The sequence below is a fragment of the Phasianus colchicus genome, chromosome 4 (assembly GCF_987193195.1).
Source record: "Phasianus colchicus chromosome 4, bPhaCol1.hap1.1, whole genome shotgun sequence".
NCBI lineage: Eukaryota > Metazoa > Chordata > Aves > Galliformes > Phasianidae > Phasianus > Phasianus colchicus.
Window position 1 is genome coordinate 62,534,289 of NC_143439.1, and position 72,089 is coordinate 62,606,377.

The window sequence follows — 72,089 nt, forward strand, 5'->3', positions numbered from 1 at the left end:
ATGATTATATTTTGGGTTGGATATGGACACAGAAAGACAAAAAATAGGTTGACATCTACTCCTGTCATCAGTGTTGCTGATATGCCAAGACCACTAAGTAGTTCTAAATAATGTCAGCGAGAAATCTGAGGTGACCCATGGGAATGAGGGGTACCATGTTTCAGTTGTTTGCAGAGTGGTAGCTTTGGTCCTGGAAGCTCTGCACAGAGGCCGAATCATGACCCCTCAGCAAGGTTAATTAGGCTGAACATTGCTATGATGATACAATGTCTTCCTTGTTTCAGAGTGCATCCAGGTTAATAACTAGGTTGTACTGCCTTATGCAAGGCAGAGGAAATACTGTCTCCATTTGTATTTGATGAATGAAGGGCCAAAATATGGTTGAACTAGATGAGTGAGCTGAGATCCATGCACATACATACAAAAAATACTAGATGGACACAATACCTTTGAGAATGAAAAATGTTAAACACAGCATTTCTCCCATTCTAATTCATAGAATCATAGAATGAATCGTAGAATGGCCTGGGTTGAAAAGGACCACAGTGATTATCTAGTTTCAACCCCCTGCTATGTGCAGGGTTGCCAACCACCAGACCAGGCTGCCCAGAGCCACATCCAGCCTGGCCTTGAATGCCTCCAGGGATGGGGCATCCACAACCTCCTTGAGCAACCTGTTCCAGTGCATTACCAGCCTCTGTAAAAAAAAAAAAAAAAAAAAAATCGGTCATTTAATTCAATTATATAATGAATAGTTGTTCCGAAATGACTCAAAATTCCAAGTATGATGGGACTTTGCCTCATATTTGAAATAAAGTATGGAGCTCAATATGGATGTTGAGTATCATGGTAGGACTGATAACGCTGCTGAAGACAAGTGTCACTGATTTGCAAAATGCTATGGGAAACCCTGAGAAAGTGGACTTAAATCTGCTTGTATTATTAAATATATGTAGATATATAAATCCCAAGCATGTATATGGGCTGGTGAGCTGAAGGGTGGTGGGGAGAAGGGGGGGACTCATGAGGATATAGAATCTAAGCTGAAGTATAGAAGATCGGAGGAGAAATTGTAGGCAGAAACAAAAGGCACCAGAAAAAGAGACAGAAAAATGGGAAAGCCTACTGGGTTACAGCTATTGAAGGATTAGTTCTGCTGTGGAGCTCAGATCAAAAAACAAATGGATGTATAGGGATAATGCCATTCCATACTTATGAGGACTGCAGAAAATTTCAGGAAAGAGACCAACATTTCCCAGAATTGGTGGTCACCCTGGTTTGTATGTATAATTGCAGCAACTTTTTTTCACTATAAGGGATTCAGGCTAAAATGCACAGCCTGGATAGCAAGGAGTCATGTGCACCCTTGGTTGTATCTGAAAACACCAAGTATGTATGCATCAGGTGGGTCTTCAGAGCAGCTTGACTGCAGATTGGTGGGGAGTTGGGCAGAGGTAGAGTACATCCTACCCTTGGATATCTTTCAGTGTTGTGCTGGTGAGAGACCAGACATGATACTGTATGGTTGGAAGAAAAAGGCAGCCAAGTTATATTCTTCTCCTTAGAAGTTCGTTCTTTGAACACTAATGGGCTTTGGTATTGTTTGCTCCCAGGACAGCCTCTGTAATCTCTGGATCCAGTTGGAAATACTGGAGGCAAGAAAAACTGAGCTCCTTAATCCTTCCAGCAGCATAACCCTTCCAAATATGATGAGACATCATCTAATTTTCAAGAGGCATAGAGCTTTCTCCTGGCCTGTCAGCCTGTTTTGCATCTTTCCCTGCAGGGAGATTCAATTGATTACATTATCATACAGCACCATAACTCCCTGCCGATCCTTCTAATAGTGCTCAGCAGAAATCTGTGTGCTCTGACTGTAAGGTGAGGTTCTCTGCTCCTATGTGTAAGCAAGTATTAGTCCTTAGGGAAATGTGCACTGTGAGGAAAGATTATCCTGTGTTATATTTGGGGGGGGAATACATTCATGCTTTTTTCCATGTATAGGTTTAAAAAAAAAAGATTCATCTTACCTAAAGCAAACTGTTCCACCATACTTGCTTTGTATGTATACAATGCATATTTCTGTTTAATAATAATAATAAAAAAATAATTTAAGGTAAATTCAACACAGAAAAACTGCCCGGTTAAATCATCTATTTTTTTTTTTTTTTTTTAATATATATTCCTTAGCTTTTGTGAAGCTATTACAGAACCACAGCTATTACAGAACCACACATTCTTTTAAGAAGAGGTTCAATTCTAAATCTATTTACATAAATCGGCTGTCATCTCAAGCAACTGGCAAGACCAGGTGGAGCCTGGAGGAGAATCCCAAAGGCTGCTTTGTGGGGTCTCACGTTTGTGTGCTGAAGGATATGCACCTTCAATTCCTTATGCTGTCATATCGTGTGTTAAACTTGCAGTTTAAGCTGCTTATGAAACAACATTCCTTGAGAAGAAAGTTGCTTTTGATTGCTTTTCTGTGCGTGTGTGTGTGTCTTTTCCCTGTTTTCTCCAGGCAGTCGCCCTCAGCTCAGTGAGACAGGCTTTACTGCCGCTCCCCTCTCCCTTGGGAAAACTGCCGCACGAAGACTGAAGTGAGGGACCGCATCCCCACGATGCAGGGATCCCCTTCACCCACACTGCGACCGAAATAACAAACCGGGCTGCGCCAGGGAGACCGTGGGGAGGAAGAGGGGAGGGAGAGCTCATCCCTCCTCCCTCTCTGCCTCAAAGCCTTTTGCTTTCCAAGCTCAAATGCTAGCTGAAATCTGATGCCTGGACTGCATATGCAGTGAGACGTGGGCATGCCCTCGCAGTGCACCGATTTCCTCCGTGCCTTGGAGAGCCAGAGCCGTGCTGAGGCTCCAAGCAGAGGAGCCGCTCCATCAGGCAGCGGGTGCCACATCACTACGCTGCCTGCACAAGGGCTCCAGCATGGTTCCGAGCCTGCTGCTCCTCCTCGCCGGGCTGTTTAGGGCCACAGAGCCAGCACCCCGCTGTGAAACCGGCCAGGAGACCCTAGGTAAGGCTAACCACCCTAAAAGCCCCTTTTAGGCTTTTTCCTTGTTCTGGAGATGAGCAGAGAAAAGGACTCTGATTTCAGAGCATGGGAGGTCGATGTCACACTCTCCTAGAGATGGGGAGATGGGCTTTTTGGGAATCTGCAGATATCTCTGTGATGAAACTGGAGCTGTGTTGAGAAAGCATGAATACAAATTAAAGAAACAAGCTTGTGAAGTCAGGCAATGTAATGTTTCCCCACCACTATCTTTTAGGGCCATGTGCAGATGTGTTTTTCTGTCAATTTTGAGTTCCCAGTCAGTAGGATCCCCTTTGGCATCTGGGGAATGCCATGGGTTCTCCCCATCTCTGGCCTTGCCTTCTAGGAATCTGGCAGTCAGATTGCATGAAGGTGAACTTTTGACCTTGTGTGTTTTTGTGCTTAATAAAATCTCCTTACATTCAGCTTTAGGTCACTTTTTTTTTCTTTTTTAAGTCCAAAGTATGAGAAGAATTATTAGGATGTGAGAGCTGGAGAGTGTGTTGTAGCTTGCTATAAGCAATGTGGAATTTGTGTGAATTGATTGGCTGGAAGGACAGATTTGCCCATGAGAATAAAGGTAAGATAGAAACACGCTGCTGAATGGGTTGAAAGCTCTTGGTTCAGTAACTGGTTGACTAATAAATAAAATATTGAGTATCTTTTAAAAATATGTGGTGACATTTCTTTACCAAATGGACTTAATTTAGATTTCTTCTATGTGGGGACGCTGGGGAGATGAACGCAGAGCAATTCCAGTGTAGTGACAAGCTCTATTCTAGAAAAACAGTAAAGGAGAGAAAAACTGCTCTCAGAGAGCTCAAATTCAAAATGATTCAGAGTTATTTTACAGGAATGCAGGAAAGGATAAAAAACCTGAAAGTGACCTTATCGTTACCCAAGGAAGTGCAGCTATATTTTGGATCTTAAATATAAGCCATAGTCTGTCAGTGACATTGAACTGCTACGCAGCACAACCCGTGTGCCATGCAGTGTATATAATTTGAGAGTGCTGTTCCCACGAACATCAAAGTGAGGTCTACCACAGCCTGAAGGGATTTTATTTTTGGATAAAGCTGCACAAAGAGAAGTGTTGTAGGCTATTTGCAGCCAATTGCAGGAAGAGGCTGTGTGGTTTGCAGCATAGCCTTTCTCAGAGAGCTCTGATTCTTCTCCAGCTGATCAAAGATGTGCTGTGGGGTGTTATTAATCCTGGCAACCATAAAAGCGGGGATAATTGAGGGGTAATTGTGGCAGGATGTGTATGCAGTTGTGCTGTCTTTAGGGGAGGGCAGGTGGTGGAAATACACCTTGCACATGGAAGGACTGGAAAATGGCCCTAAAGGCTGGCTGATGGCAGGGAAAGTAGGCTGTGGGCATTAAAATATGCTGTGCAGTGTGAGAATGGGGTACGCTTACCAGTAACCATTCTTGGACCAGGAATTAAGAGGCAACCTGGGCATCCAGAGACCTGCCAGACTTCTTCCTTTTCCAAGGAAGTAACATCATGTCAGGCAACATGAAAACAGAGGGAACTGCAGTGCTGAACATGTTCATGTTCAATATCCAGCAGGGTTATGCCTTCAGCTGTTGTGCTGGGATTTTCTCTTCTTTTAGGATCCTTCACATTAAGTGTAGATTTTGGCAGAATTCAGTGGCCAGAACCAAAGTGCCCTGAGCTGCCAGTGCAGGGGAAGAAGCCAGGGGAACCAATACTGCTGCCTGGCTCTCAGCAAGGCTGGGGCTGGGTTTGAAGGATTCTCAGTAATGTTTATTCTTTTGCAACTCTTTTTTTTTTTTTTTTTTTTCTAATAAGAAATCAAAACAAAGCTAAAAGTAAAAAGATACAGATGAAATGCTGTGTGCCCTTGTGTTTAGTAAAATAAGGAGATGATTACTGTCACCAATGTATGGCACGAGCATCAGGCAGTGTTTGGGGAGCTTCCTGAGTAGCAGCTGAGAACCATGACATGGAGAGAGGGCAGATCCATTCTCAGCTGTGTGCCATCACAACATGGAGCCAGGAAGCCACTGCCTGTCTGAGCAATAGGATGCTCCAGTGCCTTGTTGAGAGGCATCTCTTCCAGACTTTGATGTGTTTCACTGGCCATTGAGCTTTTAGCTTGGTTAAGCAAAGTACAGCTTGGCAAGTTGTCCTAAAAGGTGACCAGCCTTTAGCAGAGGGAGCTAATGGCATAGGTTTCTGTTTTATCTGAGCATCACACACTGAATACTGGTGTATTCTGGTGGTAATGAGTTAAATGCAGAACTGTGAGCAAAAAAAAAAAAAAAAAAAAAAGACACAAAAAAACAAACAAACAGCAGGCTGGAGTCACATGCCTCAAAGCACTGAAAGCAGCTGGCTTCCCTCACAGGGACAGGGACAGCTGGGAGCAGGTCCCACGCTGAGGCTGGGTGTTGTGAGCTGCTGGGTGTTGTGGGCTGCCGTCTTTGGGGCCTCTATATGGGCTCCAGGTGTAGTTTTGGGCAGGAAATGGGGCTGGGGGCCATGGAGGAGAAAAGGGGTGCTTGGGCAGCTGGGTTTCAGCTCCCTAGCTGAAAGGTATCATAGAATCACAGGGTTGGAAGTCCAACCATCCTCCCATCACCATTGCTACCACAGCTGCTAAACCATATCTCGTAGCTTCTCATCCAGACGCCTCTTAAACACTGCCAGGGTTGCTTATAGATGAAGTTAGCCCACTGGATGCTGCTTGTGAGGTCTGAATCTGTTGTGTATGGTTGTTTCTCATCTGCTTCCTGCCTCTTCAGGAAGGTCCCTGATCCTAACCACTGGGAGTGGGAAGTAGATCCTATCGATGACCTTAAGTAAGAGTGATCGTTTTGTAGACATTCAGACTGAAAAAAAAAAGCTTTGCATGAAGCACTATGCTTTTTTTCTTCCCCTCTCTAGCAAACATTCTCAAAGTTTGCCTTGCTTTATTGCTACGTGACCAAGGGAGAAGTTACTGCCTTCCACAAGCTTCAGGCTGGCCCTAGCTTCATGAGTTGAATGTTTTAGTTCAGCTGTTGTGCACATTTTCACTGCTTGTTTCCATGCCTGTGTGTGCATATAGAGGCAGAGCTTCTCCAGCTGTTCTCCATGGAACAGTACAGTTCCTCCTGCATTTCTTTTCCCACAGTGGGCAGAATCAGACCAGAAATGTGGCCATGGAACCCATGTGGTAGATCCCAAAGTCTTGGAGTCTCACTGCTATGCCCAAAGTGGATGTGTCCAAGTCTTGTCAAAACAAAGGAATGCAGAACTACATCATGCATACTCACAGGACAAGAAATTCCAGCTCTCGTAAACTTGGTTTTCATCACCAAGTCATGTGAGCTGTTTGGATTCCCATCAGTGGCTCGAGTATTTTTACACAATTATTATTTCTGCAACACTGGTTTTGGCAACATTTAACATGGGAAGTGGGTCAGAAACTGCCGCTTATAAAGGCTAAGTGAGTATACATTGAAAGTATACTTGGTGGTTACTGCTGAAATAACTTATGTATTATTTTAATCTGAATGCAAAGTTTTCTTCAGAACACTTGTTTATGTATTTTTAAAGTGTGAATGTCTAAATACAAGTCAAAACCCTCACAAAAATGTCCACTGCCATAAGATGTATCTAGGCTGTTAGAAACACTGATGATTGATCTCCTTTAGAATTTCTTGACATGGCCTTTCCCAGCACACAGTTAATTTGGGGTTGAATGGAGTGCCAGCTGGCTAACAGCAGCCATGATTCCCAGTGGATGATCCAGGCCAAGTGAGAGCCATCCCATTCTCAAATCTGAAGTAAATATTACATGAGTTCTGTGAGCTCCTCCGAATCAGGAGAGGCTGAGTGTGCAGATGTGAGAGGAAGTCACCTGCCTTCTTGTGAACACGGTGCTTGATGCTGACAGGCTGCATTCTGGTCTATTTGCAGGGCTCCTCCTCATTATTTCTGTGACTGCTAAATCTCATTTGGACAAACAACATTATAGTTGGATGTAGCTGTCACATGTCAATGAAATTTTGTAATTTAAGGTTGTTCTTCCCATGAAATTTCAATTCATTTGTCTATCCTATTGTAGTTCTATTGATTTAATTGGTGCTATTTCAGTTTTACAGGGTTATAAGAGGACAACCAATTTAGGAGACAATATGAGGCTAAACCATGGATTTAAAAATCCCAACACTATTATGATTTTGGTCAAGAATGTTGAATTAACTATCCATCTTTTGTAGCATTAGAAAGTACCACATTTGGCTGAAGCTCAACTCTTGCAGAGGAGCCAGGTGTGATGTTAATTATAACGTCTCATGCATCTAAACTAATGAAGAGGCAAGGCTATTCTAGGGGGCTCTATAGACTGTGCTTAAAGAGAGTGGAATGACATTTTGGCAAATGTTTTGGAAAGATAAATTGAGGTTTTTATCTTGAGTTTTATCAGATGTGAGGCTCTGTCCTGCGGTATTCAACAGAGCTGAACTTACTGAAAGGTAAGCCTCTGACTCTGGTAGATCAAAGCACTGAGAGAGTACTGCATCATTAGAAAGTGGGAACTGAGAACTGAGTTTTAGAGAATATACATGCACAAAGTAAAGCTATGGAGATGTCACGGATCCGCATTACCAGCCTAGTAGGTGATTTCACCTTTCTCCAGTCACTCTAACGATAATTTGATCCCTTAGAAAGTAGTAAATTTCCTGACCTCTTCAACCTTCTCACCTTATTAGTTGTTTTAACACCAGCATTTTCCAGATCTGAACAGTTTTCTCTTTCACTAGCCGTACACAGAGAAATGGTCCCTATATATGGAGAAATCATCTTCAAACAGCAAATGCAAGTCCAGCATCTGCTGCTGCTGTTTTTGTTTTCTTGTGTTTTCTTTTCCCAGCTGTAGATTTTGCCTTGCAACAAGGAAAGCATTTCTGCTGAGGCCAAAAGAAGGCATTTAGCAGGTTTTCTTCTGGGGTTATTTTTCTGCTTGGGATTTTCAGCTGGGAGGACTCTCTGGAGCAGCACTTCCCAGCCAGAGATGCAGCTGGGATGGCATAGGAAATTTGATTGCCAGAAGCACAGAGACAGTCAGTGGGGATGGACAACCAGCCAGCAGTAATCTTCCTCAGCTTGTTTAAGGCTCCTAAAATGAAAGCCTTGAATTTCATCTGGCCAACTCTTGAGGTTGATTTTGAGTTGTTGCTGAGTGGCAAATCTCTGTGTGCATCTTTACAGATTTTGGGTGGTGGTTTGCAGACTCTATGAGCTCCCATCTTCCATGGCAGATCCCATCATGTCACATGTCCCAGCCCTGTGAGAGAAGCAGGCCTGGAGGAGCTAGTTGCAGCATCATTGCTGTAGGGACACCCCCAATAGCTCAATAAAATGGTTGCTTAAGTGGACCCTGAGAAGCAGGTGATTAGAAAGAAGGTGGGTTAATAACAAACATTTGCTTGCCTCTTCCTGCTGTGATCTTACCCTCAAAGTGAATGCGGATTAGTCATGAATCTCTTTTAAATGTTTTCAGGCTTCTTCATGTGGGGGTTGAAAATAGGCTTGTATCACCCCACAATTACTGAGATCCTAGGAAGCATGCCTGCCCATTTCTCCCTGGGACTCTCTCTGAGCCAGAGGAGTTGGCTTTGAATTTCAGTTAATTGCCATTTGCAGGTAGTGGTAGTGCACTTTATTGTGTTTGAATGCAAACTAGACAATTTGAGGAGGCAAGTAAGGAAAAGGACTAGTATTTTCACAAATAGCTTTTGTCAGACAGCATCCAGATATTAGCTTAGATGTGCCGTTTTGTAGAAATGCAGGTGCATAGATTGATTAGAAAGAGAGCACATACAGAATGGGCAAAGAAGGTGGAGTATAGAAAGAGAGATCTTATCTGTCTGCCTGCTTATTTAAAGGGAACTAATGAATTTCAGTCTCCTGAACTGTCTACCTAGGCATCTGTGACACACTATCTATGATATTTGACTATGATTCGGGGAGTTCACGTGATGCAGTGCAAGTGTTACAGGCCTGGTTTTCTCCTTGCTCAACACATCTCACCCTTCTCCGTCTTAGATCCTAATGCTGCTGGGTTCAGTTTAGCACTCCCTAAGAGCTAAATGGAAATGATCATAGAATCATCATCATAGAATCATTTGAATCGGAAGGGACTTTTGAAGGTCATCTAGCCCAACACCCCTGCAGTGAACAGAAACATCTACAGTTCGGTCAACTTGCTCAGAGCCCCATCCAACCTGACCTCCAATGTCTCCAAGGACGGGGATATTTTACCACGTGTCAGGACAGCCTGTTCCAATGCCTCACCACCCTTATTGTAAAAAAATGTCTTGTCCTTATATCCAATCTAAATTCCCCTTCTTTTTGTTTGAAACGGTTTTTCCTTATCTTGTCAAAACAAATCATGGTAAGGAGTCTGTCCTGTTCTTTCTCATAGCCCCCCTTTAGATACTGAAAGGAGCAAATACATCTCTCCCCTGGGGAAATTACAGTAATTGCTGGAGTGGAAAATAAATGTTAGGAACATAGTCCTCACCACACAAAGACTCTGATGTATCCAGAAAAAGGAATTAACCATGTGGGCTGCTTTTTTTTTTTTTTTTCTTCCAACTCCTTCAGTTTTCCTGGAAATCCTTTTTTGTGGCTTGGGATCTTCTCCACTTTTGCCCCCGTGCCTTAGATACTCAGTTACATTCCTTCTGTGTTTTCTGTCTGACCATTTACACCCTAGCTAAACTATTCAGCTGCCTCATTTCATTGCCATTAGTTTAGTTCTCCAAATTATCCTCCACCCATTGATACCTTACTGTGTTTCCCAGTTTTAACTTGTGCTGTAGCCAGGAGTGAGCTCTGGAGGTCGTCAGTGCTTTGCTGTTTGCAGGTGGTATTGCAAAGTGATACAGCCCAGCAGTGTTTGCACATTACCACTGATACACAGTTTTGCATCTTTAGTGTTAAAAGGTAGATGATCATTGCAAGGACTGACTCAATCAGCCATGTAGAAGCACAGAGAAAGCAATTCTAACATCATCTGAAATTGAAATGCTCTATTTGGAAAAGGAGAGTTTTGACTACAAACAGGCTAAAAGGAATACATATGTCTTCCTATTCAAAATAGTAGGAAACCCAGAAAAGTGTTAGGGGGTGTGCTGCTCTTTACAAAATAAATCGTCTGATCTTGTTCAGTCTGTCAGTCATTACAATGCAATTGTGGAAGCCTTACTGAATGATTTAGATGTTTTGAATTTATGATCACCTTTGGGCTTATTCCTCTATTGCCTAAGTCTCCTATTGGCTTTGCTTTTGAAAAGGCAACCGGCCAAGCCATGGTACTGGAGGTAGCTATTGAGATCTATTGTCTGTGTTATGGGTTAATCACAGCAGCTTGCTGCTTTCAGTGCTGAATCATCAAGGGGAAAAAATGTAATCTTGGCAGTAAAATATGTATGTGCTGCATTGTAGATTTTCAAGCTTGCTTTTGCAAATTAAAACCAGAAGTGTATGTTATAGAGAGGGCTCAGAAAGCTTCAAATGGCTTTTCTGCTCTTCAGTAAGTGACTTTATCCATAATCTTAAATAGCAACTGTGCTGCTGAGAGGGTTTTTGAACCTCTGGTGGAAAAACTAAAGTAGAAAAATGGTCATAAAAAATTGAAAATACTGTTCTGAATCAGGAAGAAAAAGGTCTCTTTGTAGCAACCTGTCCACAAATGGGACTGTGAGGAGGAAGCACTGTCTTCCTCTGAGCCCAGGAAAGGTTCTGCTCAAAGAACGGAAAAGCATTAGGCTTTCTCAAGTACACAAGAATCAGCAACTGAAGTCTGCCAAGTTAATCCGGAGGCCTGAGAAACTGTCTGTATATTATTGTCCTTTGTTACTCACAAGAAAAAGAGAAAACATTGCTGAAGCAGGCTGTGACAGAGATTTATTTGCTGGTCATTTCTGTGCATGGAGACCCAGAGTTCATGGGTGCAGGAGGGAGTATGCAGTTCTAGGGTTGGGCTCTGAGAGACAGGCAGGAGGCTCTGACCCAGCTACGTGCATCCACACTTCTTTGTATAAGTACAGGCACTGGAGAATTATCTTTGGCCCTCGCAGAGCCACACCCTCCCAAACAAATGCAAGAATTGGCATTAGGAAATGTAGAAAATGTCCAAACACCACATTTAAATACATATACATACACATTTAAAACTTGCTTTATAGCAGACCTTTTCTCTCTTGTTTGTATGCATAGTAACTCCTGATAACCTGGAAGATCAGGCTGGTCACTTGTCTGTGTTTACATGACAGAGCCTTGGCTGATGAATGGTTCACATAGCAGCTTGTATGGGGCTGTGGTGGACAGAAGTGCCATAGGCTGGGCAGAGCTGGCCTCTGAGATGACAGAAGCTGCATAGATGTCTCTGGCAGAGGGAGACAAGGAGAAAACAATGTGTTATAGTGCACATGCGTGGTGCTTAGAATCATAGAATTGTTAAGGTTGGAAAAGACTACTAAGGTCATCTAGTGCAGTCATCAACCCACCCCTACCATGCCCACTAACCATGTCCCTCAGTGCCACATCTTCATGTTTTCTAAACACCTCCAGGGACGTGACTCCATCACCTCCCTGGGCAGCCTGTTATAATACCTCACCACTCCAGTCTGAATATCCCCTGGTGCAATTTAAAATTATTACTTCTCATCCTATTACTAGTTACCTGGGAAAAGAGGTAATACCTGACCTTCACCTTGATACAGATATCTTTCAGGTAGCTGTAAAGAGTGACAAGGTCTCCCCTGAGCATCCTCATCTTCTAGATCTCAGTTTAAGCTTAGCTCTAGGTTTAGGACTTAGGAGGAAAGAGTCAGTTTTGCTGATCGTCAGTGAGTGAGACTTGATAGTTTCAAGCTCATGAGGAACATTGCAGGCCAAAAATAGTGGGAAACAGAATTTAAGCATGAGTCATAAGAAGCTTTATCTTTTACTGAAGAATTGCCCCTGCTTATCACATTCTGATATTAACAGCTTCAATTGCCATAGGTAAGGTACACGTTTACATGGATTTGGTTTCTTCATCTGAAAACTAAATCTATCTTCTTCAATCAGTGTTTTTAATAATGGATAATAGCCTTATTTATAGATTTCCCCTCTATATAAATATGATAAAAACAACCAAGTGTAGAAACTAAAGTAGTAGACAACCTGAAACCAGAGCTATCTTTGTGTTTCCTGTATTAATGTCTATTCTGCTCACAAAAGGATTCAGACCTCTCATGAACCCAGCTGCAGGATATGACTTAGCAGAGTTTTACACATCTGTTCCATCAGATATCCACTCCTTCGCAGCACCTTTCTCTCTGGCCAGCTGGGCAGAAAGCAGCATCTGCTAAAAGCAGTAAGGCTGTTCGTAGAGCCAGAGCAGGGGTAAGCAGCAGCACCATGCCCAGACCCTGCCTGGCTGCATTTTCCCTTTGGTTTCCTCTACTTATTCCATCTTGTTGCCAGAATACCTTTCTGCTCCAGCTGAATAAGCGCAATATTGGGATACCATTGAAAATATGTTTGTGCCACGTATGAAACTGACTGATGGGTATAGCACTCCTGCACAGTAATAACAGTAATAGTGGTATGGAAAACTGTGTATGACTCACTATTATTGTTTGATCATCATATATCAAAGAGACAAACAAAAAATGACATTTATAACAGGTCACAGAGCCTTCCAAGAGGGAAAGGGCATTAATTTTGAGGAAATGTAAAGTGCTGGAGAAAGACCATTCCTACTCCCCAGATGAATCCATGAAGAACTGCACTCAGTGCACACAATCTCCAGTTTATAATAAGATCAGCTACAGTGCAGTCGTTTCTTAGCCACCATTCAGTGCAGTGAAAGGTATTAATTTCACTGAGGGACATGAGTTAGTGGGCTCAGTGATGATGGGTTGATGGTTGGACTTGATAATCTTAGAGGTGTTTTCCAACCTTAATGACTCTTTGATTCTGAGTGATCATTCCTTTTTCCTTCCCATCTAGGACTGTACAAAAAACCTCTTCTCTGATTATCCCCACATGTAAGACAGAATGTGGGTCCTGGATGAGCTGAGGCTTATTTAGGCGTGCTTTCACCTTAGTAAGGGATCATGCCAAAGTAGGGGAAACATATTGAAATCCTATGACAGAAAGCACTATTGATGAACTAGGTACTGTGTATTGCACTAGCATAATGAACCAAGCCAGGAAAAGTGTTTTTATGGATAAAATTTTTTCCAGCTTGCTGGTTACTAGAATTTGTTGCTGTTGGAGATGGGCTGTTTCTGCTTGGTCTGAGCCCTTATTCATTTTATGAGGAAATGTGGATCAATGGCAGTTCATAATATAGAACTAGACTCATTTCCAATTAAAAGTCTGCTTCCAACATAAAATTCCAGGCTTAATTTTGTTCTTGTTATAATGATTTTATTTTGGCTAAGGAGTGATCAACTGATAAGCAGTGCATATGTACATGATTATATTTAAACAAATTTGCTGGGAGAAGTTTAAAATTCCCTTAGTAAGAAAATAGAAAACAAAGCTCAATTCACTGAGCAAAAAGTTAGGTGTCTGTATTCAAAGTGACAGAACAAATAACAACACAGAATCCCCAAGATATTACAAGACCCTTCAGTGCTGGAAAAGCTCAAACATAATGGCTTAGCTTCTATGAGGCACTGATGAAAACAACTTTAGTAGCAGTATTTTTCTTTAGTTGCCAGAAACAGAGGACAGTATAGAATCGTTGGCTACAGGAACAAAAGAAGTCTCCCCTGTGTCATCAAATAGAGTTACTCAGAATTAAAAGAGCTTGTTTATTTGACCTAGTAAATAGGAAGCTAAGAGGATCTGACTGCTCTCCATAAACACAAAGAGAAGGCATGCACCAGGGAGTGCAGAGAGCTATTTAAGCGGAAGGACAATGCTGGCACAAAAATACATGGATATAAGCTGGCCATGACTACTTTTAGACAGAAAATTAAAAGGCAATTTCTAGCTATTAGAGGAGTGAGCTTTTGGGAAAGCTTTCCAGTGAGAGTAGCTGGAAGGCAAATAATTAGTTTCAAGATGTTATTAAATGGATTATAAAATGCAGTATCTAGAGATAGGATCAAGTCAGATGGGAAAGAAATATATCCTCTTATAACCAGCAAAGCTTATTTTCTCCATGAGAAATTTATAAACACAGGATTGTGTAGGACCAGCAGATTTGTTAGATGAAGGTCCATAAAGCCTGTTCATACTTACATGAAGACTCCTTTGGTATTTTAGACTAAACCAGGTTCTCAAATTTCCAAAGTTTCCTAGGCACATAACTTTTAGAGTTTTAAGCATGTCCAGAAATGTTGTCAGGTTGTCAAGACTGCACAGCTCAATGTCTTTTTTAAACTTAGGCCCTATTTCTTACACAACTACACTTGTATGTATTGTCAAGTCCTCCTTCTTTTAATTGGGCCAGAGACTGGCTGGACAATGTTCTTGTTGGGTTATGGCCTGTGCCTGCTCATTGCAATCTGTTCTGTCGTCTTATTAAACTATTTCCAACTATTTTCTTGTTTGAGATTCTTTCTTTTCTTTATTGATGGGGGTGGATGGGGCTCCACATTCCAGCAGCTGTTCTAGGAAACACATGGCAGAGGAACTCCTATGTCTGGGGAGCAGCAACTGAAATGGACTGTGTGTGTCTGTGTGTACTGTTAACAGTAAACATCAAGCTACATTAGCGGGACAACAGGACAAGAGGTCTGGGAACTGAGCATTTGGGAAATTGTGATCCTGGAATGGGCACTGGAGAAACCAGAAGATTTGGCTACTGAGAGCCCAGAAGGTCTAAGCCAACTACTGAGGAGATCACGGAGCTTGGGTCTTTGTACCAGTGAAGCCCTAGATGTGGGCCAGCTACCAGATAGACTAGTGTGTGTGTCAATGGATGAGCCACTGATGTACCAGCAGATTCAGGGGTCAGCTACTGGGTAAACCAAGCCTAGCTACTGGGGAATCATACATATGCTTATATTTGTGTGTGTACGTGGAGGTGCAGCAGTCCCAGTGGGACTTCCAGGTTGGACAGTTCTTACTGTGAGGTGAGATAAGTGCTGCTGTCCTAATGCTATTTTTATCTTCTTTATTTGCAGGTCAATGCCAAAATGCACAGAAAGGTACGATGTGACTTTACTTGCTCTCCTTGGAAAATCTCAACATCTTAAGTATTTCTTCATTATTTCCTGAAAAATTTTCTAAAATGGATGCTGTAGTAAGTCTAGTTCCTAAAGAGATGGTCTCTCTCACACAGAGGAGAATTTTGCCATTCTGACAATCACGTATCAATCAATTCATGCATCATTTTTTACCATTCAGAGACATTAGCAAGATAAAGATGCTAAAACCTGGGTCCACTACTATAATATCCAGAAATTTTATGATGAGACATCTCTTTATTACTTCCTTTTTACCTCTGAGTTGGCTGAAGGTGTTAGCATCATTTTTACTTCCTAACATCTCTTATCTTGATTTCTTAAAGTATATTAAATTGCATGTCTTTAAGCCGAGTCACAGAATAACTTCTGAACTGCAATTGCAGTCAAACTTCACAGAGAGGCTGAAGTTTCAGAGAGATCAAACTCTGTCAAATTTTAGTGGCCAGGCAAAAAAAAAAAAAAAGATATTTTTTCCAATACCTTCCCCTCGAATAAAAAAAAAAATCAATTTAATCTAACATGTTATTAATCCATACTCAGAGGCAAGGACAGGGAAGAGAACATATCATAAACACACCTTTTTCAGGGTTCTGTGTTTTTACCATGTTAGAGCATGAGATAGTCTTTCCTTTGGAAACCAGATTTTGTTAATTTTATATTTGTTTCCAATGTATTTTCCAAGTACATTGGAAAATGATTTGTTAAATGAATTCCTATATGGGCCACGCACCCCTGTGTTGGTGAATGTCAGTGGATGTCATTCTTTCTGCATGGAGGAATTCAGTGACATGCCTCTTCTTCATACACACTTCCATGTCAGGCACCATTTTGTCAGACTGCTCCTCTGCTGCCATCTGTCACACAGCAGCAAAATTTAACAGAAAACTGGTGGGAAGGTTCAACCTCTACTGTCATACCACCAGCGTCTGCTTCTGATGTTGTGTTGTGGGCCAACATAATAAACTGGAAGCATTAGTTTTGGAGCATCCCTCAATCCAAATGCCATTTGAATTCTGAATGATGTCTACTTGCATCAGACCGTTCACTGTCAATCTCTGGACTAAGAATACTTCTCATCATTTTTTTCTGTAAATGGTTTAGATATTAATTCATATGAGAGTACTGCAAACTGCCTCCAGCTTACCTGTGAATAAGAACAGAAGAATGTTCATTAAATATGTTATTTGTTATATTGTCCTTGAACTCTTCAGAGCACAGATGATAGAAGCCATTTTTCATATGTTCTCCTTTTTTTTCGTAGCAAAATGCGTGGATATCTCCTTAGGTTCTTGTACAGATGTTACCTATACTCAAACAATGTATCCTAACTTCCTGGATCAGAAGTCTCGAGAAGTGATTGAGTACAGCTCTGAGTATATTCTCATAAGTGTGCTGCACAACTTGCTGCAAGGAGAATGTAATCCAGATCTGAGGCTCCTGGGGTGCTCAGTGCTGGCCCCACAGTGTGAAAAGGACAAAGTTATAAAGCCTTGCAGGCATGTCTGTGAAAACTTGAAAAAAAACTGCCTCTCTGCTTTTGATGCAATAGACATGGCCTGGCCCTACTTCTTAGACTGTGATCGTTTTTTTGCTGGAGAAGAAGAAGGATGTTTTGACCCACTGGCAAAGCTGAGAGGTAAGGAAAGAGGCTCTGTTGACACATCTCACTCAGCTTGATTGGAAAGTTCTCATCTCAGTGAGCTTGACATGCCTACAGCACAACACTTCTGAGCTTATCATATTTATAAACATTTGCAAGTTGTGATTCAGTTTGTTCCACCTGTTTTAATCACTTAATTAAACTGTGCTCAAGAAGTACCCATTCCTCTCCCTTGCATACAAAGATATCAAGATAAGCAGCTCAGTGCTAGGTACTTGGACTACTGATATGTATTTAGATAAATCTTGTCCTCTGTTTCAGCATTTTGGGTAGCTGTCTATGTATTTGAAACATTTCCTAAAAATATTTTATTTTTAATGTAAAAACTGAAGGTTTGAGGTACACATAAATTCATGGTGACATGACAAGCTCAGTGAAGTTATCTCATTAGTGATAGTAGCAGATCTTTCTTTAGATGAAGAAGATCAAGATAGTTCAGAATAGCTGAATTTCATTGAAAATAAATTTGATCCATCAAATTCAAAGGGAAAAATCTGTATGTTTATGACTTACGAGTGTTAAGCATGCCAAAGACTAAATTGCAACTGCATATTGCACAATGTATGTGCCAGCATACGTATTACTATATTTTTTTCAAGAAATATATGCCAAAATAAACAGTGTAGGATGTAGTACATGGAATTAAGTTTTTGACTGCAGATTCATTTTCTATAATTCTACTACTGAAAACTATATTTTGTGGAAAAGCATGTAATCCTCTGAGCATGACAGCTTTTAAACACTGTCTTACAATATTTCTTTGCAGGAGACGTAGTTGTTGAAGAAGATTTGCCTTCAGACTTGCCAGCTACTTTTATTCAGTTCAAGCATCATTCATATTCCCAAATGGTGAGCACATTGAAGAAGACTGCTTCTAGATGCTCCCATATTGCAACAACTTACAGCATAGGTCGCAGTTTTGAAGGAAAAGACCTTTTTGTGATTGAGTTTTCAACCAAGCCTGGTCACCATGAACTACGTGAGTTTTATCAATGTAGATTGGGTTGCTTAAGGGAAATCCAACAGACTATCCATCCTCTTTAACAGGATATTACTTAAAATGTAAGGAGTGTTTATTGAAAAACATATTCTCGAATTACAGTGATGGCAGATGATTTGCTGCAGTAATTATTGCCCAGTTGCATTTTCCTAAATTCCCTGTTCCTAAATGTATGGCCACGTACATGAGCACAGTGGTATGACTATCATTTATTTATGCTCAGTTTGCAAAGATTCTGGGGAGTTCTCCAGCATCCATGTAGACTCAGCGGTGTCGCAGCACTGAGCTACATCTGAATAGATTTTTGAGCTTATTACCTGAGGTAAAGCTTCTGTGTCTTCTGTATGCTATGCCCCTGGAGAAGCAGAGAGGGCAGCTGAGCCTGGTGTTCATTTTGTTTGCTCTCAGCTACACTTCCTTGCACGGTGTGGAGATATTCTGAGATGTCTTTGAACTTCAGCAAAATCCCCGAAGAAATCATTAATGTAACAAAGTTCTAAATTCCTATCTGTTGGCCAATTGTCCTTCTTCTCTTGTATAAAAAGGATAGAAATTGCAGGTGTCTTTTTTAGGCAATACTCTGTTTGCCAGGATAAAGCAAAGCCTATGAATCAGGCTTTAAAATAAAAACTGTGATATAGTATGATAAAAGATGGTAGTTTAACACATCACCTAGCATTTCCTTCTAAATCTATTCTCCATGATTCTCAGGACATGTCATTTGGGGGGGGTAGCCTTAGCAAGCTGGCACAATAGCTCTGTGCCAGCCCTCCTTCCAGGTCCAGTGCTAGGCAATGGATGGGATCAAAGATGAAAATGAAGGGCTAGACAGAAAAGGGTACATCTATTTTCTACTTTCCATTAATCTCTAATGAAGGATGGAAACTGAGAGAATAGCTGCAGAGAATTGCGAGGTTTTGTGTTACTAATAGTTCTATTCCAAGTCTGTTTAGCCTAAAAGGCATTTTTTATGCATTACCTAATTTATGTTCCAAATACATGGGTAATATATTACACATCTGCAGGTCATTTCTAAGATGTGTGACAATACAAGGCATTGTAGCTGCCCAAGCTAAGTGAGAGTGCCAGGGGTGTGTTTTGCCCCTTTCCTACAGCTTGACATTTGCGGCATCACAACTAATGAGTCAAAAAAAAAAAAGCTTAGAGCAATGATTGCCTCTTATTGTGTGTGATCCCAAAAGTATGGACTTTGTTTCACGCATCCAGAAAGTGATTTAAATCATTGCTGAACTGACTTGTAAGGGAGAGAAATTCATCTGGAGCTGGTGTACTGTTTACAGCAATGTATGCATTAAATTACTGTAAATAAAACTTTCGTCTGTAAGCTGTCTGTGTTACTCTTCTTTTGGAAGCCATCCAGGTATAATCAAATTAAAGCATCTCATTGCTTCATATTCCACAGTCAAGCCAGAATTTAAGTACATTGGCAATATGCATGGAAATGAAGTTGTGGGAAAAGAGCTGCTGATATACCTTGCTCAGTATCTGTGTTCAGAGTATCTTCTCGGGAACCCTCGCATCCAAACTTTAATCAATAACACCAGAATTCATCTCCTGCCTTCACTCAATCCAGATGGGTACGAACTGGCTGCAGAAGAGGTAAGAGACTTTTTATAAAGAAATGTTCAGTGTTTCCTGTTTCTAAAATTCCCCCTAGGAAAATACAAACTTTAAGTGAAGCAGCAAGTATGGAACAGAGTGCTAATAACCAGCAGCTGGGCTTCCAGGCTGCTATGGGGGTAGGTTGCTTTCTGAAGACAATGTGAACAGACCTTCAAAGCAACCAGAGCCACGTTTGCCATTTTTCCTCCCTGCGTGCATTGACGTGGGAATGACTGTGCTACTTTTTCACACATTTCACAGTCTCTGTTATCAGTTCTAGAACAGGATGCCCACTGACTCACTTTAATGACTTTTAAACTAATTTGTAAGGAAACATAATTTAATACTGTGGAATAGACATTATTCCTCTTGTAGACTAACAGATGTAATAAAATGGTAATGTGGTCTGTACTTTCAAGTTTTCATAAGGATGACAGCTTTCAGAGATCAGCTGATGTCTGAAGGAGATGTATGAAAGCAACACTTCTGACAGATGTTACCTGGCATTCTTCTTCTTTTTACCTTACTTCTATCAATAGCATAATTGGCATGAAACATGAAAACAGGACTTTCCTTTTTTTGAGTTGCTCACATGGTGAGCTTTACCTATTAGAATGATACTGGGTTTATTGCATTCTGCCTGAACTTTTCTTTCAGCAAGAGCTGTAATGTTGTTTTTCTTTTCTTCTCTTCTAACCCACTCTGCATGTTGTTCTGTGTTGAGTAAGAAACTGCTGTGCTCCTCTCATGAGTCACATCACTGGTGAGTGAAATAGCTTTCATATGCTAGTAAGGGCAATCTCGGGGATAAGAAATGATTAACAAGTATGACTTTTTTTGACTGCATATATATTTTTAGCTTATCTCTGATCTATTTTAAAATGTAACTTTGCTAATTATAAAATGAAATTTCAAACACCTCCTTTTCCCACAAAGTTAAACTGAACTGGGCTTCTGTGTTACATCTTAGGGTGCTGGTTACAATGGATGGGTGATTGGCCGGCAGACAGCTCAGAACTTGGACCTGAACAGAAATTTTCCTGATCTGACTTCAGAAGCTTACAGAAGAGCTGGGATTCGTGGAGCCCGCCTGGACCACATCCCCATTCCACAATCCTACTGGTGGGGTAAGGTATGAATTACAGATTTTATAAATCTCGTATACTACAAAGCAGCTCAAAAATTAAGAACTTGAGATTGCTTGGTCTCAGGTTATTCTCTAGTAATAAGATTTTATATGTCGGATTAAACTTGACATGTTCAGAATTGCCATGAAAAATCCTGGTGTAGGTCTGGCCAAAGGGGCAGATGTCACTGGGAAAATTTGTTGATAATTTGGATGATGCTATTATAAACTAAGAATCATAACAGGAGAGGTCACAGGCATGTATCAATTCACTGTTACTGTTTTAACAGTGTTTTTGTTGTTGTTTTTTTCTTTATCATCGTTTCCCTTAATGTTGTTCAAGTACCCTAATTTCATCAGAAGGAGATGATCAAGTGATCAAGCTGAAGTGTGGTTGGCTTGAGCAGAAAGGTCAAAGAAACACAAGGGGGAATGGTTTTAAACTGAGACAGGGGAGGTTTAGGTTAGATATTAGGAAGAAGTTTTTCACACAGAGGGTGGTGACACACTGGAAAAGGTTGCCCAGGAGGTTGTGGATGCCCCATCCCTGGAGGCATTCAAGGCCAGGCTGGATGTGGCTCTGGGCAGCCTGGTCTGGTGGTTGGTGACCCTGCACATAGCAGGGAGATTGAAACTCGATGATCATTGTTGTCCTTTTCAACCCAGGCCATTCTATGATTCTTTGATTCTATGCTGAAGAGCTTTTTTATTCACTTTTATTATATTGTGGGTTGCATTAAAAAGAACGTGGCCAGCAGGTAGGGGAATGTGATCCTACTCCTCTACTGTGCCCTGGAGAGGCCCCATCTGGAGTATTCTGTCCAGTTTTAGGTGGTCTCCAAAGGTCCCTGCCAAAACCAACAATTCTGTGATTGTCAGACTCAGATCTCATTGCATTAAGCTCTGCACAGGTTTGATGCAGCTGTGGTTTCTGACTTGGAAACCACAAAAAGGCTTAGTGTCAAGTCATGTGGCATATGCTTTCCACAAAAGCAGTGGTTATAAATGACTACAAACAGCTGGAACAATGGGAAAATCCAGTTGGGTGGCAGTGGTATTGGGATGGAGAGTTGCTGCCACCTCTAGACTCAGGGAACAGAATGGAAACACCACTGCAGGAATTTGCACTTATCCTCACTAAGTGATACCCAGAGTTCCCATGGGGAACAGGATTGTTTCAGCAGCCTTTTTCCTTGTTAGCAAAAGATCTGAGACAGCACCCTGTGAATTTCTACTTTTCTATAGGTGTTCTCATAGAAGGGCTGTACTATATCCCAAGGAAATCTCTAATGCTCCCCCAACATTTTGATAATCCATTTCACAGCAGTGACACATGGATGAAAGCACCTCACTTTCTCAGCATAATATAGATATGATAATGCAAAGCTATGAGGAACTTAATGGCACACTTTGTATCAGATCATTGATTTTCAACATAACTCATCTCAAGAAGTTTATTCTATTTTATGCATGTTATTGCACAGATCCCAGCTCATGCCACTAGATTTCTGAAAGAATAAAAGGTCATGGGCATAATAATTTCCAACTTTTTCCTGAACAATGACTGATAACTCTGGTAAATGCAAGTAATTTACAGAGCCTCAGATGGGAAAGAAGAGTTGAGAGCATGTGAAGCAGAACCAGAGGTCAAATGAAAACAGCTGACAAAATGTATTTTAGGATAGATGTCTAGAGAGGGAATTGTTTTAGGTCATTCTACTTGTGCTTTGTAGTTTTTTCATGGCTTACCTTGTCTCATGAAGGATTTACTTTCTCATGTAGGACTTCGGCTCAGAGCCATCCCTGTTCTCTTTTAAGGAATTTCTTTCCCTCCCTTGAAAGCCAGAACTTTGACTAGGAATGCCTGTGTCTCAAAATAAATCTCTGAACACAGCTCACTTCTATATATCTGTTATCCTATTCCCAAATGGCAATCCAAGATTATTCAGTTAGTTGGGAACCTGCCTGCATTTACAGCACAAAGTACTAATTACCCAGAACATGCTGAGTAATAACAATGTTATATCACAACAGTCATTATATATATATATATGTCTAGCTTATTGGGAGTAGCTATGCTACTTTAAGCCCACTTGCAGAAGCTGTCTCTTGGTGAGAACTTCTTGCTGGGTTCCTGGTTTGAAAGCAAACATTGCCTTGTTCTCAATCTTGTCCAGGTTGGCTACTCCATGCAATTGCAGTTCTGTTGCCTGCCAGGCTTTTTGATCCATATCTATATGTATGCTTCCCTACAGGGAGATGCCTGCAAGGATTTGTTCCCTGCCTTAGGAGCTCTTTCAGGGGCTATATAAATCCCCCGAGCAGACAAGATACAGAATCTTCTGACACATTTGAAAAATTAATTGAAAATGCTTTTACTTTTCCTTTGAGGTATCCAAGAAGGCTGTTTTTGTCCTTTCAGATTGGATGTACTGAGTGGGCGGCAGACTCTGGGGAAGGAATGGAGATCTGCCTCCAGCTGTGCCCTCTGTCTCACTGCATCCAGAGGTGCAGGGCTGAAGGCCCAAGCACACCTAAGGAAAGTAAAAGGTGATCCTCATCCCTCTTTGTGATAGTTCACTCTCAGCTTATCCCATATGCAGCCTAGAGTCCTCATAACTGTCTGGATCTTCGTTCTCTGACCTCCCTGATTCCACCTCTGTGTTCTACATCTGTCCTGATCTCTCTGCTAGTCTTTGGGATACTTAGTGGTAGGCAGCCTCCTGCAGAGTTATTTTTACAACCACCTGTTCTGCTTTCTTAGATGTTGTATATCATCAGAGCAGTTTATAGAGGGCTAGTTGGAGACAGGCTAACATTTCTCCCACAAATACCTCTACTGCTGTGGCCATTTCTGCCCCTGGTCACTCCCATGTATGTGTCTATCGCCAAAGACAAGGAACTGGGAAGCCTTGGCACCAAACCACCCTTTGTCTTATGACTACCTTAGTGGGAACAGGCCCTGGGGTATAAACACGGCCCTTCTCCTAAAGGCTTGTCCTTGCTTAGGAAGATGAATTAGAAATAAGGTGATGGTTCAGTGATTCATTCGTAATACTACCAAAGGACGCAGTGGACCTCTAGGTGCTTTCCTGAACCCAAAATGGGTTCTGACCTAATCAATACCCAAAGCATCTCTGAAATCTTGTGCTTTGCAGAACAAAGGAGAGAACTAATTTGTCTGTGGCCTGAATGGCACAATAACTGTAGTTATGCGTGGTTCAGAAACATAGTGGTAAGCGGTCTCACCATCTTGGGTTCCTCTCCTCCACTGGTGGCAGTCACAGGGCAGCCAAAGCACCTCTCCCATAAGGAGTTTCAATTCTGTCAGGCAGACAAACCCATGGCTCCTACAGAAGTCAGCTTTGTCTATGCAAAAGCTTTAGATCATGCATTTCAACACCAGCATCTCAGCTTTCATTTACTTAATAGCGTTTATTACCTGCCTTATTAAAGTAATTTTGTGGGTATTGCAGGCCATTGTATAAAGATCAGAAAATGGAAAATGTGGTCCCAGCCAATCTCATAATCTCAGGAGAGCTCTGACTTTCCTCCAGACCTTACTGTACAGTGGTTTTTGTTCCCTGGTATTTTAAATTATTGAACTAAGGGGTCTGAATGCTAGGTCTGAGAGACTTCGAGCTTCATTTGAAGTGAATCCAGTTAAACTGGTTTGACTCTAACAGAATTTGGAGGTCTGTGCCAGTGGAGGCCGGCATAGCATTTTGAAAAATGAACCTTGTTGTTTCTAAAAGGGGGGAAAAAAAAGCCTTTGAAAGCTATGGAGACAGTAACTAATTGCAGTATAATTGATAAAAATGAGATTTGGGTTTTAAAAGGTAGTGCCCATTCACTGTAATTATGCCCAAATAATTTAGCTGTTTTCTCATTATATCCCAAATTGTTCTTGTGAGTTGGATACCTTAAGATTGATTTCCTCTGACTGAGAAACAAGAGCCTTGGTGAAAAAAATGAAAAACAAACACAGAATCCACATTATAGTAAAAGTCTATGAACAGTCAAAGGCCAGAATGAGACAGAATCTGATATCATGCAAAGGATCTGAACCAAGATAAAAAGGGATGGACACATTTCAAAGCCTTAATCGTGGATCACAAAGTTGCTGAAATGCTATTAGAATAACAACAATGACAGTGAAATTACTGTTTTTCCACGTTTGGTTCAACAAGACATTGGCTATGTGACTCAGCAGTGCCTTGCAGCTTATGCAGGTATCTAGTGAACAAGTCAGCTAAGCAGAAGAGAGCAGAATATCAGAGCTCTCTGAGTCAAAATTCTACATTCCACTGAATGACAGAAGCAGCTAAAATCTTATCAAGATCTAAGAGCACTGTTTGAAAGTATGGCTGATTCTGGGCACATCCTTGCTGGCAGGGCAGCTGCACGTGGGGCAGGGAGTACCCTTTCCTTCTGGAGTGCTCTCTATCTGACTTTCAGAACGTTTTTTCAGGGCATGCCCTTACTGGGGACTAATCTTCATAATTAAACAAAAAGCCTGATTTAAGTTTCTGGTGTTCATAGTGCTGCCAGTAGTGGACAAGTGACACAATCTAGCTTATGTCCATATGTTAGCTGCAACTCACACATTTCTTAATCGTAAAATTATAGAATTATAGAATCATAAAGATTGGAAAAGACCACTAAGATCATCAAATCCATCCATCTGTCCATTAATGATTTACCTTGCAGCAGTGTCATGTTCCTCCTACTTCCCAAATACAAGGTACAGACCTATCAAACAGTGCAGCTAATGCACCCAAATCACATGCAGATAAATGTAAAGCTGTGAGTGGATGTATGAAGAGAATAGATGTAGAAAAGTGTGATTTCCTAGTGTGCCTGGTCAATTTAGATGTGCCTCACCCAAAAGTTACATCTGTGTGGGGACTGATGTGAAGAAAACAAGAATTACTGTTGCAGTGAACCTAATGTTACTGTCTTTAGGGTGTTATTTATCTATTTAAGTTCTGTACTTACTGTGTTTTGAGATAGCACAACCATTGGAGGCACTCAGCTCACAAGCACTGGATATTAGCCCCTCCAGGATCCTGGTTGGAAAATTTCCTGAGAATGAACGGAATCAGTGCACTGTTGGAAGCCCTGCAGAAACGCTGGAGTAAATCTAGCATAACAAACCTTGCACTTTGTTTTGTTGTTGTTGTTTTTTTTAATATACTTAAGCTTGCATATCTGCACTTGTGCAAAGCAGAGTATGGACCGACGACGTTCTTTTTCCCTGATATTCTCACAAGCTGCAAAGAAAACATCCTCACCTCCAAAAGCACCGACTGGTATCTGGGCTTGCAAGGACCAGCCACCAGGTGACACTGTTAGCCCGAATAATTCACCAACGCCGAAGCGGGTCCGTGAAATCGCTTCTCAGAACGGAGCAGGACGGAACCCCGCGTGTCTGCGATGTCCGCGAGGTCCGATCCCCACTCCTCGGCAGCTGTCACCTCACATGCACTGCCAGAAAGACGAATTTTGTGACCTATTTGCAGTAGTTCCCTGCAAGTGGACTGCAGTTGTTGCTGTGTGTTATATCTTTTAGTTTCCTTTTATTTGCAGAGCTAAGGTTAATATATGAGATGTTATTTCCAACAAGTGCTGAGCATTACAAATTGATTCTTGTATCCCATCCAAAGTCAGTCCTGTTGTTTCAGAAATGAAATTAGAAAAGGCATCTGGTTTGCAAATAATAGTAAAGCACTGCGACAAATAATGCCATCATCACTTTGAACTGCTGAAAATGTCACTGCAGTGAAAAAGTATTCTTTGTCAAAGTTTCTGTTTTTTTGGTTTTGGTTGTTGTTTTTTTTGTTGTTGTTGTTGTTGTTGTTGTTGTTGTTGTTTTGTTTTTTTTATCAGTTTTTCCACAGTGTTTGCTTCTGATTTATAGGGATGTAAAAAGAGTACATGTAATCTAATCAATTTTTTATTGTAAGGGCAGTGAAGGTTGCCCATAGAGGCGATGGATGCTCTGTCCTTGAAGATATTCAAGGTCAGGCTGGACAGGGCTCTGAGCAACCTGATCTAGCTGCAGTTGTCCCTGTTCATTGCAGGGGAGTAGGACTAGATGACCATTAAGGATTCTTTCCAACTCAGAAATCCTATGATTCTATGATCTGTTCCCTGGAGCAAACTGACACTTTTCCCCCATTAATCATTGGAATGGAAGAGCTGAAGAGCCTCATCATTCTCCTTCTTCACACACTCCTTCACTGGACTTTATCCTGTTAAAAACCAAATCCCTTCAGAGCTGAACAATCAGTCATGGCTATTTTTCCTCCTGGTTTTCAGGTGGCTCCTGAGACTAAAGCAGTCATGAAGTGGATGAGGTCCATTCCGTTTGTGCTCTCTGCCAGCCTCCATGGGGGTGAACTGGTTGTGACTTATCCTTATGACTATTCAAGGCATCCTATGGAAGAAAAAGAGTTCTCCCCTACACCTGATGAGAAGGTAAGATGATTTTTGTACAGTAGGTATATTGATATGGTTTCCATATCAATGCAGAACTTGAATTTTCTCTATCAAGTACTGCTAAGTAGTGCTATTTAGCTCTTTGTATCTGTTGTAGTTCCCATGGAAATAAATAGGAGGTATTACTACAAAAAAAAAAAAAAAAAAAAAAAAAAGGTTTATGCATTAAGTCATCCACGGTAATTCATACAATTACTTAATGTGCTCTAAGATATAAGCTATCAGATTGATGTGTACAAATTTACTCATGTTTTGTGAGGCTAAACATGCTTTCAGGAGACCCAGGTTGAGAAAAGTAAGGATGTCACTATATAAGGGGTGAAAGCTCTGCTATTTTTATCACTCTTTTCCTAAAATGATAGAAGCAAGCCTCATCAGAAGTGTTCTTTCTCGTTGAAATCTGTAGAAACAAAAAGGCTGCCTGCCATATGGTGGCAGCCTTGTAACATTTATTCCAGAAGAATAGGAATGGTTTTCCCCTCTCAGGTTCCTCAGCTGGGAATCACTGTAAATCTTCTGTAAAATTTTTTGCTGTCTTTCCTATTTCCCTTTGATTTCCTCAATCTAGTATTCATTGCTGACAAGCCCACTAGGAGAAGAGCCAGCTCTTTATCCTTCCAGTGTATGCTAAAAGTGTCCCTGGCCTCTTAAGTAAATGTGGTTTCTTACCCAGCTTACAGCAATTGAAAATCATCAGAAGTTGGTGTTTGACTGGAGGTATCCTTTATCTTTGAGCATATCTCTGGGCTGAATCTCTTCTAACGTGACAGTTCTCATCAGCAACTATTAAATATTTATCACTAATTAACACTTTCCATATCAATTCATTTCTTCTGAGCAGTATGAAGTATACTGACTGTGTGTGCATGACAATGATTTAGCTAAAGGAGTCCCAGTTAGCACAGAGGTATTGCAATATTGTGGACACACATGCCTGATCCAGCAGTTCACGTGTGGGAATGAAGGACAACTGTCCCTCCATCAATCTCCATTCAGAGACAGCATGGATGTTTTGAATGAAATGATTTGTAACTACAAAAGGCTGCATCCTTTGGGGTGGAGTGAGCCCTAATTGTATCCTTGTTTGCGAGACACAGATCCCTGGTTTGTAAGACACAGAACCTAACGCTGAGTTGGCTTCATAGTCAGTATCGGCAAAGCCTGGGAAACTAGTTACAAGGTTGGAAGTTTAGAACATATAGAAGTGGGTTAGGGATGTCCATCATTTAAACCAACTTTTTCAGTGAGTCAGCTCAGGAACCTTAATAACGCTACCAGCATCACTTGGCTTTTGCTCAGGAAGTTATAAAATGTGTACCTGTGAAGTGACCTGCATTTAAGTAATGTCATCTGCTGCTGCTGCTGCAGGGCAACTGGCAAGCTGAAGTATTGCAGCATGTTTTAGCTGCTATATGCTAGCTGTATCCCTTGTTCTGAAAACTTATCTGCCAAATGCACCATGCAAGGGGAAGAGGCAAATTTGCATCCTTGGCTGCAGCCCTGGGTGGAATGCTGCAGTACAGATAATATCCAGAATTTCAAAAGTCAAATTCTGCAAAGCACATTCAAACTAGATCTCCAAAAGCTCCTGGATGCTGCCACTTCCATACGTCTCTCATGGTGTATGTGTGGCAGTATGGAGATCCTCTTGGCAGTGGCAGATTTCAAGACTCTTTAACCTGCATTACTGACTAGGCTTCTAGCTGCTGAGTCTCAAAACTGACCCATGCCCTTATGCCACTTTCTTGCATCTGTTTCAGTTAACCTAATCCAGAACCTTCCATTTTTTTGCCTGCTGTTTCCAGCAGATTATTGTTGCTTTGTGTTACAGAAGTGGCACTGATCCCTGCAACCAGAAACGTACACCCTAAAATGGAGTCAAGTTTGCTCCCTTTGCTGAATGGAAACTCTCCCTTTCTCCCACTCAAAAAACCCAACTTGTGTCAATCAGTGGGATCAGTGTTGGCACATAACAGCATGTACCCCATTTTAGCAACTGAACATCATGCTTCCAAAATTCCTCTTCATTATCTCCCTTTATGTTCTTTTATATAATGCACTCTTCTGTATAAACATGGAATTATTTTGAGGTCTGTGGCCAGTCACAGCTCTCTGGCCATCAGAAAGATTTTGGCAAATTTTCTTTACATGGAATCACAGAATCCTAGAATGGTTTGGGTTGGAAGTGACCTAAGATTTTAGACACCCAACTCCTTGCACATTTCTTAAGAACTGTGCAGTGCAACCTGTAATGCTGATCTGATCTGGTGGCTTCTTACAATTGCTGTCATTTCAGGGCTGAAATCTGGAATTGTAGTTTTTGTAGATGAGATTCAAATCAAATAAATAGATGGGAGTATTTGTGTTAAAATTTGGAATAGACATTGGAGAAAAAGTGACAGAAAACTGATTCAAAGAAATGGCTTCTCCAGATCACTGCTGCTTCTTCTGTCTTCACTTCATGTACTCATCACTTTTCCTTTCTGGGTGGTGACTCAGCTGCTCTTCATCACTATTAACACACTTAAGAGATCGGTGGTGACATACTCCATCTCTACATCCTATCCTTCCATTTTTAGGAATGGTTTCTGCCCCATGGAGAAGCAACTGTCATTGAGATCAAACTGGCAGGTTGTCCTGTGAGAATGATAAGTGCAAAGCAAATTGACACTGTCTATTTTAATCACCAGCAGCTGATGCAAAGATCTGGTTGGGCTGAGGCTGGTGTAGGTGTTTCTGAAAGAGTAAAAATAGCAACAGCTAGAACATAATGGGGAGAGCTGATTTCAGCTATTAAATCTGGGATTTAGACCAACCAACCAAACTCGCTGTGTCTGCTGAAGACAGGTTAAAGCCAAGTGTTATAAAATCAACTGGTATTTAGTATTGGCTAAATAAATTGGATTGCAGAGCACCTTAGAGAAGAAAGCAAGTGAAAGCTTTCTGGCAGAACGTCCTTGCACAGAGGTTCTCCCTCTCCATCAACCTCAAGGACTCAGGGTTGCTCACTGTGCTCACAACAGCAAGAGTTTCTAGCAGCAACAGCCAGGCTGAAGGCTAACATGTTTACTGTTTATTTCAAACCATTTTTTTCAGATGTTTAAAATGCTGGCAAAAGCCTATGCTGATGCACATCCAGTCATCTCAGACCGATCAGAACATCGCTGTGGTGGAAATTTTGTAAAACGTGGAGGTATTATAAATGGTGCTGAGTGGTACAGCTTCACTGGAGGTAAAACCACTTTACCATCATTTCAAGTGAGGTAAAACCTCTATACGACCTTTATGAGATACAAGGGTTTGACAGAAATAATTTCATTCATTTCAGTTTACTTTAGGTCTGATCCTTGCAGAAAGTTACCTGTAAGGGATTAAAATAGTGATATGTATGTTGGTAGCATTTATTTCCAGCTGCCAAGGGACATAATTAAACCTGATAAAATCCAGAAAAATTAACAAGCTACACAAGAGTCATGTTTGTTATTGTATATAAGATCTTTCTGTTTTTAAAATCTGAAAAGTAGAAATAAATGCTTAATGCTGTGCTGTCATACCTTAGTACCATAGGTTTGACTTTACTTTTTGTATTTGCATTCTTTCTGAATGTATTGCTTTTTCAATTTGTTTAAAAAAAACCCTCTTTTTTAAAATGAAAAACAACAGAGAAACAAACTTCCCATTAATTTGTGCTTAAGTTGGTAATTTTATTTCCTCAATAGTATTATTCATTTTTTTTTTCAGTATCTAATGGTTGAGTTACTGGTATTCATTACATTTTCAGAGGCACTTCGATCATGTCTTGAAATTAAACTTGGACAGTTCTCAAAACTATTGTGTTGAAACTGGGCATTCAGAAAGATTTGAGGCATGAGTGAGAATCAAGTTTAAATATCTTAGACTTACATTCTGCCTTTTGTGCAGAAACATTTCTGAACATTCTAGCGGTCATCTCTTTCCGGATGACCATTGGCAATCATCTCTAATATAGCTGATTATCCAATTACTCCCATTAGCCAACTCTTATATCTCTATTGCTGCTTCTTGGCCAGGTGAATAATACTTGAATTGATGTTTTTTTCACTGGAAAGCAGTGTCACAGTCATTAGTTAATTTGCAGCTGAAACAAGTTATAACATTCTGAATTTGTTGAATAATTTATATGTATTGGCCACTGCCTTCATCCAACTGCAACAGCAAGGTTCCAGTTTGGAGTTAAGTGGGTTCTTTATCTCTTTTTTTTTCTTTCTGAATCTGCAGGTATGGCAGATTTTAATTACCTTCATACAAATTGCTTTGAAGTTACTGTGGAGGTAGGATGTGAAAAATTTCCATTGGAAGAAGAACTGTTTACAATCTGGCATGAAAACAGAGATGCCCTTCTGAACTACATGGAGATGGTATGACTCTACATTTTCAGACCTTAATGCTTACGGTTTTTCTTCTTATTTTCTTTGTCAATATTTCTCTCATTACTGTTTCCCTGGTTAGTTATCACTGAGACAGCACTAAATCAGTCATCACATTTCACCTACAGCCCAGGTCCTCCATTTGTCTGACGGGGCATTCAGATAATATTTGCCTTGTCTTCCAGGAATGATGAAGATGGAGAACTTTAAAACAATGAAAAAGGGAATTTTCTCTAAATACTCTGCAACGTTATAAATCAACTGTTCTAACTTTCATGCTAGGAAAAAAAAAATACATGTAGAAAAATACAAATCAGCCTTTCTCCTGAAGAATAAACCAAGAAATCTGTTTTCCAGAAAGCTTCTTGGAACTTTTTCACTATAATATTCCGTGTTCATGGCCAAACTCTGCTGTACAGCAACAGGAGATACAGATTCAGTTGAAATGGGGAGGTTCTTAGTATCTTGCTAGAAATATTGTTTCCACACTTCTTACCTCAATTTCTAGATGAAAATAGTTTAAAAGGTTTGAGGCCTCATTTTCTAAAGGGACAACTATATGTCTGTGAGCATTAAAGCAAGCCATTAAAACGTCGTTTTTAATAATAAGCTTGAGCTCAGCAAAAACAAATACCTCATTGACAATAAGTAAGTGAACACAGAAACAGAAGTTGCTCCTCTTTCTCTCAGCCATTAGTAGATTAGATTTCTGTCATGCCTTATTTTGATAGAGTACGCAGTAATTTAAAATAGTTAGGAGTGTTTTTATTGCCTTTCTAAGCAACCTCTTGCTACTTGTGGTAAGTATCATCATTCAATAAAGTCTACAGTACAGACCACCAAACTCATTTCATTTTACAGCTGTCTGATGAAAATGAGTTTTAGTGAATCCAAATGGAGCTGGGTTAAATCCATATATATTGCAGTTGAAGCCTTCAAGATGTAAAGATTTTTATAGTGTGAGATACTGTAGAAGTCTGTGCCGGAAAAGCTTTTTGAGTAAATGCAGGACAGTAAGCAAAACAACTTTGTAGATAAGGATGACTGAATTACTCCCGATAAGGATTAAGTCTGCCACAACCAATTCTAACTTTTCTTATTCTGATACATACCAGGCTGGTTGGTGTGTGTACAAATCTCCTTGGCTTAACACACTGAAGTAGTATTCATTTTCATAAACACTCGTCTCTTCTCCCCATTGGAAGTTGTACCAAAAAACGCTCTGAAAACTACATGGCACAGACCTGAGACAAAACCAAAAACATTGTATTTAATAAAGCAAACCAAATCAACGTATTAAAGAAATTTCATATTTGTCATTTTTATTCTCTCATGTTGTAATTGCAAAATTATTATTGAAGTTGGATGAGGTCATACTACTTTGAGTATGTCTACAGTGTAAATTCAATTTGGCTCAGAGATGACTCTTCTGGCCAGATTTACCCACTATCCATATGATAAATCCTCAAGTTCAATGCTGAAAAGTAAATTGCAGTTCTTCATCATAATCTTTTTTAAGGGACAGTTTTTAAGTCCTTAGACTGAGTCGTTCCTAAATCCGTCAGTGAATTGCTCCACTCAGTATGGAAAGTCTACATTAAAATGACAGTACATTCTCACCTTAAATAAAAACCTGCTGTCACTGGACAATGCTAAATATTTTTCAAGCTTGGTATTAAAAAGTTACCATAAAGTCAGATATTCAACTGCTTGTTTTTAAACATATCTATTTTCCACTTTATTTTTTTCCATTGCTTTGATGCTTTGCCCTTTAAAGTCAGGGAGAAAAATAAGTAAAGAAGAACAGCGCAAATTAATCATAGCAATTCACAGGAAAAACAGGAATGGAATCACTTTTCAATTACAAAGTTCATATAGAGTTTCCAGTAGAAAATATTTCCATTTTTGAAGGCTGCAAAAGAAAGATCCTTAAATAAAGTGAGCTTTTTTTGCACCTCTTCATTTGACAGAATTCACATTGCTCTTTAGTTTGTCACTTAACACATTTCTCATCAGCTCAAGCACCTGTGCTTGTAGAGAAGAGAAAAAGGATATTTTACACACTGCTATCATGACAGTCTGACATGTAGTGATGTGTAAGCAGCATGGAGATGATGAGTCCAAAGTGGCTAAAAATTTTCCTGAAATACTCATATTAAATAAAAATATTAACAGTTTCATAACTGTATTCAGTGTTATATATTGATTAGTATTTACAAATATGTGTTGAAAATGATTTTAAAATATTGCATTAAGGATTGCATAGAATATAAGGATTGCACAAAAGATTAAATATTTAATAATATTAATGCTGAGTTAAATATAACACATTACAAATATTTATTCTTCTTCTGATTTCTCCTTAACTAAGAATTCATGTTATTATTTTATTTGTATGTTTTTACTCTAAAATAGTAAAGTATGTCTACCACAAGATGGTTGTGCAGTTTTGGTTCTTTAAGCACTTTGGGATCCCTTAGGAAGAAGTGGAAGGAAATGAAAACTACCTAGTTCAACTAACAAAAAACACCTGGTTTCTTTGTAAAACTTCATTAACTGATTCTGCTGCCAGCATGGCAGTGTATTGTTTATGTGTGTTATTGTCTACAAGCTAAGAATTATGCACGATTTTGATTTACTTCTCACATCTTTTAATGCTGCACTTCGAGTAAAGGGCCACTGCTCTATGTGGATTTGATTCCGCTCGTAGCAGCAGTGATGCCTTTACAGTGTGTTTAGAGCATCAGATTGCTTTCTATAGCTTTAACTTCTAATTTCTTTCCAGTCCTGGGTCTAGGGTAGGCAACAGGGTAGGTTTTTGAGTGCTGAGGTTGTACCATGAGATGCCACTCATCTGCGCAGTGGAGGGATCCTCGTTGCAATGCACAGCAACATGCCTAGCCTGGGAAAGCGCTTGTTCAGTTCTCCTTTTTCATCAGCTCTCTCCAAGAAGATACTGCTGCTTTTGAGATCTCAATGTAGATGTGATCAGAAGAGTTATTAGCCCCCAAGATCCTCTGTAATGGATCAAACCTCACAGAAGTTGTTTCCTCTCTACATGGTAGAATATTCAGATGTGGTGCTATGATCAATGACTCTTATCTATCCTTGCTTTGTTTTCCAGGTTCATCGAGGAATAAAAGGAATTGTGTCTGATAAATTTGGCAACCCAATTAAAAATGCTAGAATTTCAGTCAGAGGCATCCAGCATGATATCACCACAGGTAATATTTTTATTTCAGATTTTTTCCTGGGGCAGAGTGAAAGCTCTGAGAAGTGAACCTGTGAACTCTTGTCATATCTGATGGAAATGTCACCTTATTGAGAAGTCAAGGCTCAGCTGTGAGTTTGTTTTGAGAAAAGCAAGAGAGAGCAAACATCAAACTGGCTGTTGAGTCTGTCATATCTCTGGGATGACACAGTCCTTGCAGTTAAAGCTTCCACATGAAGCTGTCAGCCAGCCATCAAAAACAATGCGTATTAGAGAAATTCAGAAATCCACCTAGAAATACACAGTTAATGTCTGCAGGCATATAGCAATATCCCTGCTGGGAGGCAAAGACTATTCTGTCCATCTTGTATTCATGGAAAATAGATGAGACATTCTGAGCATGAGATATAGAATGTATGGTAGGAACTATAGTGGCTTTAGCAACTGGAATAAGTACTGTGTTTGCAAGGCAAGCAACCTTTTTTTCCATGTGAAAAACAGTATAAATACAAGCAGTCTGTGAATGTTTATATTAAATGCAAAAGAACATCGAATTTTGAATTATGTTCAACGTCACCAGCTGATAACCATATATCAAGGCTTGTGCAACTCCTAATTTTCACAGTTCTAAAGTTCTGAGCACTGGAATAAATGCTTTCATTTTATTATTGATTTCAATGGGAATAGGATAGACCATAGGAGTGCAAAACAGAAGACATGAATGATAACATTTTTTTATAATGATAGCAGTTGAATCAATTTGGAAAGCTACAATGACTATTGTATATAAATGTTGTATAAAGCATAATGTAGTGGATGCTTTCCAGCTTTTGGGAAAAAAGAAAAAAAAAAACCAAAACCATCACAAATTAAAAAAAAAACGCTTAACATCAGAGAGGAAACAATAGTGGAGATTATGCAGATTCTTGAAATTGATGGGAGATTCTGGCATGAATTAGGGTCTCTTTCAAATTTCTTCCCAGATGATGGCTTTACATTGGCAATGGACATTTAAAGAATTAAGGGTTGAATAAAAAATATGTTTACACTGAAGTAAAATGAAGCATTTGTACTTGTGTTAGGTGGGATTAAAAATGTCATATGATTAAAACATCTTTAAATTGCAGTGTCAAAAAAAGACTGAAAAATTCCATGGGAAAACAACATTAATGCAGCATTAACTGTGTTAAGAAACATATCATTTAAAATAAAAGAAATACAAAATGGAGAATAAATTTTAAAACTCCCTGCTTTTTGCCTGCGGGGCCTAACCTTCAGCTGGAGGAAATTTACACTCATTTTATACTAATGGCAATTTATACCATCTGCAGCTCCAACTCCATGGTCTTATGCACTGTAACATCTGTAAAGTAGTAGAATATAATATAATAAAAAGAGGGATTTCTTACCTCTTTTGACATGCTATATTTATGTGTATATTGCAGCTTGGATTCTGCTTTCTTAAGTTTCACATAGTTTTTAACTCATGTTATTTCTTTGGAGTTATTCCTTGTGCCCAAAGGAAAGCAGCAAGAAGGAAAACTTCCCAGTTACTGAAATTTTGTATGTGAATTTTTACTCCTTAAGTTCCCAAATGCCAGATTTTCAAAGGCAGAGTATATTTTTGTCCTTCAAATGTTTCTGTCTGAACATTTTTCAAAATTTGTGTTGACTTGTTTCTAAAATCCTTTAAAAACCTGCTCCCTAAATGTTTGGGTATATGTGGATGTATGTATACACAAGTATATGTGAGTATGAGTATGTATCTGCAAAGGATGGAAGACCAACTAAGCTCTGTCTTCTTGTGCCTTTGCCTTTCCAAAGCTGCTGATGGAGACTACTGGCGACTCCTGCCTCCAGGGACATATGTAATCACTGCCCAGGCCATGGGCTATACCAGGGTGATGAAAAGGGTCACCCTTCCCATCAAGATGAAACGGGCTGGACGAGTCGACTTTGTCCTGAGACCCATTGAGGTTTGGCCTAACAAGCTTCTCCGCCGGCCCATGGAGGGCATGAATGACCAGTATGACCCACTGGAACTGTTTGACCCTCATGCTCAACATGCACAGGCTCGGGGAGGGTCAGAACAGGTCAGGGAGAAGCCCTGGTGGTGGTCCTACTTCAGTTCTCTAGGCCTGCATAAACCTCTCTGGCTGCTTAAACAGCACTGAATGGTGCCGTCGTGCTCTGCACACCTTGTTCTGCTGCCCTTCCACCCAACTCCATGCACCCTGATTGCTCTTAGCAATATTTAAATCTGTGTCATTTGAAAGTACAATGTTAATTCAAGCCACTTGCTTCTTTTGTTTTCTCTTTGCACACAAGTGAGTCTGTTCAATTGTTTTTATATATTAAAAGCAATGGTGCACACCCATTCAAGAGCCAGGTTTTATGTAGTCTTTTTCTTAGTAATGTGCTGTACTTCTGCCCATGTAGTTAATCATCACATTCATTATTTATTAGGTTCTAAGTACCTGCAGGAATATATTCCTGATCCTTTAATGCATTTTTGTATGTGCCTTAACACATTAATGACCATGTACTAAAAACAATTTTCAGAAATCTCTTCTCTTTTTACATTATTTTACTATATTAAGTTCCATTCATTAGCTCTTCTAATATAGCTCACAATCATTTTTTAAGTCCATCATGTGACATTGGTATTGATTTTGGACTGAAAAAAACATCATTAGGAATATGGAAGTAAATCTGTACCTGAATAAGTAGCACATTCAGTAGGATGGGCTGCTCACAGACAGATCAGTATTAATGTGGAATCATTAAATAATTTTTTTCCCAAGTACTGTTTCGTAAATTATCTTTTGAAGACATATGTAATAAAAAATTGTTAAATACTCAGTCTTATTTCTTTGAACTCTGAACACAGAATCAGGAAAAATGCTTGGAAAGTAGATTCTGTTCCAAGAAGTGTGAAAATCCAATCATTATGATATATAAATGTTAATATAATTTGAAGTTTTCTAGTTTAATAAGTAAAGCAAAACACAGAAATATATGCTTACTCATGGAAGTACACACAACCTATGATGTGGAAAAGTGCATGAAGTAATTTAAAAAGTATGACACATTATGCTAAAGGATGTTAATATCAGGCAGTCTTTAGTCCACAGGATTATTAATGGAATAATCAAATAAATCATTAAGTTCTTTCCAAAACAGTTAAACAGGTAAATAGTGGTCTTGCAAGATGCTGTCCTCCCTCAGAAATATTTTTGAATACCATAATTTTGATGAAACATTTAGACCCATACTTCCTTTTGTATTGCAGTGGATAATGAGCTTCATGTATTTACAGTAATTTCTCATCTGAATACCACGTTGTATGATCAAGGTGTTTGCAGCTGATGTACTTCCTGCAGGAACTGCTGTATTAGTTGTCTGGATTGCCCTATGATTTCTAAAAACTTGTTTCCTCAACTTGGATTGAAAAAATCCCGTATTACATGAGTCCTGTACTCCATGTGCACGTATCTTAAACTATAATTGCCTAAGAAGACTCGGGAGATGAATGACTTTAATTCTGCAGCTGGACACTGTACATGCCTGAGTGCCTTATTCCCTGCTGTAACCTGATAGAGGTTCAGAATCTGTTAGTCCAGTGTGTAAATGTTTGCAGGACTGGAGTCTATGTAAAAATGAAAGAAAACCAACTCATAGCATTAACAAAAATAGTTGTCTGAGGCCAAATGTACTGCATACACAGATTAGCAATTCTTTCCCAGGCTTATTATACTGAAGAAACTCTGAATCCTAAATGTTTCACAGAGAAACAAGCAAGAGATATACCTCCAGACTGTATTTCCTATAATAGGTATTACTACTGTTTACTGTGGTCATTTTTTTTCAAAGACACTATCCTTTGAAAAAATTGGTAAGAATAACCAAATCAGAAAAATAGGCCAAATTGCTGGCTATTAGCTGTTCTTTTTATGTACGTAATGTCTTGCACACTTAGAAAGATGCTTTCTATTAGTATATCCCATATCCTCATAAGACTATTTGGAATTTTTTCAAGTAATCACAGTACATCCAAGCCAACTAAAATATAAAACAGAATGGCTGTGCAGAAAATCCATTCCTTTCCATGAGTCCCATGTTGAAATAGCAGATGGCAATCAGGACTGTGCAAAGACGATTTTCTGAGAAAATTGTCAAGTGCTAAGTTTGAGAGAGTGTAAAAAGCAGCTCTTCTGGACTACTATAGCTCTAATGTGAAATTGGTACAATAGAGCAAGAGTAGCTTCCCTACATCTCCCTGCCTCATCCATAAAAGGAGGTGTTCAGCAGATAAAAATTTGAGATCAGACTTCTGATTCACACACAGCAACCTGTAGGGATGGGATTTGTAAAACTGGTTTGAAGCAATTATGAGGGTTCTGGGAAAAGGTATGCCTCAGTCTTCTGAAACTACTTCATTTTTCCAAGAGACAAAATCTTCAGTACTCAGCTCCTTGGAGATGGAAAAGACTTCCAGCATTCTCTTGGTGCCTCTCAAACATTCGTTTAAGTTTAGATTAGATTTGGGGTGTCTTTATCAATGATCTGAAGATACAAAAAAGAAAAAAAGTAAGGAAAAAAGAAATCATTGGTCAAAACCAGCCTTGCAGACTCAGGTTGGCCTTTTTCCAGAGGACTACATGTTTAGCAGTTGGACTGCTTTCAAGAATTACAGTGTGTGTTCATGAGACTCCCTCTCCTTTTAAGTCAGAGACTACATAACTTTTTCAATTACCTTCCAACCACATATTGAACAGTATTGACATATGTTTTTTGTAACATCCTCCTTAATAATTAATTTTCTAGTCTCCACGTTTGAGGGGATCTTCTCAGCCATGGAGCCAAACTGTTCCTGCAGAAAGCAATAACATTAATAAATGCTCTAACCTGCCAACTATCCAGACCTCATCAGTCTGTCAGCAATGAATCTTCCCAACAAGTCAAAATATGTAGATCTAAGCAATATAATTACAGACATAAAAAGCAAAGAAGAAGATCTCTTTATGTCGTATGTACAAATTACTTTTCATTCTTATTGCAGAAAAAAATCAAGAACACCTACAGAAAATATCAGGAGCTAAATCACAAGTTGTGTATATGGTTACACCAAAGAAGCCTTGGGTCTCTGTTCCATTCATAAGAGACCTTTTAGATCAAAAATATTAACAGTAAACTAAAGGAGAAAACTTGCAGTTGTTGACATTTTCATCTGTTTTAACAAAATGATGTTTCATTCTTGGGCCACCCACACATAATAAGGAGCGTCTTTATCCTCCCCACAACAGAAAAGAGGAGAGTGTTTTGAGCTGATTTCCTAGAAACACAACTTATGTCAAAATCACCATCCACTAAAGATTCCTATTTATTTTTTTTATACTGATTATCCCATTCTTCTTCTTTCAATGTCTCAGTTTAACAAAACAGTTAAGCAAAATGAAAGCACTCCAAAGCAATATTGCAGGCTTCTTGGAAGTCCTGTGAACCAGCTGTCAAGCAGGGCTTGCCAGACCAGTGTCATTTCTTTGTGTCTATCATTCTAGCATTTCAGTGCAGTTCAGCAAGCCAGCAGCCATCCAGTCCTGAGTGTGTGAGGGAACACCAGAAGGGTTTCTCTGTAGGACTTTTTTGTGGCCATGTCCATTTTCTGGATCGAGGCTTATTTAAATGAATACATGATGAATGAAGGCGGATTCCCCCTAGTTTGGCTCCTAGGAGCCACCAGTGGCACACCAGTAGAGAAGCAATTGTGCTCATGTCATCATGGCAATGTAGTGGAAGAGAGAACACCATCAGTAAGTATATCATTGTAGTACTGAGACTGACCAATTCCCATAATAATTAGAAAGTTTGGAATCAAAGCATCATTTTCCCATACCATTCTGACATGTGAATAGTTCATAAAGCCAGGTGGAAAAGTGTAGGCATATCCCTGAAGAGGTAAATAAATAAAATTATAAATATAGGATTCTCTGAATTTTTAAATTTTTGACAGGTATTTGCTGATGAAGTGTATTTCGAAACTGAATTATGGAAAGAGATGTAACTTTAAAAAAAAAAAATGTTAAAAATTTACATATATTTCTTTGAGACAAATCTGTTATGTCAATGTATAGGTCTCAACTTTGAGAGGAAGCAAAAGGGGGAAAAAAATCATTAACATGGTAAATCATTAACATGCTAAACTTCGTTAGGATTATTTTAAATGATGGGAGAAGAATCTTTTTTAGTTAAATACTCCTTTAAGGAGTTGCATCACCTTCTAACAATAGGGGAAAACTTCACTGATCTAAAAGAATAGTTATATTATTGCTGACGTCAGTCTTCAGTTTCCTTCTTTCAAAATGGAATTTAAGTAGTGTTGGTACACTCAGTAATGTAATGTATACTCATGTCTTTCAGTTTTCTTTCTCACAAGATACATACTGTTTATTTTCATGCAATTAGTACTGATGTTTATGTTTACTGAATCTGATTAAGCATTTTAAGACATTTTCTGCTTGAAAATACCACTATTTCAATGATACTGGCAAGAAAGAAAGTTCTGTTTCAATGAAGTCAGGATATTTCATTTTTCACAATTCACAAAGAAACACAATTCTAAAATGTCAATTTCTTAAAGGATTCAAATATAATTTTGCATCTTGCAGCCACTTACATTCTGAAGAATATCTTTTTAATTTCTCTTCTTCCCTCTAGAGAACTGCATAAAAAACAAGTTTGTTTTTCTTTTCCAACTCATTAATAATTGTTATTATGTATAATCTTATAAAAATATCATTATACTGTATTTGCTTTAGTATTATTACTATTTTGTCAGGGAAAGGGTTTTCCTGACACAATGCAAAATCTCATTAAAAAATCACTGAGGAGCCTCAGACATGTCAGTGCATTACATGCTATGCAATATATGCCTGGGTACTAACATCTGTGCTACAGTTACATGTGTAAAAATGCTGGCAGTGTTACAATAATTGGAAATTAAACCTTAAACAAATGAAGGCGTAAATTTACAAGAAACATAGGAGCATAATGGGAATGCCTGCCCAGGGAGCTGATGGAGTCACAGTCCCTGAATTTGTTCAAGAAACATAAAGACGTGACGCTGAGTGATGTGTTTAGCACACATGGTGGGAATGTGTTGGGATTGAACTAGATGATCTTAGTGTTCTTTTCCAAACTAAATGATTCTATAATTCTATAATTGTCATTTTTGGCACAGAAGTTCAGTAAGTGAAAGCTAAATCTCTGCTTAACTTTAAAGGCTTTGTTATAGCTGTCGATATGCCATAGCTATTTTAGTTTTACTGCTCCATTTGCCCAGCACCGCAGTAAGACAAATGCTGTGACTGTTTCACACTGTACCATGTCTATTTCCCAAATTACTTTTGCTTGTTGCTTCCCTCTGCTGCTGAGCACAAGCAGCAGCTGCAGGGTGCAGAGGCTCCACGCTGCATCGCCTGTTCAGGGCAGTGACTGTGCCACACTCACAGCTCTCCTTTCCACTGTTCACTTTGGATCAGGCTAGTTCAGACAGAATTCCTATTCCTGCTTCTCTTCAGCAATTCTCTTTTTCCTTAATAATAATACTAATTGATTTCAGTTTTAATGATTACTTGCAATCAAATACTTCCAAATGCACTGAAGCAGTGTCTGTAACTCCATACCCTAGAACATTCATCATATACTTTAAACACTCCAGTGGAAACTCTGTCTCTCGCTTTTCCTTCATTTTAGTGTCCAAATGACATTATGGCCCAATGAATTTTTCAGGAGTAATGTGCCCTATATATTATGAGCAGATATTTAACATGGAGTTTGAATTCTCCTATGCAGAAGGGCCTTAGAAAATAAGATGTTACAATGATAAGGATGAAGTTTGGTAATGAATCTGCTTCAGCAAGTTTGAGATGACTTGTGCTGAGCTGCTAGCAATCCTTTTGGAAAACTGGCTGGTGATAATCTAAGAGGTGTTTAAGAGTATGCATGAAGTGACAGAGTGAGGATTTAATCTTAGGGCTTTTTGGCTTTCTCTGTGCTGGGCCTGCTGTAAAAGGCTCTAACTTTCCATTCTTCCTCACTGTATAAAGGGTTGACCACATGGAAACAAGCAGTAATTCTTTAGTAAGTTTTTCTGTTCAGTTTTGCTTCAGCTGCTAATCAGTAGGCTAACTACAAGAGCCCTATCCATCTTTTTCACTCAGGTACATACAGTGCTTACCACAGCCTGCTCTCCTCAAGCACGAAACAGTATTAGTTTAGATCCAATAGGAGCCAGCAATTTTAAAATGAGTATTTCTATTAGAGCTACATATGTAACAGCCAACATAGATGATGCCAATAATGTATGATTAATGACAAGCAGACTGGTGAAGTCCATGCAAGTTAGATTAATAAAAAATGACTTCAGAATTCACTGCTTTATTCCTCTTTAACAAGAATAAAGATAACATTTGTCATCAGAAAATAAAATTTCATAGATAGAAATCACAGACAAGTATGCAGGAGTATATTCCAGAAAGCAATGCACTGCTAACTAAAGCAAAAATAAGACTGTGTAGCTCATACACTGACATTAACTAGAATTTTATGTCTGTAATAATATTTCAGCCAAATATATGCTTGAACCACATAACCCAGTATTCAAATGAACATTATTAAGTCATACCCTGGATGCCTCAGTTAACTGTAATGCTGGTCACAAATGTAATTTTAAAATCATCCATAAATCTACTAAAAAAAACCAAACCGCCAAGTATAAACTTATACTCTACAGAAGGAGTAAACCTCTGAGAAACAAATACGTACATGTGCAAAGAAAGAAATATAGGCAACTTGTTATTTTATACTTGAATATAATTCAGGGAGAAGGTGATTTCTGAAAACAGTAAAAGTTTATTGGAGGATTGAATGATATACTTGCTGTTCAGTCTTGGAAAATACTCCTGTAAAGTCCAATCAGAGAAAGAGAATATAGAATCACAGAATATCCCCAGTTGGAAGGGACTCACAGGGATCACTGAGTCCAACACGTGGCCTCACACAGCACCACCTAAAATCCAAGCCCTATGTCTGAGAGCAGTGTCCAAATGCTCCTTAAGCTCCAGCAGCTCAGGGTTGTGCCCAGTGCCCTGGGGAGATTGCTCTATACCCATCACCTTCTGGTCCAGACCTTTTTCCTAACCCAAACCCAAACCTCCCTTGATACACCATGGTACCATGTCCCACTGCCAGGTCTGGAATAGCACTGAAGCAGGTCCTCAGGCCCTTGAGTGTCTCTGTGAGTCTGTACCTACAAGTCCTCCGTTGGAATAAGAAATAACATGAACTTTTATTAACTCACAGTATTCGTTGCTGTTGGGTTTTTTTGTTGTTGTTGTTGTTGTTGTTTTTCTAAACCATGTGGACAATCCTTTAAATGAAAAACTGGACTAGAAAAACTATTTTATATTTACTAAACAAAAATGTTACAGATCGTAACTCCAAAAATGAGAATGTTCCTTTTGAACATCTAAGATACACAAACACCTACATGAATGCATGCATGTGGACACAGAGGTATATTTATATAAAATACTTACATGAACATTAATGGCTTATAAATAAACCATGTACTATACTGCTCATTATTTTCTGTTGCCATCAAAAATATATTTGAGCGACTAGGAATAAAAATAAATTATATTGCTTTCATTTAAATTGGCTGTGATTTTTGAAGACATGATAAATATACCTTGTTTCAAGCCAAATAACGAAGGCTACAAAAGCAGGTGGATCGTGAAACATAAGGTGTTTTTCCTTGTTGCTATACTGATTCTAAATTGAATGAAGCACTGATATGACCAGAATATGAATATGCACATTTCTAGCCAAAAACACTGCTGCAAAGAAGTTTAGTTAGCTATGTTGATTTTATCCATATAAAACATTAAACTTTGGCAGTTTACAAGGTGCAGTTCTTCAGTAACAAAACTGGCAATGAAATCAAAGGAGAAACATGAGTAGTTTAAGGCAATAGAAAGGCTTAGAGGTTAGGGCTTCTAGAAAGCTAACAAAGCAGAGATATCACAACCTAAAATGACACTATTATGTGTCTAAATTAATGCTCTAGGCAATACTGCTGTCTTCCAATAAGAAATTAGGAAATTGGAAGATTCCTTTGTCAAAAATATCTATTCTTCACTAATGTTTAAAAAGGAAAGAAGAAAGGAGAAACATTAAAAAAATAGAACACAGACTAGTAGTCCTATAGTAAATCAGTTACTCTTGTTGAAATTGCTAAGAATACTTTTGTTCTACTTGCACAGAGGATATGTGAAAACACATTTCTGACCATCAGGCCATTTCATTCCAAGTGTAGGAATTAGACAAGCTCTGATTTTAAAATCTCAGAACCTTTGCTCAGCTACTCCAATCTTTGTACCAAAAGTCCATGTTTACTTTGCTTCTGATGTTAATGCTCACTTAAATGTCTGCTTGTTGGATTGCTCAAAAGCATCAGTCTTTGCATGCTCAGGGGTAAGGCTCCTATTTCTGTCTCTGCTGGGATTCACAAATTGGATTTTCCTCTGACTACCTCCCTTGAAAGGCTTGGTCCATTCAGCACTCAGGTTGCTCATCTGTGTCAGTTTTCATTTAAATCTCAGCTAGAGAAGGCAGAGCCCTGTCTTCAATAGCCCTGTGTTCATAATGTAGCTGCTATATGTTCAGCTCATCCCTCCATAAAAAGTACTTCATTCCCTTATTTTCCTGCTAACTGGACTATTTTCTGATCACTAAGCCATTCTAGGTAGGCTACTTGATATTTCTTATGCTTTCTCTATGTTTTCAGAAAAATAAGACAAAAAGACAGAACAATCCTGTATTGTGGCTCTCTGTTTTCAAGAGATTGTTCAAGTGCATTGAATACACTTATCAGACTGGACATGTGAGGAGCTGCAGGATCTTTAGATGGATTAATCTCACCAGACTTTGATGTAAATGCGGGCAACCAAAATAATAGCTGTAAGTTCTGCATATAGTTAATGCATGGAATTAGGCATTTTCAAGATGTTGCTGTCTAATGTAGAGATCAACTTCGTGTCTTAGAAACAGCACGATTGGCCTAAAACTGCACGCATTTCTCAACATATGCTATGAAGTGACTAACTTAGATGTAAACATCTTCATAACAGACCTACTAGCTGAGTCCCAGGCATGAACAGAAGCAGATGTATAGATTATAGGAGAATGTTACTGACAAAAATAAGAAATCTGTAGTCTTCAGATTCTTAGGAGTCAGGTGACATTTGAAGATCTTGTACTTTAATGGATATTGTCAAACTCATTGAGGAATATTTTAAGTAATTTTCACAGCACTTTATCGTGTAGAAATATATTTTTATATATGGAACTACCAAAACAATCAGAAGTACAAAGTATATGTGCACTGGTAAGAGAGCAAAATTCAACCTAGTTTATGTTAAGTTAGGAGGAAGTTTTGCAAGTTTTTCACACAGAGGGTGGTGACACACTGGAACAGGTTGCCCAAGGAGGCTGTGGATGCCCCATCCCCGGAGGCATTCAAGGCCAGGCTGGATGTGGCTCTGGGCAGCCTGGTCTGGTGGTTGGCAACCCTGCACATTGCAGGGGTTGAGACTAGAAGATCATTGTGGTCCTTTTCAACCCAGGCCATTCTATGATTCTATGATTCTATGATTCTACTACTCTATGACTCTATGATTCTATGAAGTCAGTATTACTTGTTTTTAATTGTAAAGTTGCACTATTAGTTATATTTAATGAACATGAAAACTGGTACTCAGTCTGAGTCCAGAATATTTCACAAGTCAAGAAGCATTTTTTCAGATTTCCAATGACACCCCTAAATGATTTATTGGAAAAGCATTTTGGGTAAGACTTGACTGGTGGAAATAGTCAGAAGCTGGGAAGGTGCTGTAAACCCAATCTTTTCATTGCATGGCTGCTTGTCTGTACAACCAAGTTTTCATTTAGTAGGGGTAGACTTCTCATTGTGATTTTTCTTTTTTGGTTTGTTTTTTTTTTTTTTCAGACAGAATCCTGAAGGTTTGTAAGATATTGTGCTTAGCATTTCCTTACATAAAAATGACCATTAGGTTGGTAAAGGTCATCTGGCCTAAAATTGCCTGCTTTTTAAAAGATCTTAGGGATTAAAGTTGTTGGTATAGTCATGATATGACTATGTAATCCAGAAAGTAAATTCATGCTCAAATATATCATGCTAATGCTTAAATTTCTCTGTGGAAGGAGAGGTGACTTAAGGAATACATATTTGCATGGGGTACTGGTCAAGGACAATTCTACTTTCCTCTGACTTCTGCTGATATCCATCCTCCACCCATTCTGGTGCCAAAGGGAAAAATGAAAAACTGAGCAAAATGAGGGGAAAAAATAGCTTAGGAGGGCTCAGTCCAACTATTGTTAAAGAACTTTAGTGCCCACATACACTTGGCTTAAAGTGGGTAACTCACAATTGCTTGCAACACATAGTAATGTGCAGTAAAGTCACACCATTAAATACATCCTCCACCCTAAATGATGACTGAAAATCTGTTGTATTGGAGGGTAATTGCAGAGATTTGACACAAGACAGTTTATTTCTATTTTATCCATGTTAAAAACACAAAAGGGTGTTGCAAGCATGCCCCTGGCACTTCGGTTTATAAAAATAAATGTTATGGATAAGTGGATGGGAAATACAATAAGCAGTTAAGAACCAAATGGGAAATATCTCCTTGTTGAGAATTTTTTTTTTTTTTTTGCAGTCTTTATTTTCTTTTTGCAAGGAACTGCAGTAAACCTTAGTGCATAAACTAAGACAAGAGACCACACAACCCTTTGGGCACATGTTAGTAATCATTATGAGGACTCAGGAGTATTTGCTAAGATGCCTTAACAATTGACTGAAGTAGCTAGGCTGCGTCATTGTGCTAGAAAGAGAATTGATTTCCGGTTCCAATTACAAAAACAATGCTGAACATTTATTTTTTTCCTTTTATCATTTGGATTTGAATTCTTCTATCCATAATGACTTCATGTAATTCATTTTACTGTGGAAAAATTACTATCTTCTTTTGTGACTGTAGAATGACTCCAGAGACAAATGAGCAAAGCAAGTATTCTGGTAGCATCACAAAGTTATAACAGCACAGAGAGCAGCAGAGAGTACTGATAACTCCATCATCTCAGGAACCCAGGTTTCCTGATGTCCTCTTGGTTTGTGTCTTGATGTTCCCATAAACATCCCCCAGGCATAAGAAGAGCTAAACACACTGGAAAGTCACCTTCTTAATGGGAGTCTTAGAAAGATTTCTTACTTTTGAGATCTCTCTCAAATTTTAATTGCAATTGATCAAAAGTCAAGAAAAAGTAAAAATAAAAAAGGAAAAAGAAGGTAAAAAAGTGGGGAATGCATATAATCAAATAAAAACTCTGTAAGGACATCAAGGTCTTTTCCAGTAGACACCAGCCTAATAGTCTTTCAAATGCAAATATATCTGTCCTATACTGCTGGGGTGAACCACCATTCCCTTCTGGGTACAAGTGTGCCCATCTGCTGAGAATCTCCTATCTATTGAGAAGAGATGAATCTATGTGCTTTAAACTGTTCTGCCAGTGCTAAAAATAAAAAGCTCCCTTCCATTTACAAGCAGTGATAAATGCAGTAGAAGCTACTTAATTAGTCTATGATAAATTGCATGCCCAATTAATTGTGATGATTGCCTAGGGGGCAAAAACCAACTCAAGACAGTCTAGTGACTCCAAACAACAGACTAATGGCACACTTTAGCACTGGAGAGTCTCTTCCTATGTTCTTCCTGCAGTTGCTGGTAGCTGAGTCACAATTGTTAACAGTATTTTCTTGAACCAGCTTTGCCTCAATATGACCTTCTATTCATTTTATGCTGGTTAAATTAATCAATATTATCTTAATACAGTGTTTCCTTACATCTTACTGTAGTGCATGGTTATACAATGGACTTAAAATGCAATTAATGAAATATTAAATGAGTGCAATGGGCTTCTTTAGCCCTCAGAGTTGCAGGTGGGAACTGGGAGGAAAAACATTAAAGGTACAGGAGTCACCTGAATGTTAAATCATTTTGGGTTAAAGACTTATGCTCCATAAATTTATGAATGGTGCCTGTGAAACATAGCCATTGCAAGCAGAGTTTTACCAGTTTGGGTGAAAATGTTGTTTGAAGATGGTTTTGCTAAACCAGTGACAAAGACCATGCAGAATTTCCTCTTTCAGTTTGAAAACAGTAAATGACTTTGCAGGGCAAAGTCAGGTCCCAAATGTGCCATCTGCCTGTTTGTGGTTTGTTTACTTTATACATGATTGAGTTTAGTGCTCATCTTGGTTTCTTTTACATAATGATGTTATGATAACCACATAATTAATGTTTTTAGACTTTAGCAGATAAATGAGATACAGAAAGAGAGAGAAAAAATATCAGATGTATAAATAGAAATGGTTTTGACATGCTCAGTGGGAGCTATATTTTATTCTATGATAACTCTGTAACATAACCTACATAGTGTTTAGTATCAGCTTACAGTGATAATAAAGCAAAGTGAAAGCAATCCTTCTGTCTATTTGTTTCCTCACACATTCCCTTTCTCCTAGATAGGAGATAGAAAGCTTCATATAAATTCAGCAGGAAATAATTACAAAGTGGCACATGATTAAACAGGCAAAATATTTCAGTTTATCTAGGGACCAATTGAAGAAGCTCATGAAAATTTCATGGAAAGACTATTCTCAAAAGTCTTTCCATTTTTTCTCAATCATCATATTCCTGCGGGCGTCTAAGGAACTTGTACTCTTTCTTTTTATCTGGAAAGTTAACCTCTCTGCAAACACAACTAGAGGTTGAGCCGAAACACATGGAGAAAATACATGATGTTATTCCGGCTCTGTGAAAAATTATGAAGTGGAGGTGAAGAATGTGAGCTCCGTGGGGGGAAGAGAAGGTCAATGAGAAATTTGTCCCTGTTTCAAATATTTGCCCATCATAGGGTAGATTGGGCAATATTCTTCCTAGGTCAGGATCATAGGAATGTGTCTCTAGTGATTTGGCATCAGCCTCCCTCCCGGAATTGATTTTTTTCAGTAATTCTTACAGATCTTAGAGATGTTTCAAGTTGCAAATATTCAGATAAAGAACTCCATACATTCACCAAAGTCTTCTACTGACTTCTGCAGTAACACAAAAAGGTGGTGTCTGCTATTAAGAAAGCGCTTTACAGGAATAATTTTGAAGTGGAATTACACATTATTAAAGAAGACAGATCTAATGGTGAAGTAAACCACATTTGGCAGCAAGAACATTTACTAAAAATGTCATTAAAGAATTTAGGCTGTATGCTACCAAGTATTTTGTAACTTCCTCCACTGACTTCTTGGCCTCTCCTTTTCTTTCAAGTCTGTTGAGTAACATGAGGTGGTTGATGAACATTGGAACTGAGGAAGTCTGGCTTCTTACTGCTATTTTTCTAAGGGTTTGCTGGCTTTGACACCTAATAAGAACGGAGCTCTGTCCCAGTCCATGCTCCATTTTGTGCCTTTAGAGCTTGCCTATTGATTTCATTTCAGAGAGGTTTTACAATTTGAAACAAGAAATAGAGATTTTTATTTCCTTAGCAGAAATAGTTTCGCCAATTATTTTTTAATAATGAGTGCCTGTTTTTATATTTTAGAAAATTTGACATCTTAGGAAATTTGACATCTGAGAAAATCTGACATCCCTTCCGATCTACTTCTGAAAAATTTATACAAATTTTGCTATTTTTTTTCACTAAATTGTAGAGAGAAGTTGGCAAGAGGCATTACTACTCATTTAGAAAGACACCACAGGACCTTTAAATAAGTAAGCCACATGACTTACGTTTCATCAAACACTACATGTCATCACAGACTCATAGAATGATAGAATCACAGAATGGCTTCCATTGGAAGGGACATCAAAAATCATTCAGTCCCAACCCTCTTTCCACAGGCAGGGCTGCCAAACTCTAGATCCAGCACTAGATCAGGTTGCCAAGAATCCTGTCAAACTTGACCTTGAACACCTCCAGAGATGGGACATCTTCAGGATAGAATGACAACACCAGCAGTAGCCATTTACATTGCCCTCACATTCATCTAAAAATAGGTAAGGTGATTCTGTTGGTCTTTGAATTTTTTTTTTTTTATTTCATAAACAGCTAAAGGTATACAGGTTTCTTTCTGCCATATTCCTGAACACTGATTACAAATAAATAGCCTCACATAGGTGAAATTAGAAAGCGACAAAGTAATTCAAAAGAAGAAAAGATTTTCCTTCAGTGCATCAAATCTAAGCAGAAGGAAGTATACAAGGCTTAGTGCTGAGCTCAACACTCCTTGAATTTAAGGTCTGAAGCCAGACATCTTCATTTATATCTGTGAACTGATATTCATGATCTCTACTTACAGTAGATAAATTACTTCATCTTCCAGAGGCAGCACCTAACTTTTAATTATGGGCTTTTTCAGCTCCTTAATGAGTGCTGAACAAGTTGTTTCTTATAGCAGCTGTAGGACTTTATCCAGTGCCTCCAGCTCCTTACAATCAGAGCTTCCATAAGGTCATATTTTTCAAAGTCATACTGGGATTTGGTGCTGACCTCATCTCAGTTATCCCAGAAACTGACTGGAGTTACCACCCTGGAAGCTATCTGTCCTCTGAGAGTTCTATGTGGGCATAAAGGAGGGACAAAAACTGTCAGATTGTCCTCCCTAGGAGGAGTTCAATTCGTCTTTTAAAGTATTAAAGTATTTTTAGGGTTGTGATACCAGAGAGAGGAAAAGCAAATAGGGAATTGCTCAAGTCAGGGCATTCATATGAAGGAGACCAGGTCTGGAATCAGTCCAGCTCTATTCACCTCTGCAATGGAACTCTAGTTACTGGTCTTACTAGTATCAGGTTTACTGGGAAGCAACACCTGCACCCACACTTTATACAGACAGGTTCTCCATCTTCCAAGCAGGGCAGCCAGACTGACACCCTGAGCAGATGTGTTTTGGAGAATTTTCAGGAGCAGAACTGCTGGGGCATGACACAAGTTGACAGAATTTAAATGTTTCCAATGGCAGATGACAAGAGGGTGGAGTGAAATTTGAGTAAACTCACTGCAAGTCTACAGTCAGTTCAGGAGTTTAAATCCCTCTGTGGATATTGGCCTATATACAAAGCTGCTGGACTGTGCTTTTACATAAGATCCTGAGTGACTTCATAAGCATTCAGCAGCTTCCAAAACTCTCTCTTTCAACAACAGTGTTCTTTGTTCTAAAAATTTAGTATATAAAGACATATCATAGATTTGGATTTGGATTCACTCAGAAAAGTTCCACCTAATGGCATCTTAATGCCTAGACCAATGCAAAATTTATATTCTGAAGTTCTCTCAAAGCATTAAAAGTGAGAGCAGTGTGATTTTTATTTTTTTTTTTTAAAATTGCAAGCTCTATTTTTGAGACTGGCAGGGGGAAATCTTCTCAAGCTGTAAGCTCAGCGTCCCTGGAGTGAATAGGGTTCAATGTAGCATGGATAATTTGTTTGCTTTGCAATTATTTTCCGTCAGTGGAGACAAATTGATTTGTACAATAAAATTGACGGTCACTGCAAGGCAGTTGGCTTTCTAAACTGTAAGAGAATTTGACTAGGTTAAGTGAGTACCAAATTTTTGATATCCTATTGTACTAGAAAAACTCGCTGCAATTTTAGGACTTGCCAATTATTGCTATGTTAGGTTCAGTATCACAGAGTGCCAGACTGTTAATATCACTGTGAGCAAGACCATTGCTGCATTATTAATGGCCTGCTTTAAAAATAATTTCTACCAAAACTAAAATCAACATCCAGGGAAATAAACTGGTACTAGAGCAGATGAATAGTAGGAAGGAAAATGTTTCCAAACTCCAAAGTCTTTTCTTAATTATTAAAGGAAATCAGATGTTTAGCACAAGCCAGTATTGAGGATGCTGGGCAACAATCATGTTTCTGCAGATTCTTTGCTCATGCAGCAAAGACTTTATCTGGAATTGAAGAGTATTTCTAGAAACTTTTGGTAGTGGAAACAGAGATGAAATGACCATTTCGCATTTTGACTGGAATATTTGGATAAGTTTGCCCAAATAAAAATATTTAAAATTCAGTGAAACTAAGCAGAGGTTGGCATTCATTTTTTTCAGGTTTTCTATTTAAAAATGAAAACAAAAAACAACCCAACCAATAAAGAAAACAAATAAAAACAGCAACCAGAAGAACATAGAAAACAAACAAACAAAGAAAACAGCCCAAGATTTTGTCTGCTGAAAAGCCCTGACCTATCTTTCACGCACGATGTTTTGTGTTAATAGAAATGTAGCAGTACCTGGTAAGTGCCTATTTTGTGCTTCCCAGCCTGCAATGAGGCTTTGGTTTCCCTTGTCTCAATGCTGGACTAATCAGGACATACTGTCATATTCAATCTATAAGCAAAATATGCCCCAGAAAAATGCAGGACCCAAAGGTTCAAAAAATTGCTCCAGCTAAACACCATTTGGATATTCCAAGTGTTAAAACTCATTGCAGACATCAGGATTAGATTAGCAATACTGTCAGTTTTGCAAAAGTCCAGGATCAGCACTAAATAAGGTAGAAGTTTTCTAAGACAGGCAAGTTTCTCTTTGCCCGGAATTAAAGGACCGGGTTAAAAATGATACTGTACAGTTCAAGCACATTTGGACGGGCTTAGCACACAGGGTAAACAAAGCACTCTGAGCACTGATCAAAGTGCAGGTTTGGGGGCCAGTGGCATGATCTTTAGGTGTGAGAAAGAAAATTTGGAGGAAGAAGGTCACATGTTTGAAGGTCCAGACAATCAGGCTTCAGCTTGACCTCTCTGCTTAACTGGGAGCAGCTCTCTCCAGCTACTCATGTGAGCGGGGTTCAGAGGTTACCAATTACTTAGGGAGGCTGAGAAAGTTGTATGGAGCTGCTCTCAGCTGCCATTTCACATTAACATCAGGCCACTCGCAGGTAGGCCATCATGATTAATGCTTCACTGACGGTCACTGATGGTCTTCAGCTTGCAATGTCTGCATCATTGACATAGCATCTGCCCGCCCTCTGCTGTGCACCATCCCTGTGCACCCCCGGATCCCATAGTGGCACTCCTGCTATGTGGGTCTTACTTTAATTGCTTAGCCATTGGATGAGAAATATTTTTCTCCTTTTCTCATTTTTTTCTCACTTGTTCTCTCCCTCTTTTTGTTCTCTCCGAATGTTTGAGTCATCAGTAGAAATGAGAGAAATGCTTTAATGAGTTGCAGATATTGAGATGATTTGAGCTGTCTCTAGCAGCTGTGCCTTACAAATTTTAATATATATTCCTGTTCACACATTGTTGCTAACAAATTAAGCAAAGGTAACTTATAACCTTATGATCAGAAGTATACAAAAATGTATTCAATGTCTTGCATTCAGTGTCTTGGAAGAATCATTAGATACTTAAGACTCATACTAAAATTTTTAATTTAAGCACTTATTTCATTTTCCATCTTTTGAAGCTATAATTACACTTATAAATAACCTAGGGGCAATAGACTGTATCAAATAATCTCCCTGAGGGAGCTCTTGTGCTTTCCTCTGAAGTTGCTCTGGTGCTGACAAACAGGACATTGAGATGTTCAGGCCTTTGGCTTGCTCCAGTATGGAAATCCCTATTTCTTCTTTTTCATGAATAGGATTTGGGGGTTTGGAGTTTTTGCTTTGTGAAAATCACACTTTCCTAACACAAGACATATTTTCATTCTAAAAATGAGCCAGTTTTTTCTCAGAAATAAGCCTGGTATTGATTACACTACTCCTTACTTTCCTTGGAAAATGAGTACATCTCTGTTTGGAAATACATAACAGAAGAAAATTTCTCAGTAATGCAGTGAACCAGTCTGTGCTTACAATGAAAGGCAAAAGGAGAATAGCCATAGATTTTGAACATACTCTTTCACATATTCTGCCACCACATATTTTTAGTCATGTTTCTTCTACCATCGTGTCTGGAAAATCACGGTTATTATTGATTTGCCATCACATGCTATTTTCTTAGCTGCAAAATTACACATGTACAATCTGATATGCTCATTAGCAGTATAAGAAAGCTACTTTTAACATAATCTCATATGTATATCTTGAGAACTACAGGAGCGCTACTAATACTTACGAGCAAAATACTGAACATGCTAGTGGCAGCTGAGGCTCAGACACTGTCATTTTCCCTAATGCATGTAATCAAATATAAAGAGAATTGCAGTTTTGAACCTGTTGCCTCTGGATGTGTTTGGAGCTTTCCCACTGGCATTAATAATATCAGATCAGGTAACAGATCTGCAGTGGTATTACTATGCAAAGAATAACTGTGGAACTTGCAAAGAAGTCTTTAACCGTGAACTTAGTAACAGGGATTTGTTTTCTTTGAAAGCAATAAATATGAATTTATCCCCTGACTCTGACTTGTACCAGGCATTGCAAATTTTCTGGTTTGGACTTTTTTGTTCTAACGTGCCAGGGGAATTCTAAAGGGGTGGCAATTAATTTCCAGTTAACTTTTAAATAAATAACATTTTTCTCCACCCAAATTTCCAGTGGTATTTTCACTATTAAGAAAAGCTTGAATGGACAATCTTTTTGAGCATTTAATCTTGTCACTTAGGGTGTAATAACTGTTTGTCCCCAGGTATAAATGCAATTGTAGCCACTTAACTTGTCTGTGGCTAGGATAATTATCTCAGTTTCATAGGAAAAAAAAAAAATTAAAATAGTAGCAAGCATGAAAAATACTCAGATGGCTCTGTATATGATTTTCAATGAATTTTATAGGGCTTGTAGGTTTGTAATTGTCCAAATTGTAATGCATATAGTCATTATATAGTGTAAGGTAACAGATGTCTTCAACAGATTTTACAAACAAAAGAGGACAGAAATGCAAGAAAGGCTTGGTTTACGTGTTTTAAACTGTGCACAGCTCCAGTGCACCAATTCTGGTGGCCCCAGGTCAGTGGGAATCTTCCCAGTCCATGCTCTCAGTAGCCAGTTTTGTGATATTCCAGCAACCAGCCACACTAAGAACCTAACACAGATGGGAGGGTAGAGGCAGTGAAATCCCATCCTGGTCCTATTCATGCAGACCCTCACCACCACTCATCCCACAGCAGCCTCAACCCACACTTGAAAGTCTTCTTTTGAAGTCTTGAAGCTAATCATCGTGATTCTGCCAAAATACATAATATGAATAACATTTCTCGTGCAAACTTCCCATGCAGTTCAAGGGGACCTATTAAGCAACTGTGTTTGTCACTCTGTAGAAGCTTTTTCTGATTTCAGTCTTCATTATCCGAGGCAGTTAAAGTCATTGCACAAACTACAGGAATAAGAATTTGGTGAATGCTGGGATGAATATTAACCGGGAAAAGATTCTTGGAAAACAGGGACTGCAGAAGAGATTTTTTGAATCGTTAGTCTCTTGGATTGAGTTCAGGCAAGGGAGAATGCTGCTAGGGAGAAGAATAGGTGGAAATTAGTTGAAGATGAGGAGAAAAAGACTGCAGGACTGAATGGAGAGGGATGAAAAGATTGAAGGCTATAGAAAGAAAACATTAATTACATGAAACTTAAGATGTGTTTTGGATGAGTTTTAGAAGCATTAGCCCCAAGGTATAAGGAGAAGAGATCCAACTTAGACACTTGACAATAGACAGAAGACATTATTTCTATCTGTTTCACGTTATCCTTTGCTAAACAAAACATTTATTAGATTACATAGCATATTATGCATAAACTCAATATTGAAAGTAGTATTACTGTAAAATATTCTTCTGCATATAATGCAAAAACATTCTATTGCTCCTTTGTAGTTATTTGTAGTTATTCTATATGAAAGACAAAATGTGATCCAGACTTTCTGTGAGTAATATTTACAAAATAACATCAGCAACAGTGTGGCATTTCAAATACAGTATTTTTTAGGTGTTAAATACTGATAACATTGACTTAATGATAAGACTCCTTTATGTCCAGTGTCAAAGTCAGTGTAAGAATATATGTTAAACAAATCACATTGCAAGACAGAAGCAAAAGCATGTGTTCCAGACAGAAAGGTGTGTTTTGAACATATTCAAATTTTACAATCTACCCTGATAATTAACGTGATTGAAGGTAGCACTAAGTTCACCCACTACAAGTTTCACTACCCAAAAAAAAGGTTATAAATTACTCAGGAGCACAGCACCTCTGCTCATGATGTAAATTATAAACTTGCCTATTTAAAACAGTTATAGAAGTATAGAAGTATAGAAATTTTCCCTTGATTAGGCTTATATTTCTTTGTATCATTCACTAGGAAATTTGTTTTGTTTGAACTGTAATTTGAAAGAGGTAGGAGTTATTTTCAGCCAAATCTAGCTTCCTTTTATCACATAAAATCTATTTCTATTTAATGTGTTTCAAGTGGTTTTATTGTCGTTTTTGTTGTTTTTCATTAGCAGTAACTAGCTAAGCAGAAACAGACCTGTCTTGACAGTAATGTGTTACAATGGGCATTATAAAAGTAGAAAATGGTCACAAGAAAGGGGAAAGGGGGCAGATACAGCCAAAGCACTCATTTCTGGAGTATTTCTAGGTACAGAACAGCGTAATAAGATCCATCCAACAATATTTTAGATCTTTCCTAGGCAAGAGGAAACCAGTCACATATAACCTAATGTCTTCTACATACACAAAATACATAACTGTCTTCAGAAACTCCAGTAAGAACCCATGGATGCCATCAATAGCACACAGAATTCAAGAGATTTTTCTCTTACTGAATGCTTCACTCCTTTAGTGTAGCTGTTTACCTCTGTGCAGGTATTCCACTTTCCCTCCATTTGGTATACTGTGCACATTTTCCCCGCCCTCTTTCATTTCATTAAGTATTATACTTTCTCTTTCTTTCCTGCTTATCTTCCTCCAGCTGTGATCTGGGTTGGATGTCAGGGAACAGATCCCAGAGTCACAGAATCACAGAATGGACAGGGTTGGAAGGGACCTCAAGAATCATGAATCTCCAACCCCCCTGCCACATGCAGGGCCATCGACCTATTTAATACTAGATGTGTTAGGATCCTCAGATTACTTTATGGAGACAAAGATAAAGTTATGAAGAGGGCAGTCAAACCTTGTGAAGTTTTAATATCAATGATCATTACAACTCTGCTATTTGGAGGGGATACCATTTGCAGCTACATGTTATGGCCATCCTCCTAGATATCACCATAGTCCTAATCCCAACTGAGATCCCTGTGTCAGCACTCCTTCCAGTGAAAAGAAGTCAAATCCACAAAATTGGCCAAGAGATCCTTCTTTACTTTAGCATATAGCAGCCATAATTTTCTCTGCCCTGTGTGGATCTCCAGGACGTTCCTCCTGCAGCTCAGCCCAACTTCTGGCTTCCCTCAGTACTCTTCAGCAGTCACCCCCTGCCTCGCTCTCCTCCCGATGGCAATGCTTATGCCCTGTAGCAGTGATTTTTAAGGATTATCTCCTACTCCTGCTGGCTAGGCCAGACAAAAGGGCAATTGCTGGGAATAGCTGTCTCCTTCCTAGCTGATGTATTGTACTTGCTTTTTCTTTTATGTGTACTGGCATGACTTGCAAAGTGTTATTTTAGTTGCAGTTGTAACTAAAGCTAATAAAATGCTATTATGGTTAATTATATTCACTGGTGAGGCACTTAAACTTTACATGAAATGGCATCCTGATAGGCTTGGTTCTCATAACAGATGGCAGTTGGAATGGCAAGGTTTTGAAAACATGTTATTTCATTAGCGTAACAAGACAACCACTTGAGTAGTCTTTTTATGACATGTTTAATGGTGCTGCCATATGGATGGCTTGTAAACAAACAAACAAACCAAAAAAAAAAAGGGAGGCTAGATGAGGTAAGGGACACATACATCTGGCAGAGGATATCCCAGTATGCTTCAAGCTCTTGCAACTTTCATGTTTCTCACCACATTGCATTATGAGAAGATACAGTGAGGCTGTGTTTAGCTTATTTCTAAACTTCAGAACTGCCTTTTATTTAAAAAGATGTATGAGGCTGTCATAAATTCCTTTCAGGACTTTGGGATGCATACCATGAGGCTTTGTCACTGGCTTTGTTGACTAGAAGACATTTATTCCACACTCAACTCAGTGCTACCAACTTCTAAGCTATATCTGCAGTTTCATAGAGATAAGTTTTGCATACCTTGGAAAAATATTTTTGATTACTGCATTCAAGGACAACATGTTATTAATGGAATATCCCAAAGTTAATCTACTTATTGCATGAAAAAAAAAATTACATGGATACCGATGACAAAAAATAAAACCATATTTATACACACAACCAAGATCAAATCCTTCCTCAATACCTAGCTGCGTAGATGTAAGTGCTCTTGTAACCATAGCACCAAAACTTCAATCATACACACTTCAGAGCACATTTACAGAAGAGCCTCTTCAGTTTGTATGTGTACAAGATTTTAAACATTTCTCTTTGCCTGAGGTTTGTTTGATGGATCGTACATGACCGCATTTCCCTTCATCTCAGTTCTTCTTCCTCAGATGATTGGACCCTGATTTAGAAGATGTTACAAACCTCTAGACTATTAACTTTCCTTACTGTTTTGGAAATAACTGCAACTATGGGTGAAAATAATTCCAATGGATCTTTACCCTTTGAATAGCATTGTACTCCTTTATACCTGAGAAGTATTTTGTAAATATCATGGTTATCTATTCATGTTTTTCAGTCCATATAGCTCACATTGACGTGTATTTGCAACTATACTATACAGAAAGCAGCCTGCTATTGAATCCTCTATTGACTGAAACTATGTGTAATGGTAAGTAGTCACTATAAGGTGTTAATCACCAGAGACATGACTGACTGCTATTGATTTTTCAGATATAGCATAATAAAAGCTTTTAAATACTGTTCCAAAGATTTATTTTATGATTGCCCAGTGAAGTTTGTTATCTGACTTATTAATAACTTCTGTTGTCAATTTTGAATGATTCTAATCATGTTGGTCTAAGCTGTTCAACTGTTCAAAACCATTGAACAGACATGCACAAAAAAAAGACAAGTTGTAATGAATCATGGGTGTGATTGCATTTGTAGGCAATATGGAAGTGGAAGATTAGGAAAACGTACATGTAAAATGAAGTAAAACTACATTTTCTCTAGAGGTATTGTGATTTAGGGAAGTGTGGCAGAAATGCTAAGTCACAGCTTGAAACAGTGATTGAGCACCTGCTGGGAAGGCAGAGCCAACCAGGAAAGCTCAGGTGCATGCAATGCATCTGAGGGAGGGGTGGAGCCAGGATCCAGTCATTCCCATATTTCATTTAAAGGTTGGCAGTGAAGGTAGAGGTTTTTCTCTGGAGATCTCTGCTTCATTGAGGCCTCACAAGGGTAAGCAGCTTATTTCCTTTGATAATGTGTCCATGGCTGCTGCGCTTGGGCTTATCTTCACTTGCTGCAGCCTAGGACTTTGTTATCCCACTGTCACTGCTGTGCTTTCCATCACATTTTAGTGTTCCAGGAAGGAGGATACTGAAATAAAGTAGGTTAGTATGGTAGAGTATACAGAGGGAAATTTGAAGAGGGACAAGAGAAAGACTGAGGGGAACAAGTAAGTAAGGGCTTTTCCCCAAGCTAACACAGCAGGCATGATGAGGATGGGAAGGCCCAAGGACCGCAGAAGGTCTATGGACACTGACAGATTAGAGAACTCAGAAATATCATGATGGTCATCAGAAGACCTTTTGGTGAGTCATCATAAAGTAGGAAATAAGGGTACTTCCATTCATTGTGGAATTACACAAATCTCCTGTGTTTTAGTTTTTCTAAGCAATTTTTTGCCCTTTTAACAACTTCAGGATTCTTTAAAGAACAAACCCAATAATAGACTTGAGCAACACAAAGTGTGAGCAGATGTTATGGAATCTCTTGTGTGTGTAAATCTGCCCTGTACCTACCATGTCAGTTGTGACCTATGATAACACTTGTGTACTTTCTCTGGCATGCTCCTTTTAACCACAGACTGCAGCAGTTTGAGACTGTGTAATGACTTTGTGAAGTTGACAACAAGAGAGCAGGATTAAGCTACTAAATTTGTTTTAATAAGTACCAAACATAAGTATCTAGAGGGAAATTGACTTTCCAACTCCACTTTTACAATCATAATTTACCAATAAACAATCTGCAATTTACATATATATTTTCATTTTAAAGCACTTGCAAGTGGTTGGTTTGTTGTTGTTATTTTTTAAATTAAGTATTAAATTTAGTAGAGGCTTTTGGCTAAAATACATTGTGAACAGATTTCTACAGTGTGTTTTCATGCATTTGCTGTATGCTCCTCAGTTTGCTGTATGTTTTCCCTTCATGAGTGGAAAAATAGTCAGTAATGTTAAAGTTTGTAAAGTCAGAGAAGAAATATAGCTCAAGAAAATAGTTCCAATTGAAAGATATTTCTGTCTTGATAATATGAAGCTGGTATTACCCAAGACTGCCATTCACACACACACACAGCATAACAAATTGAATCAATCACATATTTCTCCATAATTCTAAAACATTAAATTTTTTTTTTTTTTCCCAATGAGCATTTGAATGTCTCTAAAATAATCTCCTCATATGAATGTGGGTACTTCTTAAGGCTTTTTCTTTCTTTCCACTGCAAAACCAGACTGGAGGATAAGATGGACTACTTACTGCTGAGTATTTGATGTGAGAGGTGGGAAATGGACTTTTTTTTAATGTGATTTTAGAAATCAGTTGGTAGAGACTTCTGAAGAAAGAAGAATGAGTAACCACAAGCAAGCAGGCATAATACCCAAGGAGAAGAGAATGTTCAATAAGTGTTAAATAATCACTCAGTGATGAGGCATATGTGAATCTTGTGAATGTGCTCATATTTCAGAACCATATTATTTTTTTGAATACTTTGCTTGCTTTTCTGTTGTATTGTGTGCTGTCTCCTATTTCAGGTGCATAGGGATCATCATATGGATGCTGACAGCAAAATTTCTCTTTCAAAAACAAACCAAAAATGGAAGTAAAAAAGCAGAATTCCTCTTGCAACCCTCACAAAGGGCAAATCATAGAAGCCAGGCAAGGATAATAAAAGTTTGTGATTGACAGCTGACAGAATGCCCATGAAAATTTCTCTCCTTTAGGATATTGTTTTGATGATCTTTGTCAATTTAATACTTTATGGAATCAGGATTTTTTTCTTTTGTCTGTATGGATTTTTATTTTGAGGAGTGGGGGTTGTGCTTGTCAATCCTACATCAAAATAGGGCTGATAGACAGAGAAATGAAATGTAAACAACTACTCCAGGTTTGTTTTTTCCCTGGGCTGTTTGGAGATGTTTTTGCACATGAAGGTTAACAAAGAACAGTAGTAGCCTGTATCAGTTCTTATGGATGTTTGGCCAATGTTCCCATACAACTCAGCTAACTCATTGTTTAATACCTGTATTTGTTTTTTATCTTAGAATCAAAAAGTCTGTTTTGCAGTGTGACAGTAAAGCAGCCCAATGTGTCTTGCCTACTTCTGGTATTTAAATCCATACATCTGCTTATAAGTACGTAAATCTTTTTCTGTTATTGAGTCCATCACTTTACTAGTAGGTCTACTTGTACCTTTGGTCTTTCTCTTTCTATTCACTGGAAAAGTTCTTCTGGGCATGTTCTCATCTATTCTAGCTGGAGGCATTACATCTTAACAGTAAGCATCCCAATCATGTTAAAATACAGCCCAGCATGTGCCACTGCTGTCACAGGTACTCAGTGGATGGGATACGAGCTTAGTTCTCTGTCCTTGAGCTCTCAAGCTACAGCCACTACAATTGCTTATTCCCTTGTGACCAGTACTGCTTTCTTGGACCAGCAGCAGCTGTTATGCTCAGGGTCCTCATCCCCATTTATCTTTTGACTGCCCTTTTATCTCAGTACTGTCTCATGCTATGAAAGACAAATGAACTATCTGAGTTTTCTCTCCCACAGTTGTGCTGATCCTGCAATGTAACAAAGAGCTAAAAGTATTCAAGAAAACTCTTCCTCTGGAATTTGGCAAATATGATTCCAAATGCACTGAAAGGGCTGATCTGTTAAGATAGTCAATGCCTTGTGTAGAAACATCATGAGATTTTGGGTCAGAATCACATTTTCAAACTTTTTTTTTGGTGCTACATTCAATGAATTCACATCAAATTTTCTTGGTCTCAAGCATTAACATCAGGAAAGAGCTCTACAAGGCCAAACAGATACACTACTTATTTCAGTTAATGTTTTTGGCACAAATATTCATTCCATTTGGTGGGACATCACAGTTGTTACTGAATGAATCTTATAAGCAGTTCTGAAGATGATGATACCTTCGAGTTAGATTCTATTTTCTTTTGAAAAAGATGCGGGCTAGAAAAGTGTGGCTGTTCATCTTCCTAACTGTTAATATAACATGGACTTCCTTGAGAACCTGCAGGCTCATGCTCACCTCTAACTTGTATACATCAAAGCTAACATGGAGCTGAGGAATTGAGGATTTTGCTCTGAGTTTTACCAATTCAGTCTTGCATCAGTATTTTGATATTAAAAGATACTCTTACAAAAAAAAAAAGGAAATTAATTAACATTTCCAAACTTTTCTAGGTATAGCAAATCCTAGCAGAAGAGAATCTTCTGTATGTGTTTGTGTTGGGAGGGAGGGAGTGATGTTCAAGGAATAATGCAAAATTAACTGTACAGCTTCAGGTTAATTTTGCATAAGTGATTTTGTGCTTGGCTAGATGAGAAAGTGGTAGGCGCTTGAATATATGAACATTGCACTTTACTGTTGTTTTAGAGATTAACACTTTAATATGCATCTAAGTCGACTTTCATACAGGTATGTTCCCATCAAACACAGTGGGTTGCTCTGATACAGCTGTGACCTGGTTGTTGATTCTGGGACATTTCACATAAAACAAGATTTGAGTATACTGTTACATTCACTGGGATCTGGTAAGGTATTTATGAGGTTTTCTTCCATGTGAGGTACTCAATATTCAGTTTTGCTATTGTTATTGAACATCATACTTCCTTGAAAATGAAACTGTTCTCTGCTTCTTTGTTCCTAGCTCTTTTTTGTCTGCGCTGTTACCATTTCATTTTGCCTAAGGATGCCCCTATGCCTTTTCTCTTTACTTAATTTCTACAAAGGAAAATAATCATATTTGTTGTCAATTTATTTGTTGTGCTCTCATCTGCATAGCTAATGTTCTTCTGCTTGATAGGATGTCATTGCTCTCTGTAATTATAGCTCTGTTTATACCCTGGAGGAAGAACATCTGCTTTTTCCCACTCGTAATTTACATTTCATTCTCTCATTTCTTTGGTGTTATACTGCACTACAGTGAAGCGTGGTGGTTTCTGATACACTTTGCCATTCTTTTCTCTGAGGTTTTGTGCAGCGGGGTCTGCAGCCATCCTCCTCAACTTTCCATTCCTTCACCAACCCACTGTGCTGTTGTCATTGACCTGCTCCTCAGTGTGGGCAATGCTTTCACTTGTCTAATTCAGCTGTGAGAGAAAGTGCAGAGGTGTGCAGGGAGCTCCTACAAAAATTACCTTGGCTGTGAGCAAATACGGAAGGGAAAACTAAGAATAACATGCTATAATGCTCTTACCTGTGGGTGTCCAACCTCTAGGTTTACATGGTCTGCACTGAGTGAACAGGAATTTTCTTGGGCCACATACACAAGGAGTGCTCCAAAAGTAATGCCTTCTATCAATTTCCATGGGAATTATAATTGATACAAAGAACACAATAGCACTGTTTTATAGAGAAAAAATCTCAGCTACAACACACTGTTTTTCCCCACTGTCATCACCATTATCTGTGCATTTTCACCAGCAGTGATCAAGAGCCTGTATGCTGTGCTTATAAATATCTGCAACAGTAGAGGTTACCCACTGTCACCTCTGCTGAAATGCACCACCCACCAGCTCACTGTGCTCATGTCAATTGTTTTGTCTCCATAAACATTCACAAGTGTCTATGAATGTTAATGGGTGTCATTTTTCCCTCATGGAGGAATTTGGTGATAAATCTCTTCTTCAAACACACTTCTATGTCAGATACTACTTTGTCAGACTGCCCTTTTGCTGCCATCTGTTACACAGCAACAGAATGTTATGGGATATTGGTGGAAAGATTCAGCCTCTACTGCTATACCACCAACGTCTGCTTCTGACACTAAGGGCCAACATCATAAAGAAGGCATTACTTTCAAAGCATCTTTAATAGAATATATGATGTAGTTCATGTATATAAGTAGCAAAACTTACTATAAGCTTTAATGTTTTCATTAAAAAAAGAGTGCAACAAAAACAGAGAACAAATGGGATATTTGACCTCAATTTTAAATTAATGCATCAGTCTGGTTTGATGGTAGTGACTACAATTCTCACTGAGTTCTCAAGGTGTTCAACGATTTTTTTGGATAAAATATTCTTCCTGTATTTTGTCCTTGGACATAGATGTTCACAGGTATACATACTGCCAAAAAGCAATTGCATGAGTACAGTGCTACTGTGAAGAGAGGGATGTTTTTCTCTGGTGGGATAGGGCTCATAAAAATAAAGCGACATGGTCAGATTTCTGAGTTGAATGTCTGCAACTTTATACTCCATTTGAAAATTCTGAGGTAATTTACTGAGAATGGAGTTCCAAATATATTTAAAAATATATATTTTTTTTGCAATCTTAAAACCTGTTCTCAAATTCCTGTATCAAAACAGAAAGCAGGGCTGCATATTTTTTGCTGTTCACAGGACCGTATTTAGCCAGCAAATCAAAATGCATACAATTACTTGCTATAATTTGAGTCAGCAATACGCTGTGCCCTCCCCATGCCCTGATTTCAGCTCAGACAGCTTTAATAGCTCACTGGTGTTTTGTTGTTGCTGAGTGATGGTTGTATTCCTGGGGCTGGGCCAGGCCATGCAGTGGGACAGAGCTGCAGCAGCAGTGAAGGACAAGTTTCACAGGACAGAAGTCAGGCGACCTTGCCAACAGTGCCCATCTGCACGCAGATTGCAGGTTGGACATGCCTGCTCTTACACAAATGAGCAGTGCAGGCTGTCAGGGTTGTGATATGGGACCACCCAGTTAGAACAGAAGATGGAAGGAGAGCGGAAAACAGCACTTTCACTTTTTGGACACTTACAAGTAGAATTCTGTCAACTTTGTCATCTTTGTTGTTTATTATTGCATGTAGACCAACAGAATGATCCTCTTTTCTTATATAATTATATTTTTATTTTAGAATGATTCATTGATATTAATATGAAGTAATGTTTTGTAGTAGGTAAATTTTTAATAATATTTCTATTATTTTTGAAATAGACCAAATTGAATATCTGAATTTTTTACCATTTTTATAATGTTTTCTTGTGTAATGGTTATAATGACATACTTGTTAGTAATTCGTATTTTTATGTAGCCAGAACTGTGTGTGAGAAATCTCTGCCAAACAGGCTATGTGGAAGATTCTGAAGTGTTCAGCTTCTAGCAGGAGTTGGAAAGAAGGTAGAGATCATAGTAAAGTTAAGACAGACAATGATAGAGCCTTGTAGATACACTCTGTCTTTGTCAGACTAGCTCATACAATAGAGAACTGACTATTTGCCTACTTGAAAGAGTTCTTCAGTCACTCAGCCACATGTCTAGTGCAGCAGTCAGTCGAGCAATGTGAAAAAGATTACTCCTAGTTTACAGAGGAGTTTGACATCCTGAACTTCTGGCCATTTCTTCCTTCCCTAACTAACTCATCAGTTCAGCACAGTGACTTTTGTAATAATCCTTAGGCACTATTATAATAAAAAGAGATAAATTATTGCATTAAGATCAGCTGGCAGTCGTGTCTTCCAATAGCTGAAAAGGAAACTTAATATGAATATATAAGTTGACTACCTTGCAGTGTCAAGGTTGATTTTTATTGTAAATACTTGAACAGAATTTGAAGAATAAAGAAGTGCTTCATTCTTAAAATACAAATTGATTGGTACACTAGCCAATTGACTGTGTTGCAGGATTAGAATGACTGTAGCATTTGCTATTTTCTTTGTTTTTCTAGAAGAGTATTAACATAAGACTGCAAAATGGTATGAGATTTTTTTAAAATAAATAAACAACTACAAAAAGAGGGAAAAACATATATATGTTCTACAAGAAGGAGAAAACCTTTACAGGATGAGACATGGAGAGGGGATGAAGGTGACTTAACCAAAGCTGTAAACTCTAAGGTGGTTTTACCAGAAGTACAATGAACACACTGTAGAAATGGATAAGGCTAGCATATAGCTGTAGAAGACCTTGTAACTTCATCTGATGTTAACCTAGATGACAGTTAAATATGAACTGGCACACTTGATTTGAGACTGGCAGAGTCTATGGAAGAACCATATGAGAATATGGGCAAAACCAGGAGCAATGAAGATGCCTCATGAAAAATGATGAAAACTACAAATTTAGTAAAATTATAATTTGTGAAATAGCTGATAATTCCATAATTCTACAATAGAATGGGGTAAGATAAGCATGTCAGTTCTTTGCATGTGCAGTGGATATCTTAGTATGGATCCTTGAAAGAAAGGACAATCAAGAAAAGTACCTATGAGTGACAGTACTGAGATGGGAAGAGCAGAGCCTGTTTTGCACTAAAAAAATAAAAATTATAGAGAGTCTAGTAAAAATTAATATTACTACAAAGGAGGGAGGCATTTCTGGAAGCAGAGAAGCATGTTTCCTTCTCTTGCTTGAGGTAAAAAAGTGTGAAGTACAAGTAATGGTATTCATGTTCTAAGAGGAAAAGAATTAAGAGGTAGGAGAGGATGCAATAGCAAGAGTAACTGCTAGGACCAGTGGGGTGTGATGAAACATCATCAGTCTTGCTCAACACCAAATAACTGAACAAAGACAGATGGGCTTATAAATCTTAGGGAAAAGAAGTGAAGGGGGAGACAAAAGAAAAAATACATCTGAGGCAAAGGAGTAGTTGAGCAAAGGAAAAGAGTAGAATAGGAACTCTGGGCTGAAAAGATGAAAACTCAAATGAAGTGTAGGGAAAAAATATAGTAAATTCTTAAAGAAGAAAAGAGAAACAAAAGCAGAACAAATCATTATGTAATCAAGCCTACAAACATGCTTACTCAGCAAGTGAGGAATGATGATAGTGAGGCTGGTTACCTGAGGGTAATGTGGGACACTGTGCCAGATGGCATGAATGGAATCACCAGCATCTAATGGCATCCTATGGCCCTGCTGTGTGCAACAGGGGACAAGGTCTCTCCTTCCATTTTGTCCCTTCCTAGGAGAAGGAGGATCCTCACTGGCAAAAAGAAAAAAAAAAAAAGCATTTTCAGGGACACTCATATGCAAATACATATACAAACACACATGCTTGGTTTCTTGAAGTAGTTCGCATAGCTTTCTGAAGGGGAATGTAGAAAAGATGTAAAATTAAATCAATTTGGGTTTTTTTTTTTTGGAAGAGGAAAGGAGGAAGAGGGGACAGGCGGGTGCTGACATCTGGAGAATGGTAACAGCTGTGAAGGCCTCAGGGTCAGGGACTTTTATTTCTGACCTTAGGGAGAAACCGGAGAGTACTGACCACATGGAGTGATTGCAGGAAAAAGTGAAGGCAGAGGGGAGACAGAAGTGGCAGCCCCTTACTGTTGTACCCTGGAGCCTTAGTAATATATCTGTGTAAAGAGGCCACTGCGTGTCCATATGAAAAGTTACTCCTTTCTGTCTGAAGTCATGTTAAAAATAACTCTCTTTGGGCTGTGGGGCATTCCACTATAATGAAGTTAAAAGGATAAATGCTATTAAATGTCCAAATAATGTTGCTAATATAGCTCGTCTTCCTGACTATTTTGTTAAACTACTGTAACATACAATCATGTCGCCATTAATACTTCCTGCATCTGCAGGAATAAAGAACACAAAGAGTATGAAATATCAATTGATTTTAGGATGGTATGTTTTATATTGAAAACATCTGGATAATCTCTTCTCTCATCTGGCTGGTGGTGGTTACTGGAAATGTCACATTTTTATTGTTGAAACAGAGTGCAAACTGTTTAGAGGAATACACCTACATCTGTACAGTATTATATTGTATGCCTGGCTGCCGTCATTTTATTGACTCAATATCTGTCCAACTGTTATTTTTATTGAGTATTGTAACTCCATATCTGATTCACCTGTAGAGCCTGTGAGTTGTCAGGTTAGAGCATTTTGCCATTGTCAAGTGTCCAGTTTTCAAATCAGTGTGGTTTCCAGCTGGATGACAAAGGACCAGAGCTGTTATTCTGATAGTTATTTTTAACTACACCTATTCCTCTTCATTATTGCAGTCTGTAGGCAGAAGTCTGACATCCAACGGGGAAACTTATGTTTTTATTTTGGATGGAAAGAGGGAACAAGTACCATATTCCTCATTTCCTTATTATTATTTAATAGTTCTATAGTAGTTGTCACTATATACACTTGATACTTGTTTATAACTATCCCAATAAAAAAGCAGGAATAGTTGTTCAATTTCTGGACTGTCAAATCTCCCTGACACGTTCCTGAGGTTCACTTGGACAGTTCATGATCATCCAGACATCAAAGATGGAGTTCAAATTGTCCTTTGAAGACATAAAACCAATTCACAAAATCCACTTGATGCATTCTGGACAGACTCTATTGCCCCAGCCATTGCTTACTCTGATAAGCACAGACTTGAACATACCTTTTCGTTGGTCTTTTCTAGTGTGCTATGTCTCACCATGCTTTTTGGTTTTGTTCTTGTTATTCGCATTTGTCTATTTGCTCTTTCAAAATTTGTCGTCTTCTCTTCAGTATCTTCACTGAAATTTGCAGCTCTCCATCACATTTCCATCTAACAGTCATTTTCTGATGTACTCCTGAGCTCATATCTCCGGCTTCTGCCTTCTTGTTTTTCTTTCTTTCTTCAGTGCATTGATCTCAAGCATTTTCTTCCCCAGAAGCTGTTTTTGCCTCTACAAACTTGCTTCCAGTTGTAGCCGTATTCAAAACCTCAGATGATGCCAAGATGGAGCATTTTCAAGCCCTCAGGCTACATTTCTCCCTGGCTTTCTGTGGCAGATGAGAAATAGAGATTTTCATGTTAAGACCTGTTGGCCTTTGCTGACGCACTAATACACGCAGTACTTTCAAGTTCTATGATTTTTCAGTCACAGAAATCTGTTAACTTTCCAGCCTAGAAGGAAGACACCCTCTTGTTCCTTGATATTTGTTATATGTATATTCATTATATATGTATTTGAGGAATCAGTACATATCTGCAAAATGAAAAATCTTAGTATGAAGATGTCTCTTAAATGAGGTGAAATTCAGCAATTACTGCCAACCACTTGTCCCATCTGTGAATAGCTGAGGTGTCATCAGTGCTCTCAGATATCTAACAGGGAGCTGTGAGCCAACTTCTGACTGAGGCAACCAGGATTGCAGAGTCAAGATAATGTTCCAAGTTCTCAACTACAGGGCAGGGATGCCCATGTAATTTAGAGATTGTGTGAGAGTGGGCTATCCAAGGAAACACGAGGTATCCGGACTCCAGGATAGTCCACAATTCTGAAAGCTGCCAGTTCTCCATGTGACAACCATGTGAGCTGTTAAGAGTCATGCCATCATCCACTGGTCTATTCTTTCCTGCTGCTGCACTCAGCACAATTCTTTATTACAAGTTCTAGAAAATAAGTGGCAATGTGGTTTGGTACCTTGTTGTTTTCTCTATGGTAATGTGTAAGATGATCTTTAGGTGCTACAGAAAGGCCACAGATAGTGATATGGCTGTTTTCAGGCAGAAGAATGGCAATATTACTTAAGTTAATTATTCTGTTACAGTTTCTGTAGTCAGATTTTATGAGTGTTTACCAACCTGTTTTGAAAGTGCGAAAGTACATTAGCAGTTTTATGGAGTAGATGTACAAGGCTGTTATTCAGTGAATCCTATGGGACTAGATCTTTTAGTAGAACTTTATGAGAACTAACATGGGTAGGTTCTGAGGACCACCACTGTGTTGTTAGGCTTATTAAGTTGTCTATAATGTACCCCGTGGTCTTTGCAGTCTATGAAAGAAACATCTGGTCCTTGAAGGTTTCCATTTGTATCTATTTTGTTAACTACATTAAGCAACTAAGTAGAAGACTACCTAATGTAATGAAAACAAAACTACTTAAACTAAAACAATTAGAGGTCAAATTAGTTACACAAGTGTATAAAATATCACAATTATTACAACCAGCAACCGCTTTAAGTTTTTGGCCACGACTAAGGAAGATAATAAACCTTATTTGTGTACTACTTGCCAGAACAGAGTATTATCCATGCAGTAAAGATATCTATTTGCTATGCTGTAAACAGACGTGGATTTACGTTGCCTGTGAGCTCGTTCTGATTCAAAGATGTTTAATTACGTTAGCATAGGACTATTTCCCATAAAATGTATTCTTCTTTTCACTTATTTTTGAAGATTTGGGCTTTTTCCTTTGCTAACTAAAAGTCTTGCTAACTAAAGTCAAGTAACCAGAAAGCTCCAAACATAGATAGGCTGAAGAAACAATGAGGAGCATTTACATGTGCTCACCCTACGTGAGGAAGATGTCTCATCTTTGTTGAAAGGCATGCTCCATGCAAATACCTGCAGAAGTAGAACATTGAATCATGTTCTCACTTCTGTTCAAGTGGGTTGTATCTTATCACATGAAGTAAACTGAGTAATCACAGGTGATTATTTTTCTCCATAAAATGGTTTTAGGGCAAGCTGAGAAAAGGCAGGACTTAGGGAAATACCGAAGTACTCCTGGAGGCAGGAGCTGCAAGAGAATATGGTTCTTGCTGTGGGAATCAAAGAACATGTGGGCACACTTGGTTTATAAATGAAAGAACATTTCCATGTGCATTGACCTGCTCAAGGTTAAATATCTATTAAAAAAAAAAAAAAAAACCACATTATTTGCTACTATGTAGAGTGAATTTTTAGAAGATACAATTGACATCAAGAATTTTGTGTTAGCCTCGATGTATCATTGGGTATTATAATATATCATAATGTACCATAAGTGACTTATGGAAGTACCCCTATT

General features: G+C 38.7%; 1 protein-coding gene across 1 annotated transcript; it reads left to right on the forward strand.

Annotated features, from left to right (window-relative positions):
• The first annotated feature begins 2,669 nt into the window (after window positions 1-2,669).
• CPZ (carboxypeptidase Z) lies at window positions 2,670-37,591 on the forward strand. The gene is made up of 11 exons (XM_031588727.2): window positions 2,670-3,025; window positions 15,197-15,220; window positions 16,521-16,895; window positions 17,686-17,898; window positions 19,343-19,539; window positions 20,513-20,674; window positions 26,990-27,148; window positions 30,266-30,401; window positions 31,427-31,566; window positions 34,700-34,799; window positions 36,611-37,591. The coding sequence occupies exons 1-11, from the start codon at window positions 2,938-2,940 to the stop codon at window positions 36,958-36,960; spliced, it is 1,944 nt and encodes a 647-aa protein (XP_031444587.1). The 5' UTR covers window positions 2,670-2,937; the 3' UTR covers window positions 36,961-37,591.
• Window positions 37,592-72,089: the final 34,498 nt, after the last annotated feature.

What these genes read in the sequence shown, in the direction of transcription:
- CPZ (XM_031588727.2), top strand. Translation starts at nt 2,938, where the DNA reads ATGGTTCCGAGCCTGCTGCTCCTCCTCGCCGGGCTGTTTAGGGCCACA. An exon ending in GCCTGGTCACCATGAACTAC is followed by an intron (nt 17,899 to 19,342) that starts GTGAGTTTTATC and finishes CATATTCCACAG; the next exon opens with TCAAGCCAGAATTTAAGTAC. An exon ending in CCCCTACACCTGATGAGAAG is followed by an intron (nt 27,149 to 30,265) that starts GTAAGATGATTT and finishes CATTTTTTTCAG; the next exon opens with ATGTTTAAAATGCTGGCAAA.